This window comes from Ranitomeya variabilis, unplaced genomic scaffold (assembly GCF_051348905.1).
Source record: "Ranitomeya variabilis isolate aRanVar5 unplaced genomic scaffold, aRanVar5.hap1 Scaffold_42, whole genome shotgun sequence".
NCBI lineage: Eukaryota > Metazoa > Chordata > Amphibia > Anura > Dendrobatidae > Ranitomeya > Ranitomeya variabilis.
The window spans coordinates 138,857-210,945 of record NW_027508140.1 but is presented as its reverse complement, the minus strand read 5'-3'; the positions used below and the strand labels follow the sequence as shown (position 1 = coordinate 210,945).

At 45.4% G+C, this 72,089-nt stretch overlaps 1 protein-coding gene and 1 long non-coding RNA gene across 2 annotated transcripts; both read right to left on the bottom strand.

Annotated features, from left to right (window-relative positions):
* Window positions 1-16,354: 16,354 nt before the first annotated feature.
* Window positions 16,355-49,180, bottom strand: LOC143790626 (FAST kinase domain-containing protein 1, mitochondrial-like). Its single transcript, XM_077279139.1, has 10 exons — window positions 49,104-49,180; window positions 48,856-48,987; window positions 43,597-43,995; window positions 43,252-43,362; window positions 42,306-42,437; window positions 40,830-41,319; window positions 32,810-32,924; window positions 19,369-19,497; window positions 17,833-17,964; window positions 16,355-16,443 (listed from the first exon to the last, which is right to left on the bottom strand). The coding sequence occupies exons 1-10, from the start codon at window positions 49,178-49,180 to the stop codon at window positions 16,355-16,357; spliced, it is 1,806 nt and encodes a 601-aa protein (XP_077135254.1).
* Window positions 49,181-49,355: 175 nt separating this feature from the next.
* Window positions 49,356-69,326, bottom strand: LOC143790625 (uncharacterized). The gene is made up of 4 exons (XR_013219753.1): window positions 68,610-69,326; window positions 57,163-57,245; window positions 49,505-49,988; window positions 49,356-49,430 (listed from the first exon to the last, which is right to left on the bottom strand). It is a non-coding gene; the product is annotated as an uncharacterized LOC143790625 (long non-coding RNA).
* Between the last annotated feature and the right edge of the window lie 2,763 nt (window positions 69,327-72,089).

Below are 72,089 nucleotides of genomic sequence, written 5' to 3'. Positions count from 1 at the left end.
AGCTCTGCCATGCGCCCAAACAGTGGTTTACCCCAACATATGGGGTATCTGCGTACTCAGGACAAATTGCACAACATTTTTTGGGGACCAATTTCTTCTCTTACCCTTGGGAAAATAAAAAATTGGGGGCGAAAAGATCATTTTTGTGAAAAAATATGATTTTTTATTTTTACGGCTCTGCATTATAAACTTCTGTGAAGCACTTGGTGGGTCAAAGTGCTCACCACACATCTAGATAAGTTCCTTAGGGGGTCTACTTTCCAAAATGGTGTCACTTGTAGGGGGTTTCAATGTTTAGGCACATCAGGGGCTCTCCAAACGCAACATGGCGTCCCATCTCAATTCCAGTCAATTTTGCATTGAAAAGTCAAATGGCGCTCCTTCCCTTCCAAGCTCTGCCATGCGCCCAAACAATGGTTTACACCCACATATGGGGTATCAGCGTACTCAGGACAAATTGTACAACAACTTTTGCAGTCTATTTTCTCCTGTTACCCTTGGTAAAATAAAACAAATTGGAGCTGAAATAAATTTTGTGTGAAAAAAAATTAAATGTTCATTTTTATTTAAACATTCCAAAAATTCCTGTGAAACACCTGAAGGGTTAATAAACTTCTTGAGTGTGGTTTTGAGCACCTTGAGGGGTGCAGTTTTTAGAATGGTGTCACACTTGGGTATTTTCTATCATACAGACCCCTCAAAATGACTTCAAATGAGATGTGGTCCCTAAAAAAAAATGGTGTTGTAAAAATGAGAAATTTCTGGTCAACTTTTAACCCTTATAACTCCCTAACAAAAAAAAATTTTGGTTCCAAAATTGTGCTGATGTAAAGTAGACATGTGGGAAATGTTACTTATTAAGTATTTTGCGTGACATATGTCTGTGATTTAAGGGCATAAAAATTCAAAGTTGGAAAATTGCAAAATTTTCAAAATTTTCGCCAAATTTCCGTTTTTTTCACAAATAAACGCAAGTTATATCGAAGAAATTTTACCACTATCATGAAGTACAATATGTCACAAGAAAACAATGTCAGAATCGCCAAGATCCGTTGAAGCGTTCCAGAGTTATAACCTCCTAAAGGGACAGTGGTCAGAATTGTAAAAATTGGCCCGGTCATTAACGTGCAAACCACCCTTGGGGGTGAAGGGGTTAAACCTCGTTTTATTGGGCCTTACAAGATATTGGAAATCCTTAATCCTGTATCTTTTCGTCTGGATCTTCCTGTGTCATTTGCTATTCACAATGTATTTCATAGGTCCTTGTTGCGGCGGTACATTGTGCCTGTAGTTCCTTCTGCTGAGCCTCCTGCTCCGGTGTTGGTTGAGGGCGAGTTGGAGTACGTGGTGGAGAAGATCTTGGATTCTCGCCTCTCCAGGCGGAGGCTTCAGTACTTGGTCAAGTGGAAGGGCTATGGTCAGGAGGATAATTCCTGGGTGGTCGTGGTGAGGGTTCGGTGACCCCTCACTAAGGGGGGGGTACTGTTGTGATTTTGCTTTTTGCTCCCTCTAGTGGTTACTAGTTTTTTGACTCTGGTTTTTCTGTCATTCCTTTTATCCGCACCTGAGGTCGTTAATTAAGGGTGTAGCTATATATTCTCCCTGGACCTTCAGTTCTGTGCCTGGCAACGTAGTTATCAGAGCTAGTCTGCTGTGCTCTTGTCTATTGATCCTGGTTCCAGAAATATCAGCTAAGTCTACTTTTTGCTTTTTGCTATTTGTTTTGGTTTTTGCATTTTTGTCCAGCTTGTTCCTAATCTGCATCCTGACCTTTGCTGGAAGCTCTAGGGGGCTGGTGTTCTCCCCCCGGACCGTTAGACGGTTCGGGGGTTCTTGAATTTCCAGTGTGGATTTTAATAGGGTTTTCGTTGACCATATAAGTTACCTTTCTTTATTCTGCTATTAGTTAGCGGGCCTCTCTGTGCTATACCTGATTCATTTCTGTGTTTGTCATTTCCTCTTACCTCACCGTTATTATTTGTGGGGGGCTTCTATCCAGCTTTGGGGTCCAATTCTCTGGAGGCAAGAAAGGTCTTTGTTTTCCTCTACTAGGGGTAGCTAGATTCTCCGGCTGGAGCGTGTCATCTAGAATCATCGTAGGAATGATCCCCGGCTACTTCTAGGGTTGGCGTTAGGAGTAGTTATATGGTCAACCCAGTTACCACTGCCCTATGAGCTGGTTTTTTGTATTCCTCAGACTTCCACGTTCCTCTGAGACCCTCGCCATTGGGGTCATAACAGGACACATAAAACACGCGCTACTGAACGCCGTCAGTAGCAAGGTCCACCTCACCACCGATGCGTGGACCAGTCAACATGGACAGGGGCGATACCTTTCCCTCACTGCCCATTGGGTTAATGTCGTTGAGCCGGGTACAGACCGTGCGAGTGGCGCAGGACGTGTCCTGCCCACTCCAAGGATTGCAGGAATCCATTCTGTACGCATTGACTCCTCCTCTTACACCAGTTCCTCAGAATCATCGCTGCAGGAGCCGTCACAGTCCACCTCCACATGGACCCGTGATGAACGTGTACCTGTTACGACTGACATGAGCACAGCCGTGGCCAAACGTCAACAGGCCGTCTTGAAATTAATTTTTTTGGGGAATCGTAGCCACACAGCGCAGGAGTTCTGGAATGCCATCAAGCAGGAGAGCGATGTGTGGTTTGTGCCAGCGAATCTCCAGCCAGGCATGGTAGTGTGGCCGAAATCTGGTGGCAGCTCTGGGCCTCGGCAACCTCACTCACATCCCATGTCTGGCACATGTGCTCAATTTGGTCGTGCAGAGCTTTTTGAGGGACTATCCGGATCTTGATGCACTGCTGCACAAGGTCCGCCTAGAGTGTGCTCACTTGCGGCGTTCCAGCACGGCAAAAGCGCGCATTGCGGCTCTGCAGCGCCGACACCGCCTGCCGGAACATCGCATCATATGTGACCTACCTACCAGGTGGAATTCCACGTTACATATGTTGGAGCGGTTGTGTGAGCAGCAGCAAGCTGTAATGGAGTACCAGCTGCTTCAGGCGCAAAGAAGTCGCAGTCAGCGCCGTACAGACTTCACAACCACAGAGTGGGCCACTATGAATGACGTCTGCCAGGTTTTGCGTCCCTTTGATTATTCCACGCGGATGGCGAGTGCAGATGATGCACTAGTCAGCATGACTGTCCCCCTTATCTGCCTGCTTGAAAAATCACTGCAAGCGCTAAGGGATGATGTTGTGGAAGAGGTGGAGGATGAGGATTCACCATTTCCATCATCTTCTGGACAGTCAGCGCCACGTGGTTCCTCACAAACGCGTAGGCAGGGGACAGTTTGTGAGGAAGATGAGGAGGAGTCAATGGAGGAGGAAGACATCCGTCCAGAGGAGGGAGTTACCGAATTGTCCAGTACTCAGTGTGTACAGCGAGGGTGGGGTGATGACGAGCGGGCAGAGATCACGCCTCCAGCAGGGGACAGCGTTTCTTGGGCAGTTGGCAGTCTGCAGCACATGGTGGATTACATGCTGCAGTGCCTGAGAAACGACCGCCGCATCGCCCACATTCTCAACATGTCTGATTATTGGGTGTTCACCCTCCTCGATCCTCGCTACCGGGACAACGTAGAAAGCCTCATCACACCGTTGAACCGGGAGCGAAAAATGCGGGAGTACCAAGACACACTGGTCAATTCCATCATCTTCTCCATTCCAACTGAGAGAAGTGCTGCTAGTGCATTCCAAAGCAGCTCAGTGCGTCCAGGCAGTGGTGGAGGCTCTGCACAAAGAGGGAGCAGAAGCAGTGCCTCTGCCCAAGGCAAGACCAGTATGGCCCAACTGTGGCACAGTTTTCTGTGCCCGCCACAAAAGTCTACACCATCACAGACGGCTCCAGTCAGCAGGAGGCAACGGTTCCGTCAGATGGTGACAGACTACATGTCTTGCCCTCTTGCTGTACTCCCAGACGGCTCTTCCCCTTTCAAGTTTTGGGTCTCAAAGCTGGAAACATGGCCAGAGCTAAGCCAGTATGCATTGGAGGTGCTGTCTTGCCCTGCGGCCAGTGTATTATCGGAACGTGTCTTTAGTGCTGCAGGTGGTGTACTAACTGACCGTCGCATGCGACTATCCTCCGATAACGTTGACCGGCTTACTTTCCTGAAAATGAACAAGGCCTGGATCTCGCAGGAATTTGCCACTCCTCCTCCTGATTAAATAATTAGGTCACTGTATACGTTATCCAGGTCTCCTGTTGTGTTCATCTTTCTACCACCTGAACTTAAATTCCTGGGCTCCAACACCGCCAGTTGAGGCTCAGAAGTGCCGTCTGCACAGTCAAAACATACGACCCAGTGTTATTGGGTTTCAGTAACGTCAGCTGATCCCCAGCTGTGTAGCCGGCAATGTGTCATGCGACCGCCACGCTGACACAACAACTGAAATGTAAGGGAATCTGTCCCCCCCCCCCAAGGCGTTTGTTACTGAAAGAGCCACCTTGTGCAGCAGTAATGCTGCACAAGGAAAAAGGTAGCTATTTTGGTTTTGCTCCTTGCACACGCAAAACTTAACACTTATTAAATGTGTTCACTGATACCGTAAAACCGTCCCGGAGGTGGGACTTTCCTTCGTAATATGACGCAGCACAGCCGTCTTTCCTACCCCCCCGGCGCCGCGCCCCGGCTCATCAGCGTTGTTTGATTCCGTCCCGGAGCCTGCGCTGTTATGTTATCCCGTGGCCAGGCACACTTAGCGCTGCCCGTCTTCTGGCATCATTTGGTGTCAGGCTGGCTGCGCCTGTGCGGCCGCGCTGGCCGAGAGCCCGCCTCGCAGTGTCTTCTGATTTAATCCCACTGGGGGCCTGGGATCCATGGACATGCGCAGTGCATATCTGAACCTCCACCTCTCACTCATCTCCCTATGGCTTCTTCAGACTGTTCGGTGTCAGCTGGTCCCTAATAGCATGCCACGACCGTGACACCGCACAGTCTTAAGAAGCCGTAGGGAGGGGAGTGAGAGGCGAGGATATGCACTGCGCATGGCCATGGATCCCAGGCCCCCAGTGGGATTAAATCAGAAGACACTGCGAGGCGGGCTCTCGGCCAGCGCGGCCGCACAGGCGCAGCCAGCCTGACACCAAATGATGTCAGAAGATGGGCAGCGCTAAGTGTGCCTGGCCACGGGATAACATAACAGCGCGGGCTCCGGGACGGAATCAAACAACGCTGAGGAGCCGGGGCACGGCGCCGGGGGGGTAGGAATGACGGCTGTGCTGCGTCATATTACGAAGGAAAGTCCCACCTCCGGGACGGTTTCACGGTTTCAGGGGACACATTTTATAAGTGTTTAGTTCTGTGTTTGCAAGGAGCATGATGAAAAGAGCCACCTTTTCCTTTTGCATCTTTTGTGCTGCACAAGCTGGCTCTTTCAGCTACAAACGCCTTGGGGGGGGGTTAAAGGTTCCCTTTCGACTTTCTCAGGCTTCGGCCTACATTGTGTTCCTCTGCTTTTCCACCTGCCCCTGGGCTCCAACACCGCCAGTTGCCATCCAGAAGTGCTGTACGCACAGTCAACAGTCCATCCTCTGTTATTGGGGTTCAGTAACGTCAGCTGTTCCCCTGCTGTGTGTGTGGCAATCCCTCCTACCTCCTCCTACCTCCTCCTCCTCCACCTGTCCCTGGGCTCCAACACCGCCAGTTGCCGTCCAGAAGTGCTGTACGCACAGTCAACAGTCCCTCCTCTGTTATTGGGGTTCAGTAACGTCAGCTGTTCCCCTGCTGTGTGTGTGGCAATCCCTCCTACCTCCTCCTACCACCTCCTCCTCCACCTGTCCCTGGGCTCCAACACCGCCAGTTGCCGTCCAGAAGTGCTGTACGCACAGTCAACAGTCCCTCCTCTGTTATTGGGGTTCAGTAACGTCAGCTGTTCCCCTGCTGTGTGTGTGGCAATCCCTCCTACCTCCTCCTACCTCCTCCTCCTCCACCTGTCCCTGGGCTCCAACACCGCCAGTTGCCGTCCAGAAGTGCTGTACGCACAGTCAACAGTCCCTCCTCTGTTATTGGGGTTCAGTAACGTCAGCTGTTCCCCTGCTGTGTGTGTGGCAATCCCTCCTACCTCCTCCACCTCCTCCTCCTCCACCTGTCCCTGGGCTCCAACACCGCCAGTTGCCGTCCAGAAGTGCTGTACGCACAGTCAACAGTCCCTCCTCTGTTATTGGGGTTCAGTAACGTCAGCTGTTCTCCTGCTGTGTGTGTGGCAATCCCTCCTACCTCCTCCTACCTCCTCCTCCTCCACCTGTCCCTGGGCTCCAACATCGCCAGTTGCCGTCCAGAAGTGCTGTACGCACAGTCAACAGTCCCTCCTCTGTTATTGGGGTTCAGTAACGTCAGCTGTTCCCCTGCTGTGTGTGTGGCAATCCCTCCTACCTCCTCCTACCTCCTCCTCCACCTGTCCCTGGGCTCCAACCCCGCCAGTTGCCGTCCAGAAGTGCTGTACGCACAGTCAACAGTCCCTCCTCTGTTATTGGGGTTCAGTAACGTCAGCTGTTCCCCTGCTGTGTGTGTGGCAATCCCTCCTACCTCCTCCTACCTCCTCCACCTGTCCCTGGGCTCCAACACCGCCAGTTGCCGTCCAGAAGTGCTGTACGCACAGTCAACAGTCCCTCCTCTGTTATTGGGGTTCAGTAACGTCAGCTGTTCCCCTGCTGTGTGTGTGGCAATCCCTCCTACCTCCTCCTCCTCCACCTGTCCCTGGGCTCCAACACCGCCAGTTGCCGTCCAGAAGTGCTGTACGCACAGTCAACAGTCCCTCCTCTGTTATTGGGGTTCAGTAACGTCAGCTGTTCCCCTGCTGTGTGTGTGGCAATCCCTCCTACCTCCTCCACCTCCTCCTCCTCCACCTGCCCCTGGGCTCCAACACCGCCAGTTGCCGTCCAGAAGTGCTGTCGCACAGTCAACAGTCCCTCCTCTGTTATTGGGGTTCAGTAACGTCAGCTGTTCCCCTGCTGTGTGTGTGGCAATCCCTCCTACCTCCTCCTACCTCCTCCTCCTCCACCTGTCCCTGGGCTCCAACACCGCCAGTTGCCGTCCAGAAGTGCTGTACGCACAGTCAACAGTCCCTCCTCTGTTATTGGGGTTCAGTAACGTCAGCTGTTCCCCTGCTGTGTGTGTGGCAATCCCTCCTACCTCCTCCTACCTCCTCCTCCTCCACCTGTCCCTGGGCTCCAACCCCGCCAGTTGCCGTCCAGAAGTGCTGTACGCACAGTCAACAGTCCCTCCTCTGTTATTGGGGTTCAGTAACGTCAGCTGTTCCCCTGCTGTGTGTGTGGCAATCCCTCCTACCTCCTCCTACCTCCTCCTCCTCCACCTGCCCCTGGGCTCCAACACCGCCAGTTGCCGTCCAGAAGTGCTGTACGCACAGTCAACAGTCCCTCCTCTGTTATTGGGGTTCAGTAACGTCAGCTGTTCCCCTGCTGTGTGTGTGGCAATCCCTCCTACCTCCTCCTACCTCCTCCACCTGCCCCTGGGCTCCAACACCGCCAGTTGCCGTCCAGAAGTGCTGTACGCACAGTCAACAGTCCCTCCTCTGTTATTGGGGTTCAGCAACGTCAGCTGTTCCCCTGCTGTGTGTGTGGCAATCCCTCCTACCTCCTCCTCCTCCACCTGCCCCTGGGCTCCAACACCGCCAGTTGCCGTCCAGAAGTGCTGTACGCACAGTCAACAGTCCCTCCTCTGTTATTGGGGTTCAGTAACGTCAGCTGTTCCCCTGCTGTGTGTGTGGCAATCCCTCCTACCTCCTCCACCTCCTCCTCCTCCACCTGCCCCTGGGCTCCAACACCGCCAGTTGCCGTCCAGAAGTGCTGTACGCACAGTCAACAGTCCATCCTCTGTTATTGGGGTTCAGTAACGTCAGCTGTTCCCCTGCTGTGTGTGTGGCAATCCCTCCTACCTCCTCCTACCTCCTCCTCCTCCACCTGTCCCTGGGCTCCAACACCGCCAGTTGCCGTCCAGAAGTGCTGTACGCACAGTCAACAGTCCCTCCTCTTTTATTGGGGTTCATTAACGTCAGCTGTTCCCCTGCTGTGTGTGTGGCAATCCCTCCTACCTCCTCCTACCTCCTCCTCCTCCACCTGTCCCTGGGCTCCAACACCGCCAGTGTCCATCCAGAAGTGCTGTACGCACAGTCAACAGTCCCTCCTCTGTTATTGGGGTTCAGTAACGTCAGCTGTTCCCCTGCTGTGTGTGTGGCAATCCCTCCTACCTCCTCCTACCTCCTCCTCCTCCACCTGTCCCTGGGCTCCAACACCGCCAGTTGCCGTCCAGAAGTGCTGTACGCACAGAGCCAAACACCTCGCCAATGTGTTAGTGGGGTTCAGCACCGCCAGCTGTTCCCCTGCTGTGTATACGGCAACGTGTACTGCGACCGCCACGCAGGCACAACAAGTTAAATTTAAGGGAACCTGCCCCCCCCCCCCCCAGGCGTTTGTTACTGAAGGAGCCACCTTGTGCAGCAGTAATGATGCAAAGGGAAAAAGTGCCTCTTTTCGTGGTGCTCCTTGCACATGCTGAACCTAACACTTATGAAATGTGTCCCCACACAGCGTTAAACCGTCCGGTAGGTGGAACTTTCCTTTGTCGTGTGACGCAGCACAGCCATCATTTTTACCCCCTTGGCGCCGTGCGCCGACTCCTCAGCGTTGTTTGAATCTGTCCCGGAGCCTGCGCTGTTAGGTTAGCCCTTGGCCATGCACACATGTTGCGCTACCCGTCTTCTGACATCATTTGGTGTCAGGCTGGCTGCGCCTGTGCGGGTGCGCTGGCCGAGATCCCGCCTCGCAGTGTCGTCTAATGTAATCCCACCGCGGGCCTGTGATCCGTGCCCATGCGCAGTGCATATCCTCGCCTCTCACTCCCCTCCCTACGGCTTCTTCAGACTGTGCGATGTCAGCTGATCCCTAATAGCATGCCACGGCCGTGACACCGCACAGTCTGAAAAAGCCGTAGGGAGGGGAGTGAGAGGCGAGGATATGCACTGCGCATGGGCACGGATCACAGGCCCGCGGTGGGATTACATTAGACGACACTGCGAGGCGGGATCTCGGCCAGCGCACCCGCACAGGCGCAGCCAGCCTGACACCAAATGATGTCAGAAGACGGGCAGCGCAACACGTGTGCATGGCCAAGGGCTAACCTAACAGCGCAGGCTCCGGGACAGATTCAAACAACGCTGAGGAGGCGGCGCACGGCGCCAAGGGGGTAAAAATGATGGCTGTGCTGCGTCACACGACAAAGGAAAGTTCCACCTACCGGACGGTTTAACGCTGTGAGGGGACACATTTCATAACTGTTAGGTTCCGCATGTGCAAGGACCATAATTAAAAGAGCTAAGTTTACCTTTTCCAGCATTAGTGCTGTACACAATGGCTCTTTCAGCTACAAACGCCGGGGGGGGGGGGGGGGGTTAAAGGTTTCCTTTCAACTTGCTCGAGTGCAGGCTTCGGCCTACACTCCGCTCCCCCTGCTCCTCCTGCTGACCCTGGGCTCTAACACCGCCAGTTTTGGCCCAGATGTGCTAGCTGCACAGAGAAAAACACCAGCCAATGTGTCAGTGGGGTTCAGCACCGCCAGCTGTTCCCCTGCTGTGTAGCCGGCAACGTGTCCTGCGACCACCACGCAGACACAAGAACTGAAATTGAAGGGAACCTGTCCCCCCTCCCCCAGGTGTTTCTATGTTTTACAGCTACCTTGAACAGCAGTAATGCTGCATGTGTTCAAGGTGGCTCAGAAACTTATTCTCCTTGCCCATGTTGAAGTGAACACGTCTAAAAATGAGTCCTCTGCGACCATTAAAACGTCCCTCAGGTGTGATTTTCCTTTGTATTGACACACGCAACAAGCTCCTTGGTAGCGCTGCCCGTCTTCTGGCATCATTGTTTGGCTGGCTGCGCCTCTGCGGCCGCCTTGCCCCACACAACGCCCCTCGGTGTCTTATTTATTTGTACTGCGAGGGTGTGATTGATGGGCATGAACGGTGCATTTCTTCGCCTGTCCCTCATCTCCTTCCGCCTTCTTCGGACTGTGCGTCTTCATGGCCGTGGCATGCGATAAGGGATCAGCTGACGCCGCATAGTCTGAAGCGGGTGTAAGAACCCAAGCGAGAGGCGAACATATGTACTGCGCCAGGCCATGAATCCCAGCCCCGCAGTGTTTTAACAATGTTAAGACACTGGGGGGCTGGGATTCATGGTCATCGCAAACCGCAACAGCCGACATAACATGATGTCAGAGGATGGTCAGCGCTAACAGCGGAAGGCCAAGGGATAACACAAAAGCGCAGACTCCTGTGCAACAAATAACGATGCTCAGGAGGCCGCGCAAAGCACCAAGGTGGCATTTTTGCCAGCTGTACTGCGTCTCTTTACGAAGAGAACTCACGCCTCCAACACAGTTTGACTGTATAAAGGGCTAAATGTTATACGTGTTTCATTCAGCGTGTGCAAGGAGCAAAATTAAAAGAGCAACCTTTGACTTGTGCAGCACTACTGCTGCATAAGCTGTGGCTCTTCTACTTTGTAACCCCTGAGGGGGGGTTAAAGGTTACCTTTGAAATTGGTTCAATTAGGCTTCGGCCTACACTCTGCTCCCCCTGCAGAGCCCGGGCTCCAACACCGCCAGTTGGGGCCCGGTACTGCTAGCTGCACAGAGAAAAACACCAGCCAATGTGTCAGTGGGGTTCAGCACCGCCAGCTGTTCCCCTGCTGTGCAGCCGGCAACGTGTCCTGCAACTGCCACGCAGGCACAACAGACCCAAAGCTGCCGCCAGTGCAGGCTTCGGCCTACACTCTGCTCCATCTCCTCCTCCTGCTGACCCCGGGCTCTAACACCGCCAGTTGGGGCCCGGTACTGCTAGCTGCACAGAGAAAAACACCAGCCAATGTGTCAGTGGGGTTCAACACCGCCAGCTGTTCCCCTGCTGTGCAGCCGGCATCGTGTCCTGCAAAAGCCACGCAGACACCAGAACTGAAATTGAAGGGAACCTGTCCCCCCTCCCCCAGGCGTTTTTACGTTATCCAGCCACCTTGTACAGCGGTAATGCTGCATGTGTGCAAGGTGGCTCATAAACGTATTCTCCTCGCACATGTGGAATTGAAAACACGTCTGAAATGTGTCCTCTGTGTGACCATTTAACCGTCCCGGTGGTGTGACTTTCCTTTGTAATGACACGCTGCAACCCCCTTGGTAGCGCTGCCCGTCTTCTGGCATCATTGTTTGGCTGGGTGCGCCTCTGCGGCCGCCCTGACCCACACAACGCCCCTCGGTGTCTTATTTATTGGGACTGCGAGGGTGTGATTGATGGGCATGATCGGTGCATCAGTTCGCCTGTCCCTCATCTCCTTCCGCCTTCTTCGGACTGTGCGGCTTCATGGCCGTGGCATGCGATAAGGGATCAGATGACGCCGCACAGTCTGAAGCGGGTGTAAGGACCCGAGTGTGAGAGGCGAACATATGTGCTGCGCCAGGCCCTGAATCCCAGCCCCGCAGTGTTTTAACAATGTTAAGACACTGCGGGGCTGGGATTCAGGGCCATCGCGAAACGCACCGGCCGACAGTAAATGATGTCAGAAGATGGGCAGCGCTAACAGCTCTAGGCCAGGGGATAACACGACAGCGCAGACTCCTGTACAGCAAATAACAACGCTCAGGAGGCTGCACCCAGCACCAAGGTGGGATTCTTGACATCTGTGCTGCGTCTCATTACAAAGGGAACTCGCGCCTCCAACACAGTTTGACTGTATAAAGGGCTAAATGTTATACGTGTTTCATTCAGCGTGTGCAAGGAGAAAAATTAAAAGAGCAACCTTTGACTTGTGCAGCACTACTGCTGCATAAGCTGTGGCTCTTCTACTTTGTAACCCCTGAGGGGGGGTTAAAGGTTACCTTTGAAATTGGTTCAATTAGGCTTCGGCCTACACTCTGCTCCCCCTGCAGAGCCCGGGCTCCAACACCGCCAGTTGGGGCCCGGTACTGCTAGCTGCACAGAGAAAAACACCAGCCAATGTGTCAGTGGGGTTCAGCACCGCCAGCTGTTCCCCTGCTGTGCAGCCGGCAATGTGTCCTGCAACTGCCACGCAGGCACAACAGACCCAAAGCTGCCGCCAGTGCAGGCTTCGGCCTACACTCTGCTCCATCTCCTCCTCCTGCTGACCCCGGGCTCTAACACCGCCAGTTGGGGCCCGGTACTGCTAGCTGCACAGAGAAAAACACCAGCCAATGTGTCAGTGGGGTTCAGCACCGCCAGCTGTTCCCCTGCTGTGCAGCCGGCATCGTGTCCTGCAAAAGCCACGCAGACACTTGCTCTTGTACCTTCTGCTCCCCATCCTGGTTCCAGTACCGTCAGCTGGTTCCGGGCAGAGCCTTTGGCTTAGGTGCCTCCCTCTGGGTATCCGAGTTCCACCAACGTCAGGTGGTCCTTGGTAGTGCTTTCAGGCACGGGTACCTCCTGCTTAGTAACCGGGTTCCAGTAACGTCAGCTGGTCCTCGGTAGTTCCATTGGCTCTTGGACCTTCGGCTACCCATCCGGGTTCCAGCACCGTCAGCTGGTTCTCGGCAGTGTCTTTTGCTCTTGTACCTTCTGCTCACCATCCTGGTTCCAGTACCGTCAGCTGGTTCCGGGCAGAGCCTTTGGCTTAGGTGCCTCCCTCTGGGTATCCGAGTTCCACCAACGTCAGGTGGTCCTTGGTAGTGCTTTCAGGCACGGGTACCTCCTGCTTAGTAACCGGGTTCCAGTAACGTCAGCTGGTCCTCGGTAGTTCCATTGGCTCTTGGACCTTCGGCTACCCATCCGGGTTCCAGCACCCTCAGCTGGTTCTCGGCAGTGTCTTTTGCTCTTGTACCTTCTGCTCACCATCCTGGTTCCAGTACCGTCAGCTGGTTCCGGGCAGAGCCTTTGGCTTAGGTGCCTCCCTCTGGGTATCCGAGTTCCACCAACGTCAGGTGGTCCTTGGTAGTGCTTTCAGGCACGGGTACCTCCTGCTTAGTAACCGGGTTCCAGTAACGTCAGCTGGTCCTCGGTAGTTCCATTGGCTCTTGGACCTTCGGGTAGCCATCCGAGTTCCAGTTCCATCAGCTGGTTCTCGGCATTTTCTCAGCCTTCTTGTACCTTCTGCTACATTTCCAAGTTCAAGAGACTAAACACGATGACCCGGAAGACCACCCCTAAGATGACGACGACACCAGAGACGACAACCACCGTGATGACGACGACCCTGGAGACGATGACCCTGAAGACCACCCCGATGACGACGACCCCGGAGACGACGACCCTGAAGACCACCCCGATGACGACGAACCCGGAGACGACGACCCTGGAGACGACGACGACGACCTGGAAGACCGAGAAGCAGAAGAACAAGAGTCTGCAGAACAAAGAGCAGAAGAACATTAAGCATAACACTAAATATCAGAGCAAAAATATTATCTAAATTATAAGCAGAAGAAGACTAAGCAGTGTATGGGGGTGAGTCCGTTCCTCCTCGTGGTGCCCCTGGATAAAGCCTGATGCTGCAGGCCAAACTGAACGCGGACAAATGTAACTGTTTTGTGACAGGCAGAACGGAAGGTGTAATCTTCAAACTTTTATAGATAACAACTACGGGAATGCCTGTCACAAATAAGAATATGATGAAGAAGTAGAATATGATGAAGATAATAGTAAAATAAAAAGAATATGAACAATGTAACCAAAAAAATAATAGGTAGAAGATGAAGAAGAAGATGAATAAGGTGAAGAAGTTGATGTCAAAGAAGCTGATGATGAGGATAATGAAGAAGAAAGCGTGGGAGAAGTAAAAAAGAAGGTGAAGGGCGTGGAAGTAGTGAAACATCAATATCTGACATAAAAAAAAAAAAAATTAACATAGTCAAATTCTTTCTAACGCCGAACGTCATAAAAAAAAAAAAAAATCCTGCTATTCTATTACATTGGGCTAAACCTCTGTGCCTTTAATGTCTCCGCCACGTCCCCCAATATATCCTACATTATTCTTAGTTGTTTTCCTTCATGTAGTATGAACCTACAAGTTTATAAAGGGTTTATTTTAATTCCGATATTTTCGTCCCATTGACTTGCATTGGGATCGGGTATCGGTATCGGATTGGATCCGATATTTTGACGGTATCGGCCGATACTTTCCGATACCGATACTTTCCGATATCGGAAGGTATCGCTCAACACTAATCATGATATAATATCCTAAAACACAACTCGAATTGTAACCAACCTGAACTACATAGTACCCCAGGATCTCCAAATGTCTCTTCTTCATGGCATTTAAGCCTTTAATCTTGGAAGAGTTTCTGCAAAATGCCACTGGATTAAGAAAGTCAATGGCAACTCTATAAAGATGAAAGAAATAATATGTTAGAGTCCAACAAACAAAATCAAGAGGAATTGAATTCTACTCAAATTTTTCCAAAAAAACATCCATTTGCCCAAACCGCTATTTTTCTGAACCGGAAAAAGCCATTCATTTGTAAAAAAAAAAAATTATACTGATTTTACTGCTCATCTCTCTAGCTCCTCTGTTCCTCAATGGAGAAACCGCCCTTCTCTCCTCCTCGATTAAGATAGGAGATGACAGTTGGTGCTTTTAAAATTCTATGGAGGGGGGGAGAGGAGCTAGCGGAACACAGACATTCTGCTATATCAGTCTCCATAGAACTTTGTGAGCACTAACTGTCATCTCCTATCTCAGTAACGGGAAAATCTGTATTCACGGAAAACAGATTTTACTTGGAAGTTGAGAATTTTGAGAATGAACGATCAGTTCAGGAGGAGAAAGAAGCAGATTTCTATGATCAGACATATTACAAAGTTTCTTATTTGCATGTCTTCTATGGATTTATGTAAGAAAACTTAAAATGAAGGCTATTTTTTAAGAGAATGAGGCTGCGTCGTGATCTAGCACCACATGTCTACACACAGAATCACCGACCTCTGGGCTCCTTGAGGTAGAGACTTGTTATCACACATCTGACTGTCCTGGCCCCATTGGACTTCGGCCACATTGGCGGACAGCTTGTTCTCCTCTATGTAGGCGATAGGCTTTTTATTTTTGCTCAGGATGCACTCGAAGTCTATAGAAAGCAAGCATCAAATGTTAGGAGAATCACAGTCCAACACCTTCCAAAAACCCTCCCTGGGTCCACTCAGCGAGCTCCTGGTGTGTGCAGTGCTCAGGTCACATCAACAGCCAATTAGTGTCATCAACTTGACCAGAGCCGCTGAGCTCACTTATGGTCAACATAATGGCAACAGCGGCAGAGGCTCAATGCTGGACCTGGGGAGGGTGAGCCAGGCACACTTTGTTTGTTTTTAAAACAAACTACAATCAATTGGACACTTGTTTTCAAAAGCCGGAAAAACACTTTAAGGGTATGTGCACACATCCGGAAAGTATGCAGAAATTTCCTGAGAAAATCCTGAGGTTTTCCGCAGGAATTCTGCACGCGTTTTTATCGCGCATTTTGCGCGGATTTTTCGCTTTTTTTTCCGGAGGTTCCCAATGTAATAATATAGTGGGAAATCCGCTTAAAATCCGCAAAATTAATGAACATGCTGCGTATTTTTCCGCATGCGTTTTTCGCGGAAAAATACGCAACATGTGCACAAAAATTGTGGAAACCATTATAAATGATGGAATGCATATGTATGCGTTTTTTAAGCGTTTTGGTTGCGAAAAAACGTGCAAAAAATCTGCGATTAATCTGGAACGTGTGCACACAGCTTAAAAGGGTTTTTAAAAGTTATCCCCTTTCTATAAAACAGGAGGCAAGTTACTGATCTCTTGGGGGTGTCTGACCGCACTCAGCCATTTCAAGCAGTCCGGTAAAGAATAAAAGGAGTGGGCGACCCCTGCTCAATTACGATTCTGTGCAGAATATTGATTGACTGTATAGACTTTTGTTTTAATTTTTTTTATGGCAACAACCGTATGAAGAACTAAACAAATAAAGGAACTGCGGGCTTTTAGACAACGATCACCAGTGGGTCCTCCGCTAAGAAACGTGATATAATATGAAGTAGATGTGTGTGGAAGTCATCCTGTGATATCATATACTAAAATGCAACTCAAACTGTCCCCACCCTGAATTACATCCCCCCAGGATCTCCCATTGCCTCATATGTCAGTGTTTTGCTTGTGGCTGTGTTGCTTTTATTTGCACAAAAGTTATTAAACAGTCACAATATTTGATGAATTTTGACATATCTTTAAATTATAACATTTCTTTCCAGAGCAGAGCGGCGTTTGTGATTTCTTAGTGCAGCAAAATATATATTTTTTTACATTTCACAATCTTACCTACTGTGTAATAATATGGAGTAGTCACAAACATCTTGGCATAATTAACTCCCCCAAGAGATCTCCGAGAAATAAGTGGATTTGATGGTATATGGATCTCTTACTGTTACCTTCTGAGCAAAAAAAGAAAACAAACAAAAAACAACTTTTTAATATTCTAAGGATTATTCCTTATTGCATATCCATAAATCGCACAATATACTTTTGCAGTGGAGAATATTAAAGGGATTGTTCACTTTCAGAAAAGTGGACCCCAAACACTCTAAAATAACAAACAGAGCAGGTACATGTCCTCCCCGGTTTCAGTGCCGGTTCCCTCTCGCTGCTCCGGTCTCAGTTTGGGCTGCAGAGATGACGTTATGTCCGACAGCCCAAATCACCGCTGTAGTCAATCACTAAGGCTGGTTTCACACTTGCGTTTTGATCTGCAGCGTTTTAAAAAAAAACGCGTGTGGTGAAAAAACGCATGTAAACGCGGCAAAACACCACGTTTTTTAGACGCATGCGTTTTTGCATGCAGAAAAAAAAACGTGGTGTTTTGCGGCATTTACATGCGTTTTTTCCTGCGTTTGCGTTTTTTAAACGCAGGCTGAGAAGTGTGTGACAGCTGCCAATCATCAAAATCAACTAGAAAACCCACTAAAAACAGAAATAGCTAGGGTTAGGGTTAGGATCCCTAGTAACCCTAGGGATCCTAACCCTAACCCTAGGGATCCTAACCCTAACCCTAACCCTAGGGATCCTAACCCTAAGGGTTAGGATCGTAACCCTAACCCTAAGGGTTAGGGTTAGGATCCCTAGGGTTAGGGTTTGGATCCCTAGGGTTAGGATCCCTAGGGTTACTAGGGATCCTAACCTAAGGGTTAGGATCCCTAGTAACCCTAGGGTTAGGGTTTTCTTGTTTTTTCTTGTGTTTAGGGTTAGGGTTTTCTTGTTTTTTCTTGTGTTTTTCTATAAAAACGCATGCGTTGTTAACGCAAGCAAACGCATGTGCTTAAAAACGCATGCGTAGACAGCAATGCATTTTTTTGCCGCGAATAAACGCATGCGTTTTTTGCGGGAAAAAAACGCAGCTAGAAATTACTGCAGGTTGCATTTCTGCAAATGAACGCACGCGTCAAAAAACGCATGCGTTGCCGAAAACGCGTCAAAACGCACGCTAAAAAACGCATGCATTTTTTTAATGTTAAGTACAGAAAAAAAAACGCATGCGTTTTTTAGCGCTAAAACGCTGCAGATCAAAACGCAAGTGTGAAACCAGCCTAAGCTCAACGAGGTAGGCGGCAGAGCCTCTGTGCTCAGTGATTGGCTGCAGTGGTGCTGAGCACTGTCAACGCAACATCACTGTTAAAACACTGAGACCAGAGCCTCAGCTGGGAGCCGGCACTGGAATTTGAGCGCTGATTTTTTTTTTTTTATCATGTGTCACTCAATTTTTTTTTTTTTTTTCTTAAGCATACAAAAACAAACTAACAACTAAATGAATAAAACGAGCCCCGCACCTCTATGCTTCATCTGTCGACAGTATTCTTCATGAAACCATGGGACTTGGTATTCCGGGCACTCGAGACAAACCGCCCGATTTAATTGCATCAGGCGCATTCGTATCTTGGCACTTTTGTCAGGCAGAAAAGCTAAAAAATAATATAATTAGTGAAGAAAGAGAAAATCTACAACACACAGAAATCAAAAGCGTTCCCAACATGTGATACTGAGCCTGCGCCGTACATAGCGGGTGCCAGCGGCGTTACACAGCCAGCACCCGCCTGTAACACTATGACTGGCGCTAGCCTCGATTGCCCACTGTACCCCACCCCCCAAGAGACCATGGGGTGGCCATGGGTTATTAGTGCAGTGGGGGTCTATTAAAGGCTATTATTGTCATCAGATTAGTACTCCTGTAAAGTTTTAGGCATCATAGGAGACTGAGATTTTTACTTTGTACTACTATCCAGTTTCAAAATACAAAAAAATCCCAAAATAAAAATTACATTACATTATATATATATATATATATAATTTTTTTTTTTTTTTTTTTCTTACATATGTGAACCCTTCTATATAAAAGGTTTTAAGTACCCCAAAATGGTGACAATCTTGTTTGACCTCCCAGAACCATGTATGACCTTGTCAACTGATCGTGCATCTTTATTTCAATGGAGTAAAGGATCAGGTTGGTTGATATCAAAGATCCTCATTTCCCAAACATTTGATAAAAAAAAACAAGGCCTAATACATTGGTTCCAATAATGGAACAATGGGAAAAACAAAACAAAAAACTTCCAGATCTCAGAAAAAGTCACAAACTTAAAAATGTTCATGCACAAAAAGTTCTGATTTTCTTGTTGCCACTGAAATATAAAGAACCTAACCCCCACCATTGGTGAAAAAAAAGAAAAAGGAACTAAAACAAACAAGACAACTATAAACGTTCCGACTTGAAGAGTCACACTGCTGGGTTATTGTTTAAAAAAAAACAAACAACAACAATGGCAGAATTGCGTCTTTTTTTCACCATTTCACTGCTCTTGGAATTTTGTGTGTGCATTATACGGTTAACTGAATTCATTACAATTTGTCTTGTGCAAAAATAACAAATTAATATTGAAAATTGAAAGTAGAATGATAAAAAAAATAACAGAAAATAAATAATAATTAAAAACAAAACAAAAAAAAATTGCCCAGTTGTGTAAGGGTTAAATAAAAGCTTTATTAAATTTTATAGGGTATTAGGCTTTTTGTGCCGGGTCTCGCACCAGGATGGGTAATGCAGGTAAAGCTGCAAAGAAATATTCGATTTATATTAGCCGACCCTGATGACAGATGTTGGGGAAATGAGGATGGGGCATATTTGCAAAGTGATCCCTTACCCCATTAAAATAAAGATGCACGCTCAGAAGACACGAGCATACATGGTGCTGGGAGATCAGAGAAGACAAAGCCTCCCATATGTACGGCCAGCCTAAGTCCTAGGGGCAACATGAGCAATATAGAACCTAAATGGATAAAGGTGGAGCATTCGCTCACATGACACTTACTGTCCAGTTCGGAATCCAGTTTAGTTAGGAAACGAATATTGAAAATGGCTTTAATCAGATCTTCTGGGAAATACTGTGCAACAGCAAGAGTGAAGCCCACCAGAACCAAGAGATGAGGAGGGAAGGAGTCTGGAAGGTAAAATAACACAACCACTATCTTATACATTTTTTTTTTTCATTCCTGATCTGATATTAGACGAAGCTGAAGTATTAAAGAGTTTTCATTTTTATTTCATAAATCAATAGCACTCATAAAAATAAGTCTTATCAGACAAATCGGCTTTTTTTTTCCTCTCCTCCTGGACTGATCTTTCACGCTCAGTTCATGAGTAAAATCTTCCATTACTGAGATAGGAGACAGCTGGTGCTCATAAAGTTCCATGGAGAAGTGTAACTGACGATTCAGAAGAACTTACAGCGGAAAGTCTGTGTCCGTCTCCACCTCCTCTCCATAGAATTTTATAAGCACCAACCTATCTCACAGTAATGGGAAAATCTGTCTATATAGAGAATGGAGATTGAAAGGAGGGGAAGTAGCACATTTCTCTCATAGAATATATTACAAAATCGCCAGTCACTCTTTAAGAATAAGGTATGTTAGCAGGAGGAGGAATCAGCCCGACCCCTCTGGGCAAATTCCATTCATTTTTACGGATCTGTTCACATCTGCACCGGCGGCTCGGCTACTGGTTACGGAGTCTTTAATGGAAAAGATACTGCTGTCAGAAACCAATGGGAAATGACAGCCGCCGCTGGGATCAGATGACACAGAGGTGAACGGAGCCTTATGGAATGTGTCTGTTTCCTAGGGCTTAAAATGCGTAAATGCGGCGATGTCACTCAGCTACAATATGTAAAATCCAATAATAATATATATAATCACTTACAAATGGATAATTACATGAAATCAAATAAAGAACCAAGGGTATAGGGAAAGTGTATGATACAGTTTCTGAAGGTCTTGTCATTGATCATCTGTCCTCTGCATGTCAAAAGCTAGAAGGTGTTTGTGAAGCCCAACCTATTTTTGGATGTCTAGCATTATTTCTAGCCGGTAAACAAGTGTAACTAAGCAACCTAACATGAGATAATGCATAGAATGATAAGGAATACTCTGGAATCTACTTTTATGGTATAGACCATTGGCATGGAACTGTGTTACCTTATGTGGATATTATGTAGGAGAAAATAGAAACCCATGAAAGTCTATGGGACGGATTTGTATATAAACCGTCTCTTCTCAGCATGTGGTGGAGTCCTCATACCTTGAGCCTCTCTACATGGACGAACACATCATCATGCCACAAGACCATATGTAAGATCTCTGCTTGCTTTCATTTTCTTTTTAACCTAATACTTGAATTTGTGTAATGAACTTATAATTTACTTTTTCTTCATTTTTGTAATCACTCTTTTTGAATGGACATTAAATGAGTTCTGTTTTATCCACACAATTCTATTTTTGCTTTTCTTCCCAATCCTCACTAAGATACATTTTTTCTAACATTTTGGCGAGCCATAGCCAGATCTGATTTTTTGTCTTTTCTGTGAGGAATTTCAGCCTTTTCAGGGGGGAGGATTGCTAAAACACCTGTTTTGAGTTGTTAAAAGGCACAGAAATTCTACTATATCGTGTTACAAAAGTCAGACTGAACCTACACACAGAAGTGAGGATATGTGATACAAGTCTCATCTGCACGGAACTCTGAGGAATCCATAAAGACACAGGAGGACCCTCCATTGACGATTGGATCATTCCAGGAGGAAAAGAAATTACATAGGTGAGAGGAATGGAGTGTATCCATGAATATTCTAAAAAGAGTAATATACAGTTTCAGTTTGTTCATAGCCATACAAACGCACAGTTATGGTCTAGTTTGTATAGCCAATGTGAAGCAGAGAATCTTAAAATTGATAAGAAGTTTTTTTCTATAAAAAGTTGCAAAGGAGGCTTCAGAATGTAATGCACATGGTCCGAGTGTACAATAATTTAGTTTTTGATAAAACTGAAACACAGACACAAATATGTACTATTACACAAGACATTGGTCATACTGACACACAAGGTGACACACAAGGTGGCACACAAGAAGCTGATGGAGATTACTTTGACTGTCCAAATTGTTTGATATTGTCTGAACATATTGAACAATTGGAAGATCAAATTGATACCAGAACAGAATTATTGTCCAAATTGAGACAAGATATTAAAAAAGCTTCTGTTGTTACACGATCAAAAGACCAAGAAGATAATGCTGCTTCTGCTTCATTTATACCTGACACACAAGAATTAGATGAATCAGTAGATTTACATGCAGAAGAATTGCAACGGAAAAAATTCCATGACAGAGTTGCACGCATTAATCTAAAAATACACGATCAGTTAATGAAAATTGCAAAAGACATTCCAAAATTCAATGATAAGATGGATGCCTTTTACAATGCAGACATTTTTGAATCAAACACAGACAAATACAATCTTAATGATGAACAGAAGAACAAGATTTTCAAAGTATGGTTACCCTCACATATGGGAAGAAGGTTACAGACCACACCCAGATTAAATGAGAACCATGAATTGACACATAGTACAAGAGAGGACAGACTTAGGCAATTAAATTCTTACATCACAGGAGAAGCCACTCCGAATGCTGAAATTTTGGAATCATTAAAAACTAATATTAATGAGGATCCATTTGTATTTTTGGTAAAATTTGAGCAGGCCTATAGAATGGTGATGGAAATTGGGCCTAATCAGGAACCAACATCCATGATCAGATTTTTTGTGAAAAAGTTCAAATATTTGGATCCTGCCTCAGAACAAATGGCTAGTACTCAGCCATCATTGCAAGAAGCAACAGTTTTTATCGACAGAGTAAGGAGATCCATGAAGCAAAATCAGGTGAAGGCTAAAATAGCTGTAATTCATGAAAAAGAGGACAGTCAGCTGAAACCTAGACCCACAGTAACATTCAAGAGCAGAGATTACGTAGAACAAAGAGGTAAAAATACTACACAAAGAAACAATATCCATTGTTATTTCTGTGGTATACCTGGACACTTAAAGTGGCAATGCAGAAAATTCTTGAGAGCAGAATCAGAGACAGGTACACAAGGGACAGGTAATCTTGGAAGGGAAAATGGTCTCATGCCAAAATTATCCACCAGACCTTCTGCACCTCCATTACAGTCTAATGCCCCCACTCACACTGACAACAGACAAACGCAGTCTCCATATGCACCATTAATCAGACAGATCAGAGAGATGACAGTTAAGGAGACTGAGTCCAGAAATAGAATGCCGAGTGCTCTCAAAAAGGACACTGGACTTCTCCCATCTCCTTCATCCTTCTGACAATCACAGACTACTCCTACTGGAATTTGTGACTCGAGTTACATTAGATGAATGTGGAAGACCATTTGTCAAGGTAAATCTAGCAGGACAGAATGTTGTATTTCTCATTGATACAGGAGCTCAGTTAAGTGTCACAAATCTTGATCTGAAGACACAACCAGATTCACCAGTTTGTACAATTGTTGGTTTTAGTGGAAAAGGTGGAACTAGAGCAACCTTAGTTACTGATGTGATATTGGAAATACCTAGTTCTTTCAAAACAGGAATTGACATTTGGTATTGTCGTGACTCTGAAAATATACTTGGCACGGATTTTATGCAGAAATTTGGATGGGTTGTTGATCTAGGAAATCAGGTGATCTGGAAGGATTCCAATGGTTGTAAACCTGTAGTCATTGATCCTAGTGATTATAGCCATGTTGGAAGTATTTGCTTAAATGATGTTGTGTCAACAGATCATCTGTGGCCTGAAACTGGTGGTGATGAGGTATTGACAGAAATTGTACAGCTTTTTCCTTCTCTTTGGGCTCAGTTCAGGAATGAAGTAGGGACCATGAAAGATGTTATTGTAAATGTCGAGGGGCGCGACCCTCCTCCTCAGCGTCAGTATAAATTGCCTCCAGAATCAATTGAGTCTATGTCAAAGATCATACAGGAATTGTTAAAGCAAGGTGTCATCAGAAAGGCTAATTCTGTAAGTAACAATCCTTTGTGGTGTGTTTTGAAGTCTGATGGTTCTTATCGGATGATATTGGATCTGCGGATGTTTAATAAACATACTCCCAATGTAGCACCCATTGTTGCAGATACTCATGACATGATGGCAAGGTTGAATGCAAAGGCAAAATACTTTTCTGTACTAGACATCAGTAATGGTTTTTTCAGTATACCTCTTGAAAAGAGTTGTCAGTACAAGTTTGCTTTTACTTTCTTGGATGAGCAATACCTTTTTTGCAGGTTACCTCAGGGAGCTCATTTGTCACCGAGTATATTTCATCAGGCATTGGCAAAGGTATTAGCTAAATTTTCAAGGCCAGACTGTATTTTACAGTATGTGGATGATATTTTGCTATCCACAGAAGATAAGGAGTCACATGTTTCACTTCTGAAAGAGTTGTTTGAGCTGCTGCATGATGCAGGGTTGAAATTGAACACAAAAAAGGTCAAATTGCTGCAGACTGAGGTCAGATTCTTAGGGGTATTGTTGAGCCCAGGTAAAAGACAACCATTGCAGGAACGGATCGATGCAATTGCTTCTTTGCCAGTTCCAACATCACACAAGGCAGTACGACATTTCTTGGGTCTTATAAATTTTTCAAGGGAGTTCATTGAGAATTTTGCAGACAAAGCCAGGTCTTTGTATGATCTTTTAAAATTTGAAAATAGTGAGTATTTTGGTCCTTGGGGTGATGAACAACAAACCTCATTTGAACAATTGAAAATGAATTTACAAACTGCACCTGCTTTGTCCACAGTAGATCCTACGGCTCCATTTGCTTTGCAAGTGCACACATCAGAGACTTCTGTGTCTGCTGTGCTGCTACAGTTGCAAGGAGAAGAGTGGAGAATTTTGGGCTATTTTTCTAAGCTTCTCTCACCTGTTGAAAGAGGGTTTGAGACATGTGCAAGACACCTGGTAGGTGTGTACTTTGCAGTCAAAGCAACTGAACACATTGTTGGATTCAACAAAATCACTTTGCAAACTCCTCATTCTACACTAAAACTTCTCTTTGAGAATAATATCCCAGGTGTGTCACATCAGAGATTTGCTCATTGGTTATTGTCATTGTCTCCCAAACAAATTGAGGTAGATTACAAAGCCAAATATGTTCTTCCTCAGTTGATGCAATATGAAGGACAAACTCATGATTGTTTGCAGTCTTTTCAGGATCCATGTCCATCGCTTTTCAGACGGAAGGCAGAGGCAACAGATGAACCAATTTTTGTTGATGGTTCCAGATTTTATGCAGATGGACATTACTATGCAGGATATTCCATTTTTTATCCTAAAAGAGAACAGGTAGTAAAACACAAATTACCAAGTCATTTTTCAGCTCAAAGGGCAGAACTAGAAGCAGTAAAAATGGTGCTACAGCTGAACGAAGCTGATGATCAGTGTCCCATTGTAATCTACAGTGATAGCTCCTATGTTGTTAGATCACTGACAGATTATTTGCCAGTTTGGGAAAAAAGAGGCTATGTAGATTCTTCAAATAAGACTCTTGTACATAGTGACACACTGAAAACAATTTTCAAAATAGCATCAAAAACCCCTAATGGTTTTGCTATTGTCAAAGTACCAGCCCATAAAAAAACTGATGATGAATTATCTGTAGGAAATGCTACTGCAGATAGGTTAGCCAAAGAGGCAGCCCTGACAGGAGAAGAAGTGTTTCAACCAGAGATTATTGAGCTTTTAGCAGTTCAAAGAACGGACACGCATATCCCTTCTTTTGCGGAAGAACAGGAGAAAGACACATCTCTTGTTGCTTCCCGGGTTGATCCAAAACCTCCCTTTGTTTGTGAAAACGGGGTTTTGTGTCATGACTTAAACGGGGAGTTGCGTCCTGTTGTACCAAAACATCTACAGGCTGAGTTCACAAAATATAATCATGAAAGTTTGGGTCATTTGGGCCAACAGAAATTGTTAGACATTCTCAGAGAGAAATTTTACTGGGAAAAGATGAAGGAGACAGTACAAAGTATTGTCCAATCATGTCTCATTTGTGCCCAAATTAATCCAAGACCAAAAGGACAGAAACCGCCACTACTCCGAACCGCACCTGCAGATGGTCCATGGTCTACACTACAAATCGACTACATTGGTCCGTTACCATCAGGTAAAAATGGTCTCAGGTACGCATTGGTTGTGGTAGATGTTTTTTCCAAATGGGTTGAAATTTTACCTGTCAGAAAAGATGATGCTTTGTCTACAGCTAGAGCATTAGTTAATCATGTCTTTTGTACTTGGGGGATCCCAAGAATGATCTCCTCTGATCGAGGAAGTCACTTTACAGGAAAAATCATGCAAGCCGTTTGTACTATTCTAGGGGTACAACAACAGTTCCATGTACCTTACCATCCACAGTCTGCTGGTATTGTGGAAAGGATGAATAGAACAATAAAATCCAGAATTGCCAAGATGCTATTGGACAAAGGCAATACTTGGGTTGATGCCGTACCTTTTGTATTGTTGAGTGTGAGAGGAACAACTTCTTCCACAACTCAGTTCACTCCTTTTGTACTAATGACAGGAAGAAAAATGCCATTGATTTTTCCACATGAACCATTTTTGTCCACATCTCAAAAAGATGCTGTTGCAAGGTCCAAATGGTTGCAATTGTTGCAGGAAAATTTTAAAACAATTCTTCCTCATGCTGCATCAAGAATGCAGAGAATGGAGCCACCATATGAGTCCAAATTCAAAAAAGGGGCTCAGGTGATGATCAAAACTTTCAGGAAGAATGGACCTTGGGAAAGTAACTGGGAAGGTCCCTTTGATATCATTGAAACCATGGGACAAGTTATGATTCTTGTGCAACGAGCATCAAACGTGGTTAAAAATACCCGCAGGCAACAAAGAGTGTGGGTACATGTTGATCAATGCAAATTGTATATTGCAAAATAATGATACTGCATTTCTTTTAGGAAGAAATGAATTCCAATAAGAGCTGGAATACGGAACACCATGACCTTGATGGAAGGGATTCAACACCAATCCTTCGAGAAAAGACGACAGTTCCCAGGAAAAGTTACTATCTGATGGGAATCGCATTTCTGCTGCTATGTACTATTTCAACTGTGATCTACGCAGAAGACATCTTACATCGTGAAACAAACACTAGTGAAGTGAATGAACCTTTCGAAAGAACTCTACATTCGAGGAAACCAAGAGGATCAAGTTTACAAAACCTTAAAGATGAAGATATACCGGACAATTCAGTAGATATTACTGGAAACATCTGCATGGGTTATGGGGTGAAATGCTGTATTGAGCTACACTTCATACACGACACTGACATAATATTACATGCTACTACAGGACCTAAGGCTGGGTTTATACAGTTACAAGGAGATTATGTACATAATAATAAGACGGGTACATGGGAATGTAATCCTACAGATGTGTTATACTGGAATATAGAGATAAGAGGTGAAGAGAAAACTGTGTGGTCAGGAGATATTACAAATGATATGATCACAAAAGGGAAAGTTGGAACATCCAAAACAGATATTTGGTTGAAAACACAACTTTTTGGGAAAACTTTAGATCCTTCATTACTTTCTATTACAGAAGGAGATGAAGATTGGGTAAAAACATGGAACTTCCAGATAACTAGAGAACCAGTACAAGTACAGGTATCTGTAATTTTTACAGTAACAAATACTATAGTTCCAGAAGTAAGGGTTACACCACAAACAGTACATAACCAAGAAAATATGTCTCCTTTGTCATTAAAATGCAACACAAGGTTAGAGTTACCTTCGGAGTCTTTGTTAACCTGGACCAAAGATAATTTATTTTTGGGAAGTTTTGCAAGTGGTCCAACAAATGTTATACACAGAGGTCAATCTGGAAATGTGAGATGGTTGAATAAGAATTTGATTTTTTCTGTAGATAATCCATCTCCTAAGGATTCTGGACTTTACCAATGTTGCGTTTTAACGAAAAATAATTACAAACAATGCAAAAATGTAAATGTAAATATATGGTCAGCAGTAGATAATGTTTGCACACAGACAAGATTTCAACCATCTACTCCTTTCCAAATTAACCAATTCCATTCTAAACCTATATTACGAGATGGAGTGTTTATGACTATGATATGGACTTTTAACATGTCTAATTGGAAAATTTCTTCTAGATATCCTCAATGTCAATCACATCTCATTAATATGGAAGTGGGAATAGAACAATGGTTTGGGAAAAGAACTCCAACACAAGTTAGAAGTAAGAGGGGAGTGTTGGAAGGTATTTTGGGGGGATTAGGTACAGTAGGAAGTCTAATTAACACTATGGACATACATACACTTAAATCAGATTTGGAAAATATTGGGTATATCGGAGGTAAAGGAGTAAAGATTCAGAAAAGTTTGAATCAAGTTCTTGAGAAAATGGTTTTGACTACTGCTTCTGTATTGGGGTCTTCTGTCTCACATCTACAAGATGCTACTTTAGCATTAATAGAAAGTGAACAGGAATCTCAAGTGGCCAAAACATGTCTAGAAATTCAGATTGAATATTCCACCAATCTAAAAATGATTGCACAAGCCTTACAAAGTGGAATTACTCCTTTAGGACTAATGAGAAATTTGCCTACAGAATATAGTTTTGCATTAAATCATACAGATTTGTGGGTAAATAAGTGGTTAGGATGTGACCAGGATATTTGTGTAGGAACATCACTGATTCCAGTGTCGGGAAGAGAAGAAACCCTAGTTCCTATAACTGTTCTGGGGATTCCTGTTAGTCACACACAATTGCTATATTATCAATTACAGTACACAGATTTTGCATTTGACGGAACAAACACTGAACAATTAGACATTTCTTCATGTTTAAATTTTGTTTCTAAGGTAATGTGTTTACCTGGACAGGATAAAGTCATTTATCATTCATGTTTCAATAATCATACCTCATGTCATGCCAGAGTTGAGAATGTACACACGATCCATGACTTGGTGACACCAGTAAGCGCTAAGAAGATTTGTTTCCAAGTTATGTCAGAGAAAGAAGTTGTTTCTGCATACTTTTCATCTTGTGTACATGCTGAAAATCTGACAATAGGTTTATATTGTATCGAGGGAAATGTGAAAACTCTCTCAAAGAAGGAAGGAAGTATTAATATTACGTTAATAGGTTCAAGAAACCTAAAAATCCTTCCAATACAGTTCAATTTGTCCCAAATAAATAATTTTCCTTGGAATATGTGGACAAATGAGATAAAGAAAGACAAGGGTTTGTTAAATTTGTTAACAAAACAATTAAAAGAAGCTGAAATTGTATTCAGACATGAGCAAGGTAATTTAAATGATATTGAACATGAATGGACGAGTATGTCAGGCTCATCTTGGTGGAAAAATTTAGGAAAATCAGTAACTAGTTGGTCACAGTCTTCAACGAAGATGGCAGTAGGAAATGTATTATCTAATCCGATTGTTATTATATTTATTATAGTTTTGCTGTGTATAATATATCAAATAGTTATTATGTGTAAAATTAAGAACATTTATAAAAAGATAAAGACAGAAATGAAAAAGGAAGATGACATTTTAAGAGAAATGCTGAAAAGAAAAATATAACTCTCTAATCTAATTTTAGTTTTCAAAACTCAGGTGACATTCGAGACAGATGTTAATACAAGGTTTTCAGAATAAAGAATGAATGTGATACGAATGGTGAGAGAAAGATTTTAGGGTTAATTATGATATTTTCAAATCATAATCAGGGGGGAATGTAAAATCCAAAAATAATATATATAATCACTTACAAATGGATAATTACATGAAATCAAATAAAGAACCAAGGGTATAGGGAAAGTGTATGATACAGTTTCTGAAGGTCTTGTCATTGACCATCTGTCCTCTGCATGTCAAAAGCTAGAAGGTGTTTGTGAAGCCCAACCTATATTTGGATGTCTAGCATTATTTCTAGCCGGTAAACAAGTGTAACTAAGCAACCTAACATGAGATAATGCATAGAATGATAAGGAATACTCTGGAATCTACTTTTATGGTATAGACCATTGGCATGGAACTGTGTTACCTTATGTGGATATTATGTAGGAGAAAATAGAAACCCATGAAAGTCTATGGGACGGATTTGTATATAAACCGTCTCTTCTCAGCATGTGGTGGAGTCCTCATACCTTGAGCCTCCCTACATGGACGAACACATCATCATGCCACAAGACCATATGTAAGATCTCTGCTTGCTTTCATTTTCTTTTTAACCTAATACTTGAATTTGTGTAATGAACTTATAATTTACTTTTTCTTCATTTTTGTAATCACTCTTTTTGAATGGACATTAAATGAGTTCTGTTTTATCCACACAATTCTATTTTTGCTTTTCTTCCCAATCCTCACTAAGATACATTTTTTCTAACACAATACCTTCATTTTCTTTGTGAAAAAGGAAGAAATAGATTAGAAAATGGTAGAATTCTTGTGCAGAACATGTTTTTTTTTGTTTTTTTTTTTTTAAGGGGAAGCGGTGTAGAGCAATGACTGCTGTACGTGGCGGCCTGTATTCTGATGATAGGTTGGACAGCGGCAGGGAAAAGAAATAATCTGCAGCTCAGGATCATAATATGGGATGACGTAGCAACTTTATTAAAATTATTTTAGACAAGGTCCCAATCCATAAAGATAAGGAAATTATAACATTAGGGCTACATTTTTTAGATGAAAACGGGACAATTCTTTTTTTTCCTCTTTTCTTCACTTGCCCGTGTGACCACAGTCTATAATATGGGAAATTCATCACTGAAATTCTGATGTGATTATCTGCACAATAACCACAATGTACTAAAAATAATAAAAAAAAGTTGTGGGGTTTAGGTTTTCTAATCTGCAGCTTGTTAATGATAATGTGGAATTTTTTGCATATTTTCACTTTTTGCAACGCGGAGGCGGAAATCACAGTAAGGCCGGCCTCACACTTGGCGTAAGACAATACACCACGTATTATACGTCCGTACTACGGCCGTAATACAGAGAAATGTTCCCAAAATAGTGATCCGTAGTCAGGGTGTTTCAGCGTATTTTGCGCATGGCATCCTCCGTATGTAATCCGTATGGCATCCGTACTGCGAGATTTTCGCGCAGGCTTGCAAAACCGACATCTAATGGATTTATGTGCTCAAATGTTCGGGAAAACATATATACAGTATATATATATATATATGTCATTGAGACACATATATATATATTCTGTATTTAGATTTCATTCAGCGCGATATCTGTGAACAGCCGGTAATTCAATTGCCGGCTTTTCATTTCTCCTGCACAAACCCGACATGATATGAGACATGGTTACATACAGTAAACCATCTCATATCCCCCTTTTTTTTGCATATTCCACACTACTAATGGTAGTAGTGTGTATGTGCAAAATTTCAGCGCTGTAGCTGCTGAAATAAAGGGTTAAATGGCGGAAAAAATTGGCGTGGGCTCCCGCGCAATTTTCTCCGCCAGAATGGTAAAGTCAGTGACTGAGGGCAGATATTAATAGCCAGGAGAGGGTCCATGGTTATTGGCCCCCCCGTGGCTAAAAACATCTTCCCCCAGCCACCCCAGAAAAGGCACATCTGGAAGATGCGCCTATTCTGGCACTTGGCCACTCTCTTCCCACTCCCTGTAGCGGTGGGATATGGGGTAATGAAGGGTTAATGCCACCTTGCTATTGGAAGGGGACATTAAGCCAGATTAATAATGGAGAGGAGTCAATTATGACACCTATCCATTATTAATCCAATTGTTGGAAAGGGTTAAAAAACACACACACACATGATTTAAAAGTATTTTAATGCAATAAACACAGCGGTTGTTGTAATAATTTATTGTTCTCTCAATCCATCAGGAACACCCTCGCTTGGAAAAATAATAAACGCACAAGATACATACCTTCTGGTGAACCGTCTCGTCCCACGAAGTAATCCATCTGAAGGGGTTAACTAATATTACAGGCACGAGCCCTGCTAAATGCAGCTGTGCTCCGTGCCTGTAATCCCCGGCAAATGAATGAAATGTAGGTCATTGACCTACATTTCCTTCAGTCGCGGTGATGCGCCCCCTGGTGGATGTCCTCATCTGATCTGGAGCGTGGGAAAAAGTTCCCAGGCTGCAGTTCATGAGAACATCCAGCAGGGGCGCCTCACCGCGACTGAAGGAAATGTAGGTCAATTACCTACATTTCATTCATTTGCCGGGGATTACAGGCACGGAGCACCGCTGCATTTAGCAGGGCTGTGCCTGTAATATTAGTTAACCCCTTCAGATGGATTACTTCGTGGGACGAGACGGTTCACCAGAAGGTATGTATCTTGTGCGTTTATTATTTTTCCAAGCGAGGGTGTTCCTGATGGATTGAGAGAACAATAAATTATTACAACAACCGCTGTGTTTATTTCATTAAAATACTTTTAAATCATGTGTGTGTGTGTTTTTTAACCCTTTCCAACAATTGGATTAATAATGGATAGGTGTCATAATTGACGCCTCTCCATTATTAATCTGGCTTAATGTCACCTTACAATAGCAAGGTGGCATTAACCCTTCATTACCCCATATCCCACCGCTACAGGGAGTGGGAAGAGAGTGGCCAAGTGCCAGAATAGGCGCATCTTCCAGATGTGCCTTTTCTGGGGTGGCTGGGGGCAGATGTTTGTAGCCAGGGGGGGGGCCAATAACCATGGACCCTCTCCTGGCTATTAATATCTGCCCTCAGTCACTGGCTTTACCATTCTGGCGGAGAAAATTGCGCGGGAGCCCACGCCAATTTTTTCCGCCATTTAACCCTTTATTTCAGCAGCTACAGCGCTGAAATTTTGCACATACACACTACTAACATTAGTAGTGTGGAATATGCAAAAAAAAGGGGGATATGAGATGGTTTACTGTATGTAAACCATGTCTCATATCATGTCGGGTTTGTGCAGGAGAAATGAAAAGCCGGCAATTGAATTACCGACTTTTCACTAACAGCGCTGCGTATTTCTCGCAAGTCACACTGCAGGTCCGTGTGGAATCCGTATTTTTCTCGCCCCCATAGACTTTCATTAGCGATTTTTTTGCGCAATACGCTGACAAACGCAGCATGCTGCGATTTTGTACGGCCGTAGAAAGCCGTATATTACGGATCCGTAATATACGGCTGATAGGAGCAGCCCCATTGAGAATAATTGTGCCGTTTATTTTGCGAGTTTTACGGACGTAATTTCTGCGCTCTTACGTCCGTAAAACTCGCTAGTGTGAGGCCGGCCTTAGAAAAATGTGTCTCTTTAATCTTCCAGGGCTGTGATTACTCTTGGGGTGAAGCGTGGCCAGATCTCCACTTATACTGAGAATACAATGAATACTTACTTAAATTAGCGAGAATATGCTGAATACACATTGTAAAGAATTCTTCTTCTCGCGGGGGATCATAGCCCAGATTGACAAAGGCAAATAAAACTCTGTTCAAGTCTGTGGGATGGATCTTAAAAAAACAAACAAAAAAATACATTATTAATCTGACAAATAGTCTTTACTAACACAGTGTGTACATGACATAGTCCAGTAAATGAGAGGGATTTCTGCAATCACAGCATTGATGATCTTTCCTAAGGATACCCCATCAGTGCAAATCACAGCTCAGGGGAGCACTACACCCATCAATCTGCTACTGCTGGGTCATCAGTGATAGCTAATGATAAAGTGATCGCAGAGAAAATTGTCTGTTTGCCATTAATGTGCTGGATCAGATTTTCATCCATTTTTAATCTGTAAGTCCGTTGTTTTTTTGCTTTTTCCTCCATTGTGGCATTTTATTTTCTTGTATTTTTTTTTCACAGACCATGACCGCGTATCGCCAATGCAGGATCCTGTTAGACATGAATCCTCAACCCCAACTACCTTGCTCCCTATTAAAACCATACCCTTTTACCTACCCAATGAATTGACACAAAGACATAAATTTCTTTTGGATAATTTGGCCACAGCGGCCATTTTATTAACAAACAAATACATTAATAACAAATGTAAACATTGTAAATATAAAAACCTCGAGGGGAGGGTTCTTGGAGCAAAAAATCTGGCTCATAATAGGCCGAAAGCCTACCACAAAATTTAACCGAAAAACACGTATTTACCCTCAGCCGTAACCACCAGCTCGAGGGCACCATGTAACCCGTTTCGGGCAAACCAACCCCAAAGCTCCCGAGGTAAACACCCCGTCCAGAGCCTGTAACAAAAGCCAGATCAACCCTCTAAGCATCATCACCAACTCCAAGAACCCCACCCCCCGCCAATCCGCCACTGTGACGATAATAACAAAAAATTCGTTCACCTGATAAATAGAACATAAAAAATTGCAAACAAAATTAAAATAACAAAACACGAAGACCCCCACCAAAATTATGTTCCCTCGGATTGCCACCAAACGAAGGGAGGGTGGGAGGGACTCAACTTTGGCTGTCTCTAACTGACTGACCCCCTTTCCCGCACTTTTCCCAGGTCCCCCCCTCCCAATCCCATAGAATTCCCTGCCCCATTTGCTATCCACCAATCCTGAGCCTCCCATTCTAACTTTTTAAAAGAAAATTACTACCCTGCTCACCATGGCAACGCAGTCATGTGGGGGCTTCCTTTTAGCTGCGCCCCATACAGTCCCCCCTCTTGACCGCGTATCGCCAATGCAGGATCCTGTTAGACATGAATCCTCAACCCCAACTTCCTTGCTCCCTATTAAAACCATACCCTTTTACCTACCCAATGAATTGACACAAAGACATAAATTTCTTTTGGATAATTTGGCCACAGCGGCCATTTTATTAACAAACAAATACATTAATAACAAATGTAAACATTGTAAATATAAAAACCTCGAGGGGAGGGTTCTTGGAGCAAAAAATCTGGCTCATAATAGGCCGAAAGCCTACCACAAAATTTAACCGAAAAACACGTATTTACCCTCAGCCGTAACCACCAGCTCGAGGGCACCATGTAACCCGTTTCGGGCAAACCAACCCCAAAGCTCCCGAGGTAAACACCCCGTCCAGAGCCTGTAACAAAAGCCAGATCAACCCTCTAAGCATCATCACCAACTCCAAGAACCCTACCCCCCGCCACACACGAACAGCCCTGACCACCTCAGGCTCGTGAGTGCCCCACCATCGCCAAAGCTCTTTCTACACCTTCCTGCAGACCGAGCGCCCATAAATCCATACCTATCTCGTTAAGGTGCACTCCATCATCTCACCAGAAATTCCCAACCCCGGCCTCCAGCTCAAAGTGTCTAATGGCAATACCACCGTTCCGCGACACAAAACTCGCCACCGACCTGTTCAATTTCACCCTGGCCCTGTTAATCCCTTTTTGGGAACGGGCCTCCCGCCACGTCCGGCGTGGCACAATGTCCGACCACACCGTCAGAATACCAGGGAAAGAAACCCACAGTCTCAGAAAATCGAAACGGATATCCCGAATCAATTCCCTCACTGGTTTTGCCCCCAAATCGTTACCTCCCAAGTGAACCACCAAGATGTCCGGGGGGCGATCCAGGCGTGTGGCACGGGAGAATTCCGACAAAAAACTACGCCACAACATACCACGACGACCCATCCAACGAATAACCACTGCCTCCCGACCAAAACCCAGTTGCCTACCATTCAACCTAGCGTCAGCCCGGAGGGCACCCCAGTAAACGAAAGAGTGTCCAACAATCCAAGCCAAGGAGGGGGGCCGACCTGTAAAACATAACCACAATTAACAAAAAACACCAAAAACACACCTCAACTTGCCGAATCAATGTCGCACATAAGACAGGTAACGATTAGAACTCCACCTGCCTATCTTCTTAATCACCTCCAGCCCCAGGCCCAAACCATCGGCCTCGGACGCAGCCCCAATCCGAAAAGAGTGCGAACCGAAATTTTCCGGATTAACACCCAAATATTCCAAGCCTCTCTTCAAAATAGCTACAAACTGGAAACGTGACAGAAAATCCCCTCCTTGGTGTTGTAACAAAGGACCAGACCTGACCAGGCACAAATTCCAATAAGCCTCCAAACAGTGTTGCGGGCACATACCGCTACCATCCACCCTTCCTAAAACTACCTTCTTTCCCCTGCCCAGCTGGTCCGTCTTCGATTGCCGTATCCAGAAAGCAATACCACCATCCCAAAAACCCATATCTTCCGCCAAAAGACCACCTGACCTGTCCCTGCTCGGGGAAACCAATTCCCCCAAACGCAAGGCACCAAAAAACGCTAAAGAAAAAGCCAAACGAAACAGTACCACCTCAAACTGAGAAGAACAAATGAAAACCAAGGCCTCGCCTAACCTCTGCAACGTTCCAAAAGAAATGGGCCTACGCTTATCAAAAGTTACATTACCCTTACGAAAACCCTTCAACGCCTGCCGTATCACAAAGTCTTTCGTAACGTCCCTTAACCCTTGAAGCTGAAAACCGAAAACCAAACCTGCAATGAACTTATTCAACCTAGACACAGACCAACCCCATTCCACCACCTTACCTATCAGGGCCAATAACGCCATTGTCCTATCGCCATCAGACTCAGTCGGGCCACATTGAGCCAACCAACCTTCCCACATAGCCCAGGATGCCGTGTAATCCAACCAAGTCCTATTTGACACTGAAGCTTGAATCAGTCGGCCTCCCGTTCCATAACAACCTGCCACAGCTGCAAAGGACATGCCGCTCCTGTCGCCTCCGAATCTGGAGCCAATTCCCGGAAACGGTCCCACTGCAAACGAGACAACGCGTCAGCTATGTTGTTCTGAACGCCTGGCACGTGCACCGCCGAAATCCATGCATTCAACTCCAAGCATTTTAACACCAACTCCCTGACAAGCCTGATCACTGGGAGGGAAGAAGAAGATAAGCTGTTAATCACAGACACCACGCTTGAGTTATCGCAATGAAAACGGACGCGCCGGTCTCTAAAATTGTCGCCCCAAATAAACACCGACACCACAATTGGAAACAGTTCTAACAACGTCAAATTCTTGGTAAGCCCCCTCTTTTTCCAATCTTCAGGCCACACACCCATACTCCATTTTCCTCCACAATAGGCACCATAACCAACTCCACCTGCTGCGTCCGTGTAGATCTCACAGTCAAATGCATTGACATCTTCCCACTGAATAAGCGACCTGCCGTTATAGCTAACCAAAAAACGTTGCCAAACAAGAAGGTCATCCTTATGCTCTCTACCCAAACGAATAAAATGGTGGGCTGACCGAACACCAGCAGTCGCCCTGGACAGTCTGCGGCAAAAAATCCTGCCCATCGGCATAATACGGCAAGCAAAATTCAGGCGGCCCAGCAACGACTGCAACTCCTTCAAGGTAGCCTTCCGCATTTTACTGATCCTGTCCACTTCTTGCTTAAGCAACAGCAATTTATCGTCAGGCAACCTACATTCCATTTTTTCGGAATCAATGAGAATCCCGAGAAAACTCAAAACCTTGCAGGGGCCCTCCGTTTTATCCTGCGCCAAAGGAACACCGAACTGTCCGGCCACCCATTCCATGGTGGCAAGTAGATGACCACACACCGCGGAATCCGGTGGACCAACAAACAAAAAATCATCCAAGTAGTGGATGACAGAAGGAACGGCTGAAACGTCTCTCACTACCCATTCCAAAAAGGTACTGAAAGTCTCAAACAATGCACACGAAATCGAGCATCCCATGGGCAAACACCTATCCAAGTAAAAACCCCCTTCCCAACAACAACCTAACAAAGGAATGCTCTGTGGGTGCACCGGCAGAAGCCGAAAGGCCGACTCAATGTCTGTTTTTGCCAACAAGGCCCCGGGCCCGTACCTGCGCACCCACTTTACCGCCGCATCAAAAGAGGTGTAAACAACAGAACACAACTCGTCCGCAATCCCGTCATTAACCGACGCACCCTTGGGATAAGACAGGTGCTGAATCAGCCGGAACTTATTCGGCTCCTTCTTAGGCACCACCCTAAGCGGGGAAACAATTACGTCAGCCATAGGCAGCGAACTAAACGGCCCCGCCATTCTTCCCAATTCAACCTCTTTTGCCAGCTTAGCCGAAACAATCTCCGAATGCAAACTAGCCGATCTCAAGTTTTTCGTAGAAAAAGGGACAACATGCGTCGGGTGAGGGATCTTAAACCCCTCAAGAAAACCTTCTCTAATAACCTCTGCCTTGAGAGAATCCGGGTATCTATTTAGATAGGGGGCCATCTTTTGAAGCCTCACCGGAGTCTCCCCCTTGACCGCCACCCACGGATGGCTTGCCCCGTGATTTCTTAAAACATTTAGCGGCCCCATGTGAGGCCCCGCTACAGTGGGAGCACACATGTTTAAACTTACAGGTTGCGCCAAACTTACACTGGCCGTCGTTAAACTGCCAGCATGTCCCCGTCTTTTCCTTAGCCTGTGACCCCTGACCTCCTCCACCTTGTCCTGACTGCTGACCGCTACCCCCTCCGCCCCCTTGAAAGGACTGCCCGTAACGCACCGGTGCCATAACCTTCAACCACAATCCAATGTCCTTTTGATCCCATCTTATCTCGGGCCTCACCGCCTTGCGCTGCCTGAACTGTTCATCGTATCGCAGCCAAGCCTGGCCCCCATAGGTACGATGCGCTTCACCAATAGACTCCAAATAACAGAAAAGGCCCGAGCAATTCTCTGGGGCTTTCTCCCCTATCATGCTCGCCAGAATGTTAAATGCCTGCTGCCAGTTAACAAATGTCTGAGGAATAAGGCGCCAACGCCTCTTTTCCTCCTCCTCCTTTTTACTATCATCTTTCTTTCCTTTATCCAAATTAAATTTTTCTAAAGGAAGGAGAGAGAAAATCTCGACGTATTCGTCTTTCCAAATCTTTTCCTTCACCTCCTTCTTCAAATGGGCCCCCAGCGGGCCCTCAAAGCACACAAAAACCTCACCTTTTGCCCTATCATCTAACTTGACGGTATCGCCCCTCCCCGTTTCGGTTTGTACCGACACCGACACACCGGCCGCTGAGGACAGCGGCCCGCTAACGGAACTTGCAATCTCGCTCGGACCCCCAACTCCACAACCGGCAACCGACACCCAAGCCCCAGCGGGCGACGCTCGGGCACTATCCGCAACCCCGCCATCCAATCTTCTCAAGATCTGTGACATACCCGCCAAAAGTTCTCTAATACCCGGAACCTCACCACCACCCAAACTCCGCTCAACAGACCCCGAAACACCCGCCACCGGAAAAGGACTGGACATATACTCACGGGGCTGCGCAGGTGCTGTGTCCCCACCAGCCGTGCCTCCTGAAGCCTGCCGATCGCTTTCGTCACGATGCTCGCTCCCTGAGTCGTCGCTGTTGCTCCTCTGCCCCAGGCCCGCGCCCCTGGCCTCCACGTCACCAGGGGGGACCGAGACTGGCGAAGGCGACCGCTCCCTCGACCTCCTGCTGGACCTGGATCTGGCAGCTTGCATAAGTCCCCTGGGTGCCGCAGCCGGACCATCCGCTCTGTGCGCCGCTCCTGCGCTGCCTCGACCACGTGCTCCTTGCCGCGGTGATGCCACTGGCCTGGCCGCCATCCTGCTGCGCCGTCCTGTCCCAGAGCCAGGTGCACCGTGCGGCAGAGGTCTAGGTGCACCCGCCGCAGTACTTCCCGGGTCCCGGCTCCTGTCAGCTGCTGCCGCTGCTGCGCTCCTACCGCGCACCGTCCCTGGAGTCACCGCCGCTGGAGCAGCTCCCCGGCGGGTCTGGAGTGCAGATGTCGGCGCTGCAGCGCTCCCGCGCCCCCTGCCAGGCCGAACCGGAAGTGCGGCCATAACATCCGGTGAAGCGCCGGCGTCCTGCCGCGCCTGCCCAGCTCCCGCAGCGCCTCGTCGTCTCGCGCCGGCAGGGCCGCCGAGTGGATTCCTGCCGGAGGGGGGGGCGGGCGGTGTGGCTGCGCCGCGTCCCCCAGCCCCCGCAGGGTCCCGTGAGGGGCTCCGCGGCCTGCGCCTGCCGCGCGGTGTGGTATCCGGGGACAGCCTCTCGGGCGGCCTCGACCTCCTGGAACTCCGGCCCCGGCTCCCGCTGTCCTGGCTGTCACTGCCTCCTAGCAGCCCAGTGAGCTGCTCTTCAAGCCATCCGGCCCTCCTGGATCTTGCCTCCCTGCGAAGCCGAGCGACCAAGCTGTCCACCGCGGCCATGGTGAGTAACGCTGCGGCAGCTGGTCCACTCACTTTGGCTGTCTCTAACTGACTGACCCCCTTTCCCGCACTTTTCCCAGGTCCCCCCCTCCCAATCCCATAGAATTCCCCGCCCCATTTGCTATCCACCAATCCTGAGCCTCCCATTCTAACTTTTTAAAAGAAAATTACTACCCTGCTCCCCATGGCAACGCAGTCATGTGGGGGCTTCCTTTTAGCTGCGCCCCATACAGCCCCCCCTCTATAGACTTGCATCAGAGAATTTGATCCATGATTCAGATCAAAAGTGGCCATATCTCAGTTTGGTTTTTTGCAGGCACTGCAAAAAAGCAAAACATACATGTAAACAGCCCCATAGACTATAATAGGTACATGATCTGTGAGAAACACTGAGAACATGTATGAAAAAAACCAGACGTCTGAGACCTAAGGGCGCAGTCAGACGACCATATAAATTGGACTGTGATTGGACCACAATGCAAAGACTGTCCAGCGGCTCTACCGACCTGAGCATGATGGCTGTACAGGAAAACATGAAGCGGTCACGCTCAGGTCGGGAGAGCCGCCGGCCAGTCTGTGAATTGTGGTCCGATCACAGTCCAATTTATTCGGTCATCTGATTGTGTCCTAAGAGTACAAGTATTGACTGGTAGAACAGTAACACCAAATCCTTCATTTAAAGGAATTGTCTCATCTATAGTGGCCAAAAGTGCTTGTAAAAACAATTTACTTCTTACTTTAAAATCCTCTCCGTTTGCAATAATGGAAGGAGTTTTAATTCTATAGTTTACTGCTCATTGTTTAGGTTACCAGCCACTTCTGCAGCTTGTCAGAAGTGTCCAGTTTCCCAGACAAGCAGCATGCACATCTGCCTCTGCAGGCCATCTGGACCTTAGGAGCGCACCACTGTCCCCTGTCCCCTTACCCCATTGCAAGCGAAAAATCGGGAGGCAGGGGAGATGGGTGCTACCAAAGATACATGATGAGAGATTCCTCCAGGAAATCCTTAAAGGGATTAACAGAGGAACAACAATGAAAAGATGCCCCAGAATAATTATTACATGGGGGTACTATAGTGTAACACACAGGACTGGTGCTCTTTAAGCCGCCCCTAGACAGCTGTCAGGTGCACGCACTGAATAGACCTTTGGCCACCAGATGTTTAGTTTGGGCCAGTGACTGGCCTTCCAATCTGAACCCACGGGGCTTCTACCTTTGTGACATTCTCCATGGTGACTTCTGCGATCTTGTTCAGAACCGGAGGACACAGAGTATTACAGTAACTAATAACCAGCGCCAGAAACGGTGCGTTCCTCCAGGTGACCTGGTGCAGCAGGCGCTGGCAGGTGAGCAGGATGTCGTCTATCAGCATATTCTGCAGCCACTGCCCGTTCATCACGTACGTCAGCTCATTCAACAGATGATCAGTGTCGTCCATATTCTTCACTCTCTCCAGTCCGTATCGGCTCACTTTATGGAGGAGTTTCTCATACATCCCGGATTTATTCTGCCTGGACAGCTGGGCGGGCTGTAACCACCGGATGACGCTGTTCGCGATGCTATTCAGGTCGCTGAGGTCACACTGGGGAATGACGTCGTCAATCTTTCTAAGGACGGCTTCATCCACTCTAGTAAGGGTCAGCAGCGACAGTGACCTGGTCATCATAACCACCATAGATGGGACATGAGACGTCTTCATAAAGCTACGGGAAGGGACATTTCAGGCACCAAAAACAAGTCACCATCTCAGAATCAAATCATTTATACATGTGACAAAGGGAACAAAAAGAAGCCACCAAAACCCTCAAAACACATTAATGTGGGCTTTATTTTTGTGGTTTCCCCAGGCAAAAGATAAAATAAAAGGTCCATAGAACAAAAATGTCACGTATTTATTAAAAACAAACAAAAAAAAAAAAAACACACTTTGTGATGAGTGTCACTCCAAAATTACTAATTAAAATAAGCCTTATAAAATAGTCCTTATACAACCCATATGTTTGTAGTAATAAACTATTATTGTTGAGCATATTTATGTTAAAATCCGGGTGTCCGTTGTTGGCACGGCCAAGATATTTTTTTGCCTCCTGTGTTGATTGACAGCGCTCGCTTGGGGAAAGCACACAATGTAGCAGCAGGAGCCAGCGCACGCGCTCACAGATCTCTCTCCTCTCTGCTGCGGCCATACGATTTTCCTCCCTCTTCTTTCTTTAACGCTTCTTGCTCGCCACACTTCTGCATCTTTCCGTGGAGCGAGCAGCCACAGCAGAGGAGAGAGGTCAGTGAGCGCGGTCGGTGAGCGCGCACAGGCCTCTGCAGTTACACTGTGCGCATGCACGCTGGAGGACTCCCCAATGTCACCTTGACCAGTAGCGGACATACCATTGGTGCAACCAGTGCAGCCGCACAGGGGCCCGAGAGGTCCGGGGGCCACTGCTTTCCCCAAACCAGGTGGCATTGTGCATTATAAGGAGCTCTCCGGCTGCAGATGGTCCATATATTGTTCTTGCACAGGGGCCTCTGCTGTCTGTGTCCGCTCCTGGCCCTCACGGTATACCAGTCATATGTTTGTATTCTTATTAGTGACCTTGTCTTACCCACATGGTAAACCCAGCGCCATTCTAATAGGGCCGTCCACATGTCCCTTTAACCCGATTACTCGCCACACATGCATGGAAATTGCACTTACGCAGTTAGACGTTTTTGTAGATCCGCAAACAGTTGATAGTTTTGGCAGGGCAGGCAAACCACGGCATCTGTGAGCTTACATAGATACAGGCGATGGTAATGATCCAGATTGTCCTGGATGGCGGAGCAGATCCTGAACAGAGAGAAAAACGAAAAGATCACACATCATCAAGCAACATAACGAGACTCCATCCACAGCCGTGCCACGTCCTCATCCAGAAGGGACGCTCCCACACAGTGTGCCGTGTGTGGCAGAACAAATTTCACCCGGACCACAAGCCCCACTGACGTACATATGGGTTTTTGTAACTTTGATGGCAAAAACGACACAACACACTGCGCCAGTGTCATCAATAAGTTAGGAAACGGCCGACAGAGTCTCTAATAAGTGGTGGACGCTCCTTGCTCCACTGTAAAGATGCTTCAAGAATGTGCACCATATAAAATGGTTCATAGGTTTGTAAAGGCCCCATATACCGTGAGGGTCGGCCAAGCGTTCATCTGGCCATCAGCTCGCTCTCACTCTATTCCCCCCATGGACATGAATGCTCAGTAGGGTGGCTCATGCATTGAGGAGTGGAGAAATCCACCATCGGACTCATCGGTCTGTACATCAAAGGGATCAGGCAAAAAAAAAAATAAAACCTCTCAGTACTTATTTGCTAGGAGGAGAATACTAAGAGCCTGAAATGGCTGATTACAGGGAACAACAGCTTGCATCCATCTGAACAGTAAATGGAAATATGGCAGGATTCAGACATCCATATATTATGATCCAGGTATGGACCGAATTGGCCGAGGATCTCCTGGCCTCACACATGTATAGTTGGGTCAGCAGACCCTCGCTGGGGTGCAGCCCGTACCCGGACCGTGATAATATGGACAATATCAGATTGGACAGGAAGGATCCAGCTCCAAACCATTCACGGCTTAGAGAATCCACTTACTTCTGAATGAGGATTGGGTTCTTGCACTCAGCCTCCGCCATGGTCTCCAGCACGTACACCAGACTGATGTGATGGATCTTACCTGCCAGTATGACAAGGTCGTCTTCAAGCCTGGAGGGAACAAAGGAGCTCAAACCTTTACAAATCCAACATTTGGCACTTGTTTCCAGTACTGAATTCCTAGATTAGACTACAAAATAATCAGGAGCTTCCTCTAATTAGGGAATACGAGTTCTATTTGAGTATTATCATTGCATTATGGGATTTTTTCTGTTGGTTCAGGGCTGATACGTAGTATCCCTTTAAGGGGCCGATACATCACATCCCTTTAAGGGGCCCACTCACCTATTTCTTATCTCTTGAGAAGCCATCGGAAATAAGGCACAAAATATTTTTCCGAAATGATCCGCATTATTCCATAGGTTTGATATTTCGAGCAGAGAAAATTTTGCCATCACCTGAAACTCGTACTGCTTGAAAGCCATTTGCCGGTAGAGGCCGCTGACGATGCACATGGTGTCCGTGCTCATTTTATTCTTGTCCCGCACAAAAATCTGATTGCATTTATCCAAGAGGGGCTGGTAGTCATACTTCATAAGGCACAGAAACTGGACGACCCGGCGCACGCTGTGCACATCTATGTAGTTATCCCCCTCCATTAAGGATTCTGCCTTGCTGATCAGTCGGTGCTGCAACCGCTTAGAGGTGCCTGGGAATGTCTTCATCATAAGACTGGACAGGTATCTGGAAAAGGATTAAAAAGGATCATGAATGTGATCTATAGCACATATGAAGTGTGTGATATAGAGAGTGGCTTGCAAAATGAGTTAACTGAGAGTCCATCAGTGAGCTTATCCTGACACCCTACGCAGAAAGCAGCCAATCAGAGGTGTGGGCCGGGTTATACAGAGCTCAGTATTTAGAGCACTGCAAGATCTGCAGCAGAGAAAACAGGAACTTTATCAAAACTACAGCAAGCAGCCCAGTAAGTGACACATCGCTGGAATCAGAGTCTCTGCCCCTCCATCATACTGCACTCAGATGGGTCAAAATCAGACATAACCCACATTTTTTCCCGCAGAGTCCGATAAAAAGATTAAATAAATTTTGGACATGTGCACAGCCCTATTGAATATCATAGTTACGAGCGCTACAAGTGAAAACTACACATAGCACTCATCTGAGAAAATACGTCTTATGCACGAGCCCAAATAGCAAGTTAATCAAACTAATCTCCCTGCTCTAAGTATCAGCAGAGAGGTAACGCGGGATCGGCATTGGCTTCAGCAGGGAAGTTATACTTATTTTGTTATTTTACAGCATTTCCAGATTTGGCTTTTTTTAAAAAAAAAAAAAAAAAAAAAAAACAGTTAAGCACGTTAATTTTTTTCCCTTTTCAGCATTCTAGAATTTTTTTTTCATTGTTTTCATTCGCGTGTCACCACAGGTCAATATGGTCTTATTTTTGTAGACAAGTACTATTTTGCCTTACGCATTTATTAGTAATATTTTTAACATCAGACAGTAAATGGAAGTCTTAGGGTATGTGTCCACGGTCAGGTTTGCTTCAGGCTTTGGTCAGGATTTTATGCAGGTAAAATCCTGACCAAAAATGCACCTGAGGTCACTGGCAGGTCACCTGCGGTGTTCCTGCGTGTTTTGCTCATAGTAGCAACATGCTGCGTTCTGAAAAAACGCTCCGCATGTGCGTTTTCGCAGGAAAAACGCATGCGTTTTTTAATGCACAGTGGAGACGGGATTTCATTAAATCCCCTCCACTATGCTGGAACATCTGGACGCTGCGTTTTTGATGCTGCGGCTCAGCGCTGCGTCAAAAACGCAGCGTTTCCTGAACGTGGATACATACCCTTACATTTAAAAAATGATGTTTTATTTTTGTTATTTTTTTTTTTTTATTAGTTAGTGTGTGGGGTGATGACATTGAAGGATAGTTGCACCAGTCTCTGCCTATAGAAATCCATGGGTGAAAAAGAAATTAAAACAAATATACATATGCAAGATTCAGTAGAAAAATAACAACAAGGCTGGAATTTGGGGGCGTGTCCTATTAGAACACCAGAGGCAGAGCTGACGGAGCCAAGATGGCTGCTCCCATGAGCTGTATTTACCACGACTTTGGCGGAACTAAAATGACTGTTTAACAGTCCTATTGCTTCCAAAGGTAATTTATTGTATATTTAGTTATATGTGCTATCTCTCCGCTGTAAAATAACTTGATATGTTTGACAGTGATGCGTCCACTTTAAGGGGTCAATGGGGACCACTCCTCGTTAGCTTCTTAAAGGAAACCTGTCAGGTCACTCAGGACTCGCAAACTGCTGACATGATGATTTACTTGCCATAATCCAGCAATAAAATCATGCCCTTCCTGTAGCATAAAGTTATGCATATCCTCCACATTTGTATTGCCCTCATTCACTATCCGGATAGTTCTATGAAAACAACACCTCTGGTCAGAGATAACTCACATCCTGAGGAGGAGTTTTCCCCTTTGGAGTCGACCCATCACCAAACATATCAGGTTATACTACAATAGGGAAGTAGTAGATATAAGTAAATAGGAATAAATTACCTTTGGAAACATAAGGACTGTGAAGACAATTATTTCAGCTCTGAGAGAGCCACTGTGACCTGACAGGATCCCTTTAAATCACTTCCAGTAGTCTTAGATACTGGTGACCGCTTACCAGAGGCGTAGCTAGGGTTTTGGTCCAGGGGGGGCGAAGCTTCTGAGTGGGCCCCTAACCAGGTAACCTTAAGTACAACTTGATGACGCCCCCTAATAGGGGAGGAGAACCTCAGCAAACTGCGCTGTTACTGAAGATAATCTCTATATAACGACCAAGATGGATATTACCGCCATATGGTCAGTGGTAGATACCAGTCCTACAGAACATATAAGAGATCACAGCACAGTTACAGATAATGACTTACCGTTGACATTCTTTATGATGGAATCGTCACTTTTCCCGTCTTTTCCATCTGGCCCAGACCGACATGACAACTTCTTCCAGCAACAACTCGTCTGCAGAAAAAAAAACAAGGACACGTTTCACTTCTTATATTCCAGCCATCACCATCTATTCCCAACCTGCACAAACCCCTCATCCTGCTGCTACCCCAATACTGAGCACCTGCTGCCATAATTGTCCCTATTACTGCACCTGATACCCCAATACTGAGCCGCTGCTGCCGTATGTGTCCCTATTACTGCACCTGATACCCCAATACTGAGCCGCTGCTGGTGTATATGTCCATATTACTGCACCTGATACCCCAATACTGAGCCGCTGCTGCCGTATGTGTCCCTATTACTGCCCCTGATACCCCAATACTGAGCCGCTGCTGCCGTATGTGTCCCTATTACTGCCCCAGATACCTCAATACTGAGCCGCTGCTGCCATATGTGTCCCTATTACTGCACCTGCTGTGTGGTTCTCTGTACCCTCTAAATTCTAAAGCACCCCTCTACAATATAGTAATGACGAGTGCAAGTGCCCTAGAAAACAGAGCCCACATTTTGCCCCCTAGAAAGTAACAATGCCCTCTGTGTGCCCCTTGGATAGTCACAGTAACCTGAGTTATCCTATTACAATAAGTGCCCACTTTACATTTAATAATGTCCCGAGTCTCCCCCCCCCCTATACACAGTATAATGCCCCCTAACTGTATAGGACCACCCACACATTATACTGACCCCTTAGTAGCCTTCAAACTGTTTGATGGCTCCAACTCTGTAATCCCCACACTGTATGATGGCCCCATAGATAACCTCCATATAGTATAATGTGCCAGATAGTCCTCAATATAGCACAAGGCAGCACCCCTATAGGCAGACCCTGTAGTTTACAGCAGCACCCCCCATAGGCAGACTCTGTAGTATAAGGCAGCCCCCCCCCATAGGCAGATCCTGTAGATAAGGCAGCACTCCCCCCCATAGGCAGATCCTGTAGATAAGGCAGCACTCCCCCCCCCCATAGGCAGATACTGAAGATAAGGCAGCACTCCCCCCCATAGGAAGATACTGTAGATAAGGCAGCACTCCCCCCTATAGGCAGATACTGAAGATAAGGCAGCACTCCCCCCCCTATAGGCAGATACTGAAGATAAGGCAGCACTCCCCCCCCCCTATAGGCAGATACTGAAGATAAGGCAGCACTCCCCCCCCATAGGCAGATCCTGTAGATAAGGCAGCACTCCCCCCCATAGGAAGATACTGTAGATAAGGCAGCACTCCCCCCCTATAGGCAGATACTGAAGATAAGGCAGCACTCCCCCCCCCTATAGGCAGATACTGAAGATAAGGCAGCACTCCCCCCCCCTATAGGCAGATACTGAAGATAAGGCAGCACTCCCCCCCCCCTATAGGCAGATACTGAAGATAAGGCAGCACTCCCCCCCCCATAGGCAGATACTGAAGATAAGGCAGCACTCCCCCCCTATAGGCAGATACTGAAGATAAGGCAGCACTCCCCCCCCTATAGGCAGATACTGAAGATAAGGCAGCACTCCCCCCCCTATAGGCAGATACTGAAGATAAGGCAGCACTCCCCCCCCTATAGGCAGATACTGAAGATAAGGCAGCACTCCCCCCCCCCCTATAGGCAGATACTGAAGATAAGGCAGCACTCCCCCCTCTATAGGCAGATACTGAAGATAAGGCACCACCCCCCCCCCTATAGGCAGATACTGAAGATAAGGCAGCACTCCCCCCCCTATAGGCAGATACTGAAGATAAGGCAGCACTCCCCCCCCTATAGGCAGATACTGAAGATAAGGCAGCACTCCCCCCCCCCTATAGGCAGATACTGAAGATAAGGCAGCACTCCCCCCCCCCTATAGGCAGATACTGAAGATAAGGCAGCACCCCCCCCCCTATAGGCAGATACTGAAGATAAGGCAGCACTCCCCCCTCTATAGGCAGATACTGAAGATAAGGCAGCACCCCCCCCCCTATAGGCAGATACTGAAGATAAGGCAGCACTCCCCCCCCTATAGGCAGATACTGAAGATAAGGCAGCACTCCCCCCCCCCCCCATAGGCAGATACTGAAGATAAGGCAGCACTCCCCCCCTATAGGCAGATACTGAAGATAAGGCAGCACTCCCCCCCCTATAGGCAGATACTGAAGATAAGGCAGCCCCCATAAAAACACAGTAAATACTCACCTCTCTAACTCCTTGTTCCAGCGGCGCTCCCTGCTCCCGCTCATCTGACAGCGGGCGCTGGGTGGTGACGTCATCGCGCCCGCTGTCAGACAGTGTGGGGGATGATGGGAAGAGCGCAGCGCTCCTTCCCTCATCACTGCGGTGAGCTGTATCGGCCTCCGATACAGCTCACCATGCGATGACGGGCGGGGGGCCCACTGCTGGCACCGGGCCCCCCCCCCGCCTGCTCAGGGGCCCCATAGCGGCAGAGCAGGGGATCGATTCTCCCTGCTCTGCCGCAGAATGTAACTGCATCGGCGCGCTGCGCACGCCGATGCAGTTACAGTAGCGTAGCTCCCGGTGGGCCCCCTCAGAGTGCGGGGCCCGGGGCGATGGCCCCCTCTGCCCCCCTGGTAGCTACGCTACTGCCGCTTACCTAATATTTTGTATGTTCTCCAGGCCCGTGTTCAGGGCATTGGCTACCTTTCCCATTAACGGACTGCTGCCCAGATCTAGTTTCTCCAAACAAACTGAGAATTTCGACAACGTCTCCGGTTCAAACCTGAAACTGGTAAAAACATACAATCAATCATATAAATACAAAATAACAAACAATGCGCCATACAGTTATATAGGATAAAATCCAAAAGATTTCTTTATAAAAAAGTAATTTATTGATCTAACTTTTTAGGTTTCGTTTTTCCAGTCCGCAGTTGCAAAAGTGCAGGACTCCACTGTCCTGGCTGTGCATCTTGTCTCATGTTTACGATGCTACAATGAAATGCTATGACGTGTATACTAGTGGGAGAAGAGGGATACAATGCGGAAAACCTTTGGGCAACACACAGCATGACGAACCTCAAGAGCCAAAGAGCTAATGCTGGGCAACTAAATGGCAAAATGGCTGCTGGGATTGGTAATCAAACATTCCACCAGCCTTACTTTTCCAGTCTTCTCCAGCCTTCCATTAGCAGCTGCTGCACCAAAGAGTCGTGCGCTTCCACATTAAACCTTGAAATACAGAATACAACAATGGTAAACGAGATGCAACATAAGGACCGAGCAATGGAGCAAGTGGCTCGTACCTTATAACGGCATACAGCGTATTCACCAGGGTGGTGTCGCTCATAAAGTCAATTTTATTTTCTGCCAGGATCCGAAGAGCAATAAATTCCGGGTGATTTCGGACGGTTTCATGATTTGCGTTTGCACTCGGCTTCCCCTTCTGAAGCTCCCATAATGTATTGATGGCGCAACCCACATGATGTACTGTAAGCTTAGACTTATGGATGCCAACGAGTTGAAAAATCTGGAATTGGTTTGTGCTAGTCATCAACTGATCCAGGAGCGGATCCGAACTGATACTACGCATCTGAAAGAAGCGCAGAGAAAGAGGCAAAGCCCTCCTCCAGCAGAACATGTCTGGACTGTACGAAAGGCTTAGGACCTTAGAGAAATAAAAATATTCTATGTCTTTTCTTCCAACATCTTCTTAGAAAGTGGATATTCCTCTCTCCGGAGAAGATCTTGTTACTTCAAGATATGATAAGACACTTTGATTAAAGCCATCTGTAAAGGAAGAGATAAAAAAGGAATAATAATAATAGTGGACCCACAACTTATATGTAAGGCTGTGTTCTTTCCACATACAGATTATACAATCAGCATTTTAACATACTTATTATATGGTATTGGTATACAGGGGGTGCAGAAGTCGGTGTACAGTTTAAATAATAGTTGAATGTTATCAATTGTGCATGATTTTCTTAAACAAACCTCATTTTTTATAACTTCCCAAATAAAAATCAAGTCAATCTGGGTAAGGTCTGGTGACCCTTCTGGCCATGCAACCGGCAGGACAGCATCTACCTATCCACATAGTATAAAAATAATAATATGAATAGACATTTATGCCAGCATATGCACCCCTGTATATTAGAATATGAAGCTTAAAGTTATTTGTCCAGAGCATTTTTTAGCATCTGGTGATAAAAACAAACCTATTGAGGCATAAGGACATCAAAGAAGATCGCACCCTACCCTCCCTTTGAATGATCGGGTGGAGAACGTGTCAGACCCATTTCATCCATGTAATTACATGGTGAGTTTAAAGGGTGATTTCTAGTTTAGTAAATCGTCCCCTCTTCTAAAGATAAGGGTTGACTTACTGGCTGCTGGAGTCCCAACTTCTCATACCCCAAAAAAATCTCCAAAAAAGAACACTGGAGCTTATAAACCAAGCTTAGCACTCAGCTATTTCCAGCAGTCCCATACACAATGAATGGTGCGGAGGTTGAGCATGTGCACCTACCGCTCATTTCGAGATTGGACTATGCCAAGCCTCGTTCCCTTTATCAAGAGCCCCATCCTCAGGATCGCCAGGGATCCTAGAACCCCAAAGACCAGCATGCTATGGGAAGGAATAATGCAATATCTTTGGAATGTTTAAAGCCTTAAACTTACACTTCTGCCCAGTAAGAAGGAGAGTGATCTTTAGTATCATAATCAGCCCGCCTTATACAGTGGTGGTATATAACTAGGATATGTCACCTATGCCGATTGCCTGGAGGTGAAGTCACTGGGACCCCTACAGAATGCTAGGAAAGCACTGAGCCATTTTATTTATAGTAATCCTTGCTGGCTTTCTTCGGGTTACCATTAAAAGAAACCTGTCGCTTGATTTATGCTGCCCAAACAATAGGCAGCATTAATCAGAGCCTGGCTGCCTGATTACAGCCAGTGATATTTTTTTCAGAGATAATATACTTTAAAGATCCGGCCGTGGACCATAGCAATAGAGAAACCAAGTCCAGAAAGTCCAAGTGCCACAGCAGGTGATTGACGGGTCCCACGACTGCGAATCACCTGATGCAGTGCTGCAAAATACCAAGAAGAGTCAGACTAGTCTCACATCCAACTATGGTCCTCAGCTGAAGACCATGGCTCGGTCTGCCTATGGTGAAAGACCTGAAGAGAGAAAATACAAGAGGTGCTCCCTGTGTAACACTGTGGGCAACAGGTCAGGGCTAGTGATGAGCGAATATACTCGTTACTCGAGATTTCCCGAGCATGCTCGGGGGTCCTCCGAGTATTTTTTAGTGCTCGGAGATTTAGTTTTCCTCACCTCAGCTGAATGATTTACATCTGTTAGCCAGCATAAGTACATGTGGGGGTTGCCTGGTTGCTAGGGAATCCCCACATGTAATCAAGCTGGTTAAGAGATGTAAATCATTCAGCTGCGGCACGAAAAACTAAATCTCCGAGCACTAAAAAATACTCAGAGGACCCCTGAGCGTGCTCGAGAAATCTCGAGTAACCAGTATATTCGCTCATCACTAGTCAGGGCAAGTCAGAGGGTTGGTCGCTCATCTGAACAGGTTGTGTGCGGCACAACTATGTAAAGAGTTAGATATTATCCAATATCCGCCGTATGCAGACCAAATGGAAAGAGGACACAACAAGGAAAGGAAAGATCAGTGAGGTGGATCCCGGAACAGAGGATAAATAAAAATGTTTGCGTAGAACCTACTCCTCCCTTAAGCATACCTGAGGATTAACCTTAGTAGCAGCAGCGCCCGGGATCCACTGCACTCCTCTCTACTTTAATGGTGAAAGATCTATAACATGAAACTGTCTTCCACAACCTCACCTTTGTATAGAGTTCGGCTGTTCTTCGCCCAGTATTAAGCCTCCTACACAGCTGTTTCTGTTTCAGTCAACGACTGTATTTTAACCTTCCTATGTAAATGATGATCATTCCCCCCCGTTTTGTATAATGGTTTATACACCCGGCTATAATCCTACATCATCCATGACTTTGTGCGAGTGTACACAGAAGAATACGTTCTTTGATGCGATTTCGAAGGATGCCGAATCCTGATTTGATTTCCTTCTTTTTCATTCTCTTTGCATTTTGTTCATTTATAATAATAAAGTATCAACACTTCTATTTATTAAAGCATTCTAACTTTGCAGTATTTCTTTCACACACGTCTAAAACTCTTAAAAATCACAACTAAATTCTCCCAGCGATTCCTACTGGCCACCGACCGCGAGCGGTCTGACGAATCAGCAAAAGGCAAAGCGCTGGAAATTTAGCTCGCGGCGCCTACGTCTAATAACGCCATTTTTGAAGTCCTTATGACATTTAATTGTATTGAATTGTTATTGTTACTAATTATTATTATTATTATTATTATTGTTATTAATTATTGTTACCACAGGTCCTGGACCCCGTCCTCCACCCGTTACCACAGGTCCTGGACCCCGTCCTCCACCTGTCACCAGGGCATATGCGCTTGTTACTGGCCATGATTTGTCACAGTCACCCCCAGAATCTGTGTCACACCCCACAGTCTGATGACCCTGCAAGTCACTCTCTGTCTGGGTGTCAGCTCCACGTGTTTTATCCAGCAGACCACTATCAGTCGTATTGTGGCACACTTCAGGTGACGTCAGGTCAGTTAGTTGGACAGTCGCACCTTTCCCTCTGGTCAGGCCTGCCTTCTCAACATTACTAACTGACATCCACATTATATCCACAAACACTTCAGCCTTTTCCCACAGTGCTACCAAATCTTGTCCTATTACCATAGGATACGGCAAGATCGGGTCTACAACCACCTCATGGTATGTGGAAACCTCCGCTGCGACAATGTAGATAGTGGCTACCTGGAGATATTCAGTGTCGCCAGGTGACACAGAATCTCCTGGACGGGTTCCCAGCACAGACGCTTCTCTCCCCGGGTCTATCAACCCTTGCACACACTTTCCATCCAGCCAAAAAGGACACAGTCGTGACACCTCACTGATTGCCGCCCCTTTTTTGGCTCCGCCCCCTTTCTGGGCAAGTGCTCCGCTTTTTGATACCACCCCGGTTCGAGATTCAGCCCCCCTTCGGGATTCCACCCCTTTTTGGGCCATTACCCCTATTCGGGTTACCGCCCCTTTTTGGGTCTCCGCCCCCTTTTGGGCAACCATCCCCGTTTGGGCCACCGCTCACTATTAGGGATACTCCCCTCCCTGGGATACACCCCGTGGACTCCCCCACGGCACTCAGGCCCCAGTTCACACAGTACACCCCAATGTCTCTGGGCTTGTACTGGCCTTTTAAGAGTCTGCACAAAAATAAATTTTTTTTTTTTTTTTCTCTATGTCACTTTCACCAGCTCCTGCTGGTACCGCCACAGCTCCCGCTGCAGTCACAAACAACCGGCACCTCCAGGTGCTGCCAACCACAAGCCACTACAGCTCCGCCTGCTGTGGAACCTCTCGCTGCAACCACGGCTACTCTCCACACGGCTCTGCACGGCTCCACCGCTGCCGCTTGTCACCTTTGTGACCCCGCCGAGTCACAGCAGACGCTTGTCAATTTCGTAACCCCGCCGAGTTACCGCTAGACGCTTGTCACCTTCGTGGCTCTGCCACAGCAATTAACTCCACGTGTGCTAGCGGGATTGTTGCCAAAATTATCCACCAATTGTAAGGTTTCTCTCACTGAGAGTGTTGGGGGACACTCACTTGGCCGCGATATTCAAGCACACGGGCACGGGTTTATAAAACAAAGCAGTCCATGCGGTTTATTAAGCCTCATAAACCGGGTTACGCACAGTTCATAACATGAAACACAACAGGCACCAACTGGTAATATTTACTTGCAGCTTCTAACACTTCAGTGTACGGCTTTGCCTCACGGACACTAACACGCTGGTCCTCCCTTAACCAGTTCCCAAGGGAGACCACATAGTTCATAGACTTCACAAGCACTACGGCCTGTACGATACCTGACGGGAGCTCCGGCTCCACCTGCTGACTCCTCGCCAGTCCACACCTCCGGGTAAGCTGCCTTACAGGGATCACCAACTTGCCTGGCCGGCACACACTAGTCAGTCCAGACCTCACCGAAGGACTCCAGCTTCCCCAGTTCCACTGTGCACGGCTCCGGGATCCGGTCCTCCTACTAGGACCTCCCACGCCAGCAGGTGCTTTCCAGGAAGCCTCCTCCCAGGCTTCCAACACAGGAACACACCGAGCCCTCAGGAACTCCCTCAGGGATTTTGCACTTGGACCCTTCAGGTCCAAACACTGGAACCACACAGGAACATGTGACCCACACTCTGGTCACGTTATGTACCTGTAACCACACCCACAGTAATGGATCACATGGACTGGTCACGTGATCCTGACATCACTGCAGGTCAATTCTCACGGCCTCAATACAACTCCGTGCAGATTCCGGGGAGACCATGCAGCGCCCCCTACCTGTTACAGGGGTTACTGCATCACATATATCACAGAGCTTACATACATAACTGGGAAAAAGACCTTGATACTGAATTTCAGGACTGGGAGGTAGATCAAATTTACAAAAATTCGCATGGCCCATCTAGTTGTATAAGAGTACAGGAAAATTTGTATAAAATAGTCACTAGATGGTACACTACCCCAACTCTATCTCATCTTTGGTATCCTAATTCTTCACCAACCTGTTGGAGATGTACTAAAGACGTTGGTACTTTTCTGCATATGTGGTGGTCTTGTGAAATACTACAAACTTTTTGGAAAGAAGTATTAAAACATATAACTAAAATATGCAAATTACTACATCCACCCTCCCTGACACTCATTTTTTTAAACTGGAAGGGGGACAACTTGAAATATAAAAATAAATCCCTGTTGGCTTTCCTTCTATCAGCAGCTAAGCTTCTTATCCCAGTCCACTGGTTGACTAAAAACTGCCCGAGCATTTCGGATTGGGTCAACAAAGTGGACCAGTTATACTATATAGAAGAAATTCCACACAACATAGGTCCCCTGGAAATCTTTCAGATCTAGTGATGAGTATTTGGCTCTCATTAACAATTAGAAATCTCTTTAGAGGTTTGGATCTCTTCCTAATCCAGAAATGAACGTGTCGATGTCCCCCCTCTAAATCCCTTGCACCTATTTTACGATAAGCCGAACCCTCCCCTTCTAGTGAATCTATCACCTACCCCCTTTCTCCTCTTCTTTCTTTCTTTCTATTTACAGTATGTGTGTATTGGTTAAATGTCGCATTAATGTGGAGTTGTTTTTGGTTTCTGATCTAGCCTTCGGGAAGTCACAAGACTTCAAATCTGAACTTTCTTAATGATTGCATCTTACTGTAATCTTATGTTTATCCACATGTTTATCTACATGTTCATCACTAATGTTACATGTTATTATTGAACTAGCCTTCCCGAGATTGGGTTATATGTCATACTGATGTATCTCAAATCCACATGTTACCATTTACCTATCTGTTATTTGTGTAAAACTAATAAAAAGAAACTTAAAACAAACGAAGACTGACTTCCAAACTGTTTTGTTCACCGATGAGTGCCGCGCAACGCTCGATGGTCCAGATGGATGGAGTGGAGGATGGCTGGTTGATGGACACCCCATGAAAACACGGCTAAGGCGCCAACAAGGAGGTGGAGTAATGTTTTGGGCTGGAATCATGGGAAGAGAGATTGTCGGCCCCTTTATGATCCCTGAAGGGGTAAAGATGAACTCCATAATCTATGTGGAGTTTCTAAAACAACACTTCCTGCCATGGTTCAAGAGGAAGAACCGCAGCAAGATCATTTTCATGCATGATAATGCACCATCTCATGCTGCAAAAAACACATCTGCATCTCTGGCTGCTATGGGCATAAAAGAGGACAAACTTATGGTGTGGCCACCATCTTCCCCTGACCTCAACCCCATTGAGAACCTCTGGAGCATCATCAAAAGGAGTGTCTATGATGGCGGGAGGCAGTTCACATCTAAGCAACAGCTCTGGGAGGGTATTCTGTCCACATGCAAAACAAATGAAGCAGAAACCATCCAAAAACTGACAAATTCAATGGACGAGAGAGTTCAGAAGCTTTTTTCGAACAAGGGGTCCTATGTGCAAATGTAACATCACCTAGAATAAAGTTTTCACTTGAAAACTGTTTGATTTCATTTTGTAATAAGCTGATAATGCTTATAACTTCACAATTGACCTTTTTTTGTTCAAAATAAAAAAAAGAGGTTGAAAACTCTGCTGTGCATAATAATTTGGAACATGCATTTTGAGTGTTTATTTTTTTTAAAAAAGATACTGTTTTCATAGGCAGTTTTTTCCAAAACATTGCAATTATACTAGAATAGTAGATGACTGGAAAATAACAATGACTGCAATTCAGATAGGTAATTTAGAGAAAATATGAGGAAATATTATTTGCATAATAATTTGGAACACAGTGTATATATAGACTGTATATATGTTATAAGGAATATTTGAGGCCATGGAACCATTCTATGTCCATTTTGCAAGCCGTCGAGAAAATTTCGCCATACGGATGCCACACGGATGGCACACGGATAATTGTAGGAGAAAAAATTGCATCCTCGCATTGAATACGGATCACTGTTCAGGAAATTTTCTGCTTATCTCGGCCATCAAAAACGGACTGTATTTTTATATGTTGTGTGTGACTCCGGCCTAACTCCCAAACTGATTGCATTGTTTACTGACAAGGTATAAAACATTTTGAAAACACACCTAATACATTATTAACGACATTTTACCATGTTTATTTTCACACATGGAAATAAGTGATTTTTCCTTTTCGCTTCTAAACTATACAGAGTTCTGATATTTTATTTCAGATTATGTGCAGAACTTGAACTTGATTCATTTGACTACTTGTGGTTCAAGGTAAGCTGATTCTGTGAATAATTAATGTCTTACTGGATGTAGTTGACAACATTCTGGCCATGAAGTACATTTTGATGATAGTTCTAGCAAGTTACTGGTGAAACTCTTCCAAGGTTCTGTTAACATACAAAAATAAGCGATTTACGTGAATAACTTCTGAACTACACATAGAGTTGATAATTTTTTTGGCAAATATTGTTCAGGACATTGATGTGGTCATTTTGAGTACTAGTGGTCTAGAGTACCTGTTTTCAAATTGAACTTACGTATGATTGAGTGTGTTTGATTATGCGCGACATAAGCGATTTACGTGAATAACTTCTGAACTACACAGAGTTGATAATTTTTTTGGTAAATATTATTCAGGACATTGATATGTTCATTTTTAATACTAGTGGTCAAGGGTACCTGTTTTCAAATTGAATTTACGTACGATTGAGTGCGTTTGATTATGTGCGGCATAAGCGATTTACGTGAATAACCCAGGACCACAAGTAGTCAAAATAAACATCTCAAAGTCCTGATCAAAATTTTACCCAAACAATATCCACTCTATGTATAATTAACCATACATGAAAATCGAATAGCTAACTAATAACAAATAGCTAACTGCCATATATGAAAATCGAATAGCTAACTAATAACTAATAGCTAACTGCCATACATGAAAATCGAATAGCTAATAACTAATAGCTAACTGCAGACTAACTTGAGTCCGGTGAGTCCAGGCTGGAACTTCAGACTTAAATAAGTTGTCCACTACAATAATTTTATTTTTTTCATAAATCTTGCAATTATGTGCTACTGAAAACATCCACTGTCTTTATTTTAGCAATATTACCTTTTATCATGCTGTAGCAGCACATCTTCAGTGCTGGATCTAGCTCTCATGGGGTTAATCGACAACTTCCTTTCTCCTGAGTTATTGTGCTCTAATACTACAAGTTCCATGATGCATTGCACTGCCACTAAGCAGGAACCTCCTCTAGCTTCAAAAAGATTTGTGATGTCATTTCTGTCCAACCTCCTCTTTTACATTTGTCCAACGCACACTCCATTACACACAGATGTCTCTCTCTAACATCATGTCCTCCCTCTATCTGAAACTGAACCTGTCAAAAACTGAACTCCTCGTGTTCTCTCCCTCTACTAACCTACCTTTGCCTGACATTGCCATCTCCGTGTGCGGTTCCACCATTACTCCAAAGCAACATGCCCGCTGCCTTGGGGTCATCCTTGATTCCGAGCTTTCATTCATCCCCCACATCCGATCACTGGCTCGCTCTTCCTATCTGCATCTCAAAAACATTTCTAGAATTCGCCCTTTTTTTACTTTCGACTCTGCAAAAACTCTTACTGTCTCACTTATTCATTCTCGTCTGGACTATTGTAAATCTCTACTAATCGGCCTCCCTCTTACCAAACTCTCCCCGCTCCAATCTGTCCTGAATGCTGCTGCCAGGATCATATGCCTCACCAACCATTACACCGATGCCTCTACCTTGTGCCAGTCATTACACTGGCTACCCATCCACTCCAGAATCCAGTACAAAACTACTACCCTCATCCACAAAGCACTCCATGGCTCAGCACCACCCTACATCTCCTCTCTGGTCTCAGTCTACCACCCTACCCGTGCCCTCCGCTCCGCTAATGACCTCAGGTTAGCATCCTCAATAATCAGAACCTCCCATTCCTGTCTCCAAGACTTTACACGTGCTGCGCCAATTCTTTGGAATGCACTACCCAGGTTAATACGATTAATCCCCAATCCCCACAGTTTTAAGCGTGCCCTAAAAACGCATTTGTTCAGACTGGCCTACCGCCTCAACGCATTAACCTAACTATCCCTGTGTGGCCTAAAAAAAATAAAAAAATAAAAAAATAAATAAAAATAAACATTATCAGGTTCCTCTCATCATGTTCTCATACACTTTATGCAGTTAATAGCCCTCTGTGTCTGTACTGCTACATACTTAGGCAGTTAACTGGTTCATGCAGCTTTACATGAACACCCGAGCCTTACACTATGGCTGGTCCGAACAACTAAAGCAATTGTTACCATCCACCTCTCGTGTCTCCCCTTTTCCTCATAGTTTGTAAGCTTGCGAGCAGGGCCCTCATTCCTCCTGGTATCTGTTTTGAACTGTGATTTCTGTTATGCTGTAATGTCTATTGTCTGTACAAGGCCCCTCTATAAGTTGTAAAGCGCTGCGGAATATGTTGGCGCTATATAAATAAAAATTATTATTATAGATAGATAGATAGATAGATAGATAGATAGATAGATAGATAGATACAGAGATATAGGATGGATAGATAGATACATACAGATATATCTATATATCTATGTCTATTTCCATAGATATGTCCATATCCATGTTTCTAAACCCCCTTCACCCCTGGAGCTTTTTTCGTTTATCTCTCCCCTTCTTTCCAGAGCCATAATGTTTCCATCAATATGGCCATGTGAGGGCTTATCTTTTGCGGGACAAGTTCTACTTTTGAACGACACCATTGGTTTTACCATGTCGTGTAACAGAAAATGTGAAAAAAAAGTCAAAGTGCGATGAAATTGCAAAAAAAGTGCAATCCCACACTTGTTTTTTGCTTGGCTTTTTTGCTAGGTTCACTAAATGCTAAGGCTGTGCACACGTTGCGGATTTGATTGCAGATCCGCAGGGTTTTTTGCTGCCCAGAGCTGCATCAAATCCGCAGTGTAGTGCTCAACCAATGTAAGTCTATGGGAGCAGCAGACTTGTTGTGCACATGCTGCGGAAAAAGACACACCGAAACGCAGCTTTTTTTTTTCAGCAGCATATCACTTCTTTTTTTGCCAAACTGCAGCGTTTCTGTACCCATAGACTTTCATTGAGTCGGGCACATCTGCAGCAAAACCGCAGATGTAAAAAAGAGCTGCAGTTTAGATGCGGATGTGGGTCCGAGAAACGCTGCAGTTCGGGAGGAGGGAAGTGTGTGGGCGGTGATGGTGTGCGTGTATGTGTGTGCGGACGGGGTCTGCGGGACTGTTCGGGTGTGTGCGGGACTGTTCGGGTGTGTGCGGGGCTGTGCGGGGGGTCTTTTGGGGTGTGTGCAGGCATCATCTGATGGGACTACAAGTACGCAGCATCCAATTTGCAGCTAATTTGGATGTAATCTGGACAGTGGACACGCACCCTACACTATCCATACATCTATCAATAGATATATCTATCCAGATATATCTATAGATAGATATAGGAATAGATAGATGTATGCATCTATAGAGCTATCTATATGTAGCTCTGTCTATCCATTTCATCTATCATCTATATGTCTATCTATCTGTGTGTAATTGAGTGTGGGTTGGACAAATGTAAAAGAGGAGGTTGGACAATAATGACATCACAAATCTTTTTTTTGTTCAATAATACATCTTTATTTAGCTTTCAAAAATGCATACAAAAACGCACAAAAAACACGCAAAAACCGCACCAAAAAAAATTAAAAAATGCATCAAAAGCGCGAAAAAACTCCACAAAAAACTGCATCAAAACTGCAGCAAAAACTGCATCAAAACCGCACCAACAACAGCATCAAAACTGCACCAAAAACTGTATCAAAACCCCACCAACAACAGCATCAAAACCGCACCAAAAACTGCATCAAAACCGCATCAAAACCGCACCAAAAACTGCATCAAAACCGCACCAAAAATGGCATCATAAGGGTATGTGCACACGCTGCGGATTTTGCTGCGGAACCGCAGCGTTTCCGCAGCTGCGGGTCCGCAGTGGTTTCCCATGAGTTTACAGTACAATATAAACCTATGGGAAATGAATTCCGCAGTGTACATGCTGCGGAAAAAACGAGCGGAAACGCATCGGTTTATATTCCGCAGCATGTCATTTCTTTGTGCGGATTGCGCTGCGGGTTTAAACCTGCTCCAATAGAAAACTGCAGGTGTAAATCCGCAGCGGAAACCGCTATAGAAACCGCGATAAATCCGCAGTAATAACCACAGCGGTTTTGCACTGCGGATTTATCAAATCCGCTGCAGAAAATTCCGCAGCGGAATCCGCAGCGTGGGCACATGGCCTAAACGCACAAAAAACTGCTTCAAAACCGCACCAAAAACTGCATCAAAACCACACCAAATACTGCATCAAAACCGCACCAAATACTGCATCAAAAGTTCGCCAAAAACTGCATAAAAAAGCATCAAAAACCTGAATCAAAACCACGCAAAAAAGCACCAAATACTGCAGCAAAAACTGAATCAAAACCGCGCAAAAACCGCACCAAAAACTGCATCAAAACTGCTCCAAATATTGCATCAAAAATGCATCAAACCCTCACCAAGAACTGTATCAAAAACTGCAGCAAAACGGCACCAAAAACAGCATCAAAACCGCACCAACAACAGCATCAAAACCGCACCAAATACTGCATCATAACCGCACCAAAAACTGCATCAAAACAGCACCAAATACTGCATCAAAACCACACCAAATACTGCATCAAAACTGCACCAAAAACTGAATCAAAACCGCACCAAAAACAGCATCAAAACCGCACCAAATACTGCATCAAAACCGCACCAAAAACTGCATCATAACCGCACCAAAAACTGCATCAAAACTGAATCAAAAACTGCATCAAAACTTCACCAAAAACTGCATAAAAAAGCATCAAAAACCTGAATCAAAACCACGCAAAAAACCGCACCAAATACTGCAGCAAAAACTGAATCAAAACCACGCAAAAACCGCACCAAGAACTGCATCAAAACCACACAAAAAACCCGCATGAAAACCACGCAAAAAATATGAAAAAAACGTGAAAAAAATGTATAAAAAACGCAGCTGCGTTTTCAGCGAGATGCAGATTTTGTGCAGAAAATTCTGCACCCAAATCTGCAACGTGTGCACACAGCATAAAATTGACCTGCCATTATGATTTTCCAGGTCATTACGAGTTCATAGACACCAAACACGTGTAGATTATTTTTTATCTAAGTGGTAAAAAAAAATTCAAAACTTTGCTAAAAAGAAATAAAATAATTGCGCCGTTTTCCGATACCCGTAGCGTCTATATTTTCTGAGATATTGGGTCGGGTGAGGGCTAATTTTTTGCTCGCCGAGCTGACGTTTTTCATGATACCACTTTTGTGCAGATACGTTCTTTTGATTGCCCATTATTGCATTTTGATGCAATGTCGCGGCGACCAAAAAAACATAATTTTTTTTGTTGTAATGAAAACAACTGACATGTTGCTCACCGCCGAAGCCCACCTCAAAGCGTGGGGATAATGCCAGCTGATGTACTATTCCGTCAGCTGGCAGAAAGGGGTTAATGAACAATATGTTTCAGTTAAAAAAAAACGAAGAAAAAAAAATATGGCGTGGGCTCCCGCGAAATTTTCTGCGCCAGAGGGGGAAAGCCGACAGCCGAGGGCCAATATTTGTAGCCTGCTATGAATATCAGCCCGCAGCTGTCTGCGTAGCCTTTACTGGCTATTAAAATAGGGGGACCCCCAAAAAAATGACGTGGGGTCCCCCTATATTTCATAGCCAGAAAGGCTACGCAGACAGCTGCGGGCTGATATTCATAGCCTAGAGAGGGGCCATGGATATTGGCCCTCCCCCCAGCTACAAATACCAGTCCGCAGCCGCCCCAGAAATGGTGCATCTGTAAGATGCGCCAATTCCGGCACTTAGCCCCTATCTTCCCACTCCGGTGTAGCGGTGGGATATGGGGTAATAAGGGGTTAATGTCACCTTGCTATTGTAAGGTGACATTAAGCCGGGTTAATAACGGAGAGGCGTCACTAAGATGCCTATCCGTTATTAATCCAATAGTATTAAAGGATTAATAAAACACACACACATTAGGAAAAAAGTATTTTAACCCCTTCACCCCCAGAGCTTTTTCCGTTTTTTCGTTTTTGTTTTTCGCTCCCCTACTTCCCAGAACCATAACTTTTTTATTTTTCAGTCAATATGGCCATATGAGGGCTTATTTTTTGCGGGACGAGATGTACTTTTGAACGATACCATTGGTTTTACCATGCCATGTAACAGAAAATGGGAAAAAAATTCCAAGTGTGATGAAATTGCAAAAAAAAGTGCAATCTCAGACTTGTTTTTCGTTTGGCTTTTTTGCTAGGTTCACTAAATGCTAAAACTAACCTGCCATTATGATTCTCCAGGTCATTACGAGTTCATAGACACCTAACATGTCTAGTTTATGTTTTATCTAAGTGGTGGATAAAAATTCCAAAGTTTGCAAAAAAAAAAAAGTGTGCGATTTTCCGATACCCGTAGCGTCTCCAATTTTCGTGATCTGGGGTCAGGTGAGCGCTTATTTTTTGCATGCCAAGCTGTCATTTTTAATGATACCATTTTGGTGTAGATACGTTCTTTGATCGCCCGTTATTGCACTTTAATGCAATGTCGCGGCGACCAAAAAAACGTAATTTTGGCGTTTTGATTTTTTTTCTCGCTACGCCATTTAGTGGTCAGGTTAATCCTTTGTTTTTATTGATAGATCGGGCGATTCTGAACGCGGTGATACCAAATATGTGTAGGTTTGATTTGTTTTTAATTGTTTTATTTTGATTGGGGCGAAAGGGGGGTGATTTAAACTTTTATATATTTTTTATATTTTTAAACACTTTTTTTTTTTATTTTGGCATGCTTCAATAGCCTCCATAGGAGGCTAAAAGCATGCACTACACGATCGGCTCTGCTACATAGAGGTGAAGTACAGATCACCTCTATGTAGTAGAAATGGTGGTGTACTTTGAGCGCCGACCACAGGGTGGCGCTCAAAGCAATCGGCCATCAACAACCATAGAGGTCTCAAGGAGACCTCTGGTTGTTATGGCAATGCACCGCTGACCCTTGATCATGTGACGGGGGTCAGCGGTGTGAGCACTTCCGGCCGTGCAGCCGGGAGCGCTAGTTAAATGCCGCTGTCAGCGCTTGACGGCGGCATTTAACTAGTTAATGGGGGCGGGCGGATCGCGATTCCGCTCGCGCTCATTGCGCACACATGTCAGCTGTACAAAACAGCTGACATATTGCGGCTTTAAGGTGGGCTCACCGCCGGAGCCCACCTTAAAGCAGGGGATCTGCCAGCTAACGTACTATTCCGTCAGCTGGCAGAAAGGGGTTAATATTCTTCATTTAAGCATACTTACCATACTTCGGCGCCTGCAAAAAATGTAAAATAATAAACCGTATACTACCTGTCCACCATAGTCCAATTAATAACGAGTGTCCCATGACGATCTCCCCTATAGAACAGTGACATCGGGTGATGTCACTGCTCTATAGGACCCTATGTGACACACTGACAGGAGACAATGGCTCCTGCAGTGCATCACTGAGAGGTTACTATAGTTCACTGGTCTCACTTTATGGCAAAAAGCTGCGTGGGAACTTTCTCACACAGCAATGCCAAAAGTGAGACTAGGGACTATTTTCTCACAGGGGCGTAGGAATACATTGTGGGGAAAACATTGTGGAAGGATACCTTCCATCATTGTATTCCTGGAGCCCCTGGAGAGCGGTCGCATCAGCTGATGCTCCTGCTCTCCACGGGAGATCGGCGAGGGACACTCGTTTTAATTGGATTTCTGCGGATCAGGGAGTATAGTGTTTGTTTATTATTTTAATATTTTTTACAGGTAACACTGGCTTCGAGGAACAAAGTGACAAGTGATAGTGAGTATGTACTCTATGTTTTATGTACTGTACGTCTGTATGTATGTTGTATGTATGTACTGTATGTATGTACTGTATGTGGCATGTTGCATGTCGTATGTTGCATGTCGTCGCATGTTGCATGTTTCATGTCACATGTTGCATGTCGTCACATGTTGCATGTTCTCGCATGTTGCATGTTGTCGCATGGTGCATGTCGCATATCACATGTCTCATGTTGCATGTTGTCGCATGTCACATGTTGTCACATGTCGCATGCCCTCGCATGTTGTATGTCGCATTTCGTTGCATGTCACATGTTGCATGTTGTTGCATGCCGTCGCATGTTGCATGTTGTCGCATGTTGCATGTCGTTGCATGTCGTCGCATGTCACATGTTGCATGTCATTGCATGTCGTCGTATGTTGTCGAATGTTGCATGTCGCCGCATGTCACATGTCGCATGTCGTCGCATGTCGTCGCATGTCGTCGCATGTTGCATGTCGTCGAATGCTGCATGTCGGCGAATGCTGCATGTCGTCGCATGTTGCATGTCACATGTTGTCATATGTCGCATGCTGCCACATGTTGCATTTCGCATGTCATCTCATGTCACATGTCGCATGTCGCATGTTGTCACATGTTGCATGTTGACGCATGTCACATGTCGTTGCATGTCACATGCCGTCACATGTTGTTGCATGTTGCATGTGGCATGTTGCATGTCGTCGCATGTTGCATGTAACATTTTGCATGTCATATGTCGCATTCCCTCTCATGTCGCCACATGTTGCATGTCACATGGTGTATGTTGTATGTCTGTATGTACTGTGTCTGCATGTTGTATGTACTGTATGTCTGTATGTATGTACGTGTGTGTGTTGTTTTTTTTTACATTCAACACATTAGCTGGATGATGGGACTACTACTGTCCCATCATTGGCTAATGTGTCACTCACTGTCACTGTAGCAGGCATCGTCCGATAGGACTTGTAGTCCCATCGGACGACGCCTGCACACAGAGACACACACAGCAATGACGCCTGCAGCAGACCCCAGCACGGCCAGCGGACCCACCGCACCGCCCGGCGTAGCCCCACAGCACATCCCGGCGCCGACACATGCCGGCGCAGGCACCGGCAGATGCCGGCACCACGGCACATCTCGGCGCCGACACATCCCGGCGCAGGCACCGGCACATGCCGGCACCACAGCACATCCAAGCATCACGGCACATCCAAGCATCACGGCACATCCCGACGCGGCACAATGGCAAATCCAGGCACAGCACCACGGCACATCCCGCAGACTCCTCTGTGCCCACCCATCCCAGAACACAGCGTTCACATCCCTACCTACTACCTAGCCCTCTGCTGGATGTCCTCATATGAACTCGAGCGTGGGAACTTTTCACAGGCTCCAGTTCATGAGGACATCCAGCAGAGGGCGCATCACCGCAACTCAAGGTAACTACAGGTCACCCTGCTTTCCATTCATTCCCCTGGTTTTTACAGGCAGGTGCGGCTGCATTAACAGGCTTCTGCTTGTAAAATTAGTTAACCCTTTCAGATGGATTTGCAACGTGGGACAGAACGACAGAAGGTATGGAATATTGTTGTTTGTTTTTTTTTTACTTTGTTTCAGGTGACAAGGGTCTTCAGGTGGATTAAGAGTCTAATAAAATATTACAACAACATCTGTCTTTATTTCATTAAAATACTTTGTAATAATGTGTGTTTTCTTAACCATTTCATACTATTGGATTAATAATGGATAGGTGTCATAATTGACGCCTCTCCGTTATTAATCTGGCTTAATGTCACCTTACAATAGCAAGGTGACATTAACCCTTCATTACCCCATATCCCACTGCTACACGGGAGTGGGAAGAGAGTGGCCAAGTGCCAGAATAGGCGCATCTTCCAGATGTGCCTTTTCTGGGGTGGCTGGGGGCAGATGTTTTTAGCCAGGGGGGGGGCAATAACCATGGACCCTCTCCAGGCTATTAATATCTGCCCTCAGTCACTGGCTTTACCACTCTGGTGGAGAAAATTGTGCGGGAGCCCACGCCAATTTTTTCTGTGATTTAACCCTTTAATTTAATAGCTAGAGGGCCCAAATTTTGCACATACACACTACTAACATTATTAGTGTGGAATATGCAAAAAAAAAGGGATATGAGATTACTGTATGTAAACCATGTCTCATATCCTGTCGGGTTTGGGAAGGAGATAGCAAAAGCCGGCAATTGAATTGCCGGCTTTTCTCTATAACACCGCTGCGTATTTCTTGCAAGTCACACTGCTGGTTCGTGAGTAATCCATATTTTTCTCGCCCCCATAGACTTTCATTGGCGATTTTTTTGCGCAATACGGTGACAAACGCAGCATGCTGCGATTTTCTACGGCCGTATAATACAGATCCGTAAAATACGGCTGATAGGAGCTGGGCCATAGAGAATCATTGGGCCGTGTGTAATGCGTATTTTACGGACGTATTTTCTTGCGCTCATACGTCCGTAAAACTCGCTAGTGTGACGCCGGCCTAACTGTCCTAAAACCTCTGCCAAACCCGTCACATTTTTGCCCTATGTAATACATTTGTGGTCTTCCCTAGAAATATTAGACACTTTCCCATTCATCTATAAATTAGCTTAATAAACTTGGAACTAAATTAATTAATTTAATACAATTGATAATTATCAACGGCTCATTCACACGTTATATTTTCTTATACTAGTGATGATGATATTTTTATTTCTATAGCGCCAACATTTTCTGACCACTTTACAATTAAGCAGGGACATGAACAGACAATAAATATATCACAAAGTGACACAGATCAGCAGGTACAGGAGGAGTGAGGGTCCTGCTCGCAAGCTACAATCTATAAGGAAATAGGGTGGGATGTGCTATCCGTGCTTTTCACAGATAACACTTGTGCCTAAAATAGTGAATGGGGCAGTTCACATGTCCGGGATTGTTTGTAGTCCATACAAAATCATGGAGATATGTTCCATACTGATCCAAACGTCAGAACAAAATTGTCAATGCAAGTCTATGGGTCTGTGTAAAAATCGAACAGAACTGTCATCTTAGTGATGTCCGAGTCCGATCTAAACGTCAGATCAAAATACACATATAGCTCAGCCGTGAGACCACCATCGATCCTGGTCAAGTATCCAACATCTTTGGCTGTGAGGCTATGTCCACACGTCAGGATTTCTTGCAGAAATTTCCTGACCAAAACCGGACATTTTCTGCAAGAAATCCTGTGCGTTTTTTCATGTTTTTCTCGCATTTTTTATGTGGATTTTTTTGCAGATTTTTCCGGGGGTTCCAAATGCAATAATATGGTGGGAAATCCGCAAAAAATCAGCAAAATTAATGAACATGCTGCGTTTTTTACCGCGATGCATTTTTTTCGCGGGAAAAAAAAGTGACATATGCACAAAAATTGCGGAATGCATTCTAAATGATGGGATGCATATGTATGCGTTTTTATAGCGAAAAAACGCAAAAAATCCGGAAAGTGTGTACATACCCTGAAACAACCCCATATGATCAGGTTTCCTCTACCAAAACTTGACAGTTCCTTCAATGATTGCAGCCATTGGCCCCGTTTTCCCTTGTTTCTTCCAGACCCATTTGCACCCATCAGAGACTAGTCTGTTGCCTTTCATCTCATCGCTCCAAATCACCCATCTTCAATCTTATACTGTCCATTTGTCATACGTTTTTGCAAACTCAAGCCAACGCTTCTCATCACAATAGTGAAGTTGAAGTCTCTCACCTTATTTGCAGCTTCCAGACTTGTGTAACGTCTGCAGGACAATTGATTGATTTTTGTATGGTTATCCTGAGGAAGGAGTCGGTGGAATCTGAAACGCATCAACAATAAACAATACATTTGTGTATAAGACAGCCAAGATGATTGTCTATAAAATGATGGGAGTCTCACGTTGGAAGCAGTAGTGGATGGTGAGATATGGAGCCTGAAAGTCAAAAGGTCAAAACATTGTTACTCTTTTGCTCGTCAGTGTGTTTGTCTTAGGGTATGTGTCCACGGGCCGTTTTACATCCGGAATAGCAGCGGATTGAACGCTGAGCAGAGCCGCAGCATTCAATCTGCCGCGTCCAGATGTTACAGCATAGTGGAGGGGATTTTATGAAATCCCGTCTCCACTATGCGTGCTAATACGCACCCGGCGGCCCTGCGATTCCGGACATGCGCCGCGTCTTTTTAGATCGCAGCATGTCCGTTTACCTTGCTGCGCCGCTGCAAGGTAAATCACAGGGCCCTATGTGTGGGGTGCGATGATGCCGGATGTGTGCAATGAACACATCCGGCATCATCGTGTCTCCAGAAGGGGGCGGGGCTTAGGGCAGAGCGAGTTTTCCGCTCCGTCCAAAGCGCCGGCCATCCTGAACGTGGACACGCACCCTTAGGATCTTCTTGTGTTTTTAGGGGGTTGATTTGTGGTCTGTTTATTTTATACTTATTATTGGTAATTTTTTAAATATATTTATTTGTGTTAATAATTTTTGATATATTATATTACGACTATATTTTTAATACAGATTGTTATATGGAAAAAAATACATTGAAGAAAAAAAACCTGATATAAACAATAGGTCATTTTCTCATGAGGCCTTCAGCGTAACCTCATTATAATGTGATATTTGCAGGTGATTCATGTTTCGTCCTGAAGGTTTAGAGCTGGAGTGGCCTCTGCTGGTAACACCTAGTACTGCACAACAGATGGAAGCATTTTATTGGTTTCGCCAGTAGGTGTCAGTAGCGCTCAGTGTAACGGCATCACAGAGAGATAAGGGGTTGTAATATCAGAATCTGGGGAGATAGTGAGAAAGTACAGGAGGAATATATATATATATATATATATATATTTACATTTTCATATTTTGCATAGTTCATTATTTTTACCGAATAATAATTATTGCAGATGTGACTGAGGGTTAATAATGATCTGGTGAAAAAAGAAAAAACAGCTCCGACTCTAGGGGCATTGTAGCACGGAAGCCAAGGGATCAAATGTAGAAACAATTCAGCGTCTTAAAATGTCGATGTTTATTAGAGAACTAAGTACAAAGTTCAATGCATAGTATTTACATAGACAGTCTTGAATGTTTGCATTGAATTTTCTAATAAACATCACAATTTTAAGAAATGGGATCTTTTTCTACATTAATAATGATTTCCCGATCTAAAATGAATATTTTCTGTGTGTATAAAAAGTGGTTGTCACGCTGTGTTGTCCAGCCTGCTCCCCATTGTAGACTCTACAACGAGGGCTATGGACGGGGCGATCCGCACCGCTGATCGGCATGGGGTCTCTTAGGCCGCGTCCGACCTCCTCCCACTTTAGGACCACTGGTTAGTTCTGAGGTCCCCCAGAGCCACAAATACCGACCTGATGTTGACACCCCAATCGGCATAGCACAGGGCAGCCCAGAACATCTGGACTCAAGCGCTCCAGCACTCAGCCTCCCTGGTAACTAGGATTACAGGCGCACGCCACCGCGCCCGGCGATTGTCTAGTGCTGCTATTACTGACTAGAGGCTGCAAGGAGCCGTGACGTCATCGGGAGCCACAGCGCCATCTAGTGTCTGCAGGATGAAACTGCCATAAAGTCAGTAACATGTCAGTATACCGCTGCATGTTCATTTTAGGACATGGTCACAAATCACAGTAACATCAGAAATAACATCAGAAATACTTTGTCTGATACCTGACTCTGATACAGGAAATTAGCAGAAATTAGTACCTTGGATCACTTGAGCTTGTGGTGCAATGGTAAGGACGACGGCTGTAGTCTCTAGACGCAGGATCCGTTTTTTTTTTGCCTAATCCGTTTTTTTTGCCGATCCGTTTTTTTTTTGCGCCGAATCCGTATTTTTTACGCCAGATCCGTTTTTTTCTGCCGATCCGTTTTTTTTTTTGCCAAATCCGTTTTGTTCCCGCCGATCGGGTTTTTTTGCGCCGGATCCATTTTTTTACAAGCCAGATCCGTTTTTTTTCCGCCGGATCAGTTTTATTTTGCCAATCCGTTTTTTTTTACCTAATCCGTTTTTTTTTCGACCTTTCCTTTTTTTTTTGCGCCGAATCCGTTTTTTTTACGCCACATCCGTCTTTTTTTCCACCAGATCCGTTTTTTTTTTTTTTGCCGAATCCGTTTTGTTCCCGCCGATCGGGGTTTTTTTTGCGCCGGATCCGTTTTTTTTACAAGCCAGATCCGTTTTTCTTCCGCCGGATCCGTTTTTTCCTGCTGATCCGTTTTTTTTGTGCCGGATCCGTTTTTTTTTTGCCTAATCCGATTTTTTTTTTTGCCGATACGATTTTTTTTGCGCCGAATCTGTATTTTTTACGCCAGATCCGTTTTTTTCTGACGATCCGTTTTTTTTTTGCCGATCCGTTTTTTTTTTGCGCCGAATCCATTTTTTTTCGCCAGATCCGTTTTTTTTTCCGCCGGATCAGTTTTATTTTGCCGATCCGTTTTTTTTTACCTAATCCGTTTTTTTTTCGCCTATCCGGTTTTTTTGCGCCAAATTTTTTTTTTACGCCACATCCGTTTTTTTCCGCCAGATCCGTTTTTTTCCGCCGATCTGTGTTTTTTTTTTTTTTTGCCGAATCCGTTTTGTTCCCGCCGCTCGGGGTTTTTCTTCCGCCGGATCCGTTTTTTCCTGCTGATCCTTTTTTTTGTGCCGGATCAGTTTTTTTCTAAGCCAGATCCGGTTTTTTTTCCGCCGGATCCGTTTTATTTTGCTGATCTGTTTTTTTTTTGCCAAATTTGTTTTTTCCCGCCGATCCGTTTTTTTTGTGCCGGATCCGTTTTTTTTTACGCCAGATCCGTTTTTGTTTTTTTTTGCCGAATCCGTTTTGTTCCCGCCGATCGGGTTTTTTTTTCGCCAGATCCGGTTTTTTTTTGCCGATTGTTTTTTTTTTGCTTAATCCGTTTTTTCTCGCCGATCCGTTTTGTTCCCGCCGATCGTTTTTTTTTGCACCGGATCCATTTTTTTACAAGCCAGATCCGTTTTTTTTTCCGCCGGATCAGTTTTATTTTGCCGATCCGTTTTTTTTAACAAAATCCGATTTTTTTCGCCTATCCGTTTTTTTGCGCCAAATTCGTTTTTTTTCCGCCACATCCGTTTTTTTCCGCCAGATCCGTTTTTTTCCGCCGATCCGTTTTTTTTTTTTTTTTTGCCGAATCCGTTTTGTTCCCGCCGCTCGGGGTTTTTCTTCCGCCGGATCCG

Excerpts from the sequence above, each read along its gene's own strand:
- LOC143790626 (XM_077279139.1), bottom strand. The coding sequence starts at position 49,180 with ATGAGACAAGATGCACAGCCAGGACAGTGGAGTCCTGCACTTTTGCAA. Across the intron at positions 43,363-43,596 it reads TCTCAAGAGATAAGAAATAG|GCTTGAAGACGACCTTGTCA; the intron begins GTGAGTGGGCCC and ends TGTTCCCTCCAG. Across the intron at positions 16,444-17,832 it reads TCGACAGATGAAGCATAGAG|AAGGTAACAGTAAGAGATCC; the intron begins GTGCGGGGCTCG and ends TTTTTTGCTCAG.